This window comes from Zonotrichia leucophrys, chromosome 6 (genome assembly GCF_028769735.1).
Source record: "Zonotrichia leucophrys gambelii isolate GWCS_2022_RI chromosome 6, RI_Zleu_2.0, whole genome shotgun sequence".
In the NCBI taxonomy this organism is placed as follows: domain Eukaryota; kingdom Metazoa; phylum Chordata; class Aves; order Passeriformes; family Passerellidae; genus Zonotrichia; species Zonotrichia leucophrys.
Genome location: NC_088176.1, coordinates 5,440,471 through 5,496,711, shown reverse-complemented (window position 1 = coordinate 5,496,711; position 56,241 = coordinate 5,440,471). Strand labels below are relative to the sequence as shown.

The 56,241-nt window shown below is 42.2% G+C and overlaps 2 protein-coding genes across 5 annotated transcripts; both read right to left on the bottom strand.

The window, feature by feature from the left end:
* Positions 1-353: 353 nt before the first annotated feature.
* Positions 354-21,665, bottom strand: RGS10 (regulator of G protein signaling 10). Of its 2 annotated transcripts, XM_064716653.1 has the most exons (6): positions 21,542-21,665; positions 20,559-20,759; positions 16,091-16,209; positions 14,634-14,720; positions 7,567-7,710; positions 354-3,696 (listed from the first exon to the last, which is right to left on the bottom strand). In XM_064716653.1, the coding sequence occupies exons 2-6, from the start codon at positions 20,575-20,577 to the stop codon at positions 3,550-3,552; spliced, it is 516 nt and encodes a 171-aa protein (XP_064572723.1). In that variant the 5' UTR covers positions 20,578-20,759; positions 21,542-21,665; the 3' UTR covers positions 354-3,549. The 2 variants fall into 2 exon arrangements, with proteins under 2 accessions (XP_064572723.1, XP_064572722.1); XM_064716652.1 differs by lacking the exon at positions 20,559-20,759 and having other exon boundaries at positions 21,542-21,640.
* A 10,973-nt stretch (positions 21,666-32,638) lies between these two features.
* TIAL1 (TIA1 cytotoxic granule associated RNA binding protein like 1) lies at positions 32,639-50,187 on the bottom strand. 3 transcript variants are annotated; one of them, XM_064716087.1, is made up of 12 exons: positions 49,940-50,187; positions 43,512-43,608; positions 40,165-40,263; positions 39,813-39,867; positions 39,413-39,500; positions 37,436-37,511; positions 35,420-35,528; positions 35,048-35,143; positions 34,880-34,964; positions 34,465-34,588; positions 33,849-33,988; positions 32,639-33,017 (listed from the first exon to the last, which is right to left on the bottom strand). In XM_064716087.1, exons 1-12 carry the CDS (start codon positions 49,966-49,968, stop codon positions 32,900-32,902), a joined length of 1,116 nt encoding a protein of 371 aa, XP_064572157.1. In that variant the 5' UTR covers positions 49,969-50,187; the 3' UTR covers positions 32,639-32,899. The 3 variants fall into 3 exon arrangements, with proteins under 3 accessions (XP_064572157.1, XP_064572158.1, XP_064572159.1); XM_064716088.1 differs by having other exon boundaries at positions 32,758-33,017; positions 40,165-40,314; XM_064716089.1 differs by lacking the exons at positions 39,413-39,500; positions 39,813-39,867; positions 40,165-40,263; positions 43,512-43,608; positions 49,940-50,187 and adding an exon at positions 37,978-38,100 and having other exon boundaries at positions 32,758-33,017.
* Positions 50,188-56,241: the final 6,054 nt, after the last annotated feature.

Sequence of the window (56,241 nt, the reverse complement as noted above, 5' to 3'; positions counted from 1 at the left end):
TTCTCCACACCAGTGCAATGAAAGAAATGCAGCAGGAACAAAAGAAATGGAGATGGAGCACAAGAAGCATCTTCCCCTGTGCAAGCGACTTACTGCAATCTGTTCAGAGCCCAGGCAGATGGAGCAGGTACAAAAAGCATCTTCTCTTGTCCATCTTCCCCTGACTTACTGCAATTTGTTCAGAGCCCAGGCAGAAGTGAGCCCCACTGTGCCATTCCTTCTTCCAAGGAAAAAAAACCCACACACCAGGGCAGAGTGTAAACTGTGAGAGCTGAAAATGGGATCATCATGGGACACGGAGCCATCTCAACCCAAACTCTGTTCAGAACATAAAACACCTGTCAGCACACAGATTTGGTGTATTTGTAGAGTATTTTTTATTTTTCAGCTGAGAAACACAAAATAGGGTAGAGTTTAAGGCATGCAATCAGGCATGAAACTTCTCTTGCTTGTTTTGTGTGCTCATACCTTCAGTGTACTTTCTATGAGAGGGAGTAGATCCTATCTTTAATCTCTACATGAAGCAACTCTGAGCACCCACTTACAGCCTGAGGGTGGATGCAGTGTTTACAGTTGTTCCTGGAATAAGGATTTACTCCCAGGGAAACAGTTCTGTCTGTGTGAGTTGTTCTGTGCCACATGGAGCAAGTGTCACCTCTTTCCAGGAGCAAGTTTGTAATAATACCAATTTTCCCCACATATACACAAATTGCAATTACAGGCATCTGCTTGCATGGGTTTAATTTGATTGCCCTTTTACTGAAAAATGCAGATAATCTAATGAATAGGAAAAACATCTTTGCTTTCTGCACATTCCAAGTCTACTTGTGGGTGTTGTAGAGAAATCAAACAAACCCAGGCACCACAAAGAGAATGGTGCAATAACTTTTTACCTCTGAGGTAAAAGAGCAACTCAAAGATGAAGAATTTTGTGGGTTAAGGTACATTAGGTTAGGAACATAATAGGTACTGAAATAAACATGATAGGATTAGAGATGCTGCTGAAAAATCCATTTCCATTTCTTAATAAGTAACTTTCATCCTGTGGTAGTGTAAAGCACCTTTGTGTCTACTCATGTGGGGCATTTGCTCTGAGCAAGCAAAGACAGTACCTGAAAGGGAACATATTGCCAAGGAAATATTGTTCATAAGCAGCTACAAACTTATTGTCTCTCTTTAACACCCCACCTTTGTTCATAAGGCTCCTGGTTTTGTTTTCTATTATTACCCTTTTAAAACATGACAGTCAAAGACTCTCCTGCCTTGCTCATGCATTTTTAAAATCAATATGATTAAAAATGAATCTAGTGTGCATCCATGTGATGAATGTGGTAAGAGCTCGTTCTGCATCTTTCCCATGAATGGCCCCATGCTGAATTTTTCAGTATCACTAAGACTAATGCAGCAAACACTGGGAAAATACAAATCCCACATCCTAAACTGGTTGAGCTGCCCACTCCCAAGGGCTTCAATGCTATCAGAAGTTCTGTCCTCTGCTGTGGCAGGCATTAAGAGTTTTGTTTTTACAGAGGATTTTCAAAAGAGGTAATCCTGAGATTACAAATAGTTGGCAAGTCCAGAACTGGATGGTCCCATTTCCAAGGCCTCAGCAGAGGAAAAAAAGAAAAAAAAAAAAGATTCATGCACATGTTTAGTTCATTCTTATTCAGTAAAACATTGAAATACAGCTTAAGCATGAGGTCAAATACCACTGAAAGTGCCTGAAGTAATAGGACTTCACCATTAAATCTTTCAAGAGCATAAAAAAGAACATTAACTCAGTGCATAAGAATTACACCTTACAACATGCATATTGTGGAGGCACTGACCTCTTCTTTCTTTGTTTTCCTAAAAATGAACAGGGTATGGAGCTTTAGGGGAAGAATCAGAACTTCCATGCCCACTTTTAACTAGGGAAAAGCTCATGGAAAAAACTTCCTTTACATAATACCTGCAAGAGTGGCTCAGAGTTAAAAGAAATAATCAAGTCTACCAAGTGAGTCTGCATTCTCAAAAATGACAAACTAGACTTAGATTTTTAAACATTGATTGTGACAGCAATGTATGAAACATATCTGGCCTTTCTGACAAAAAAAAATAAGTACAAAATGTTCAAAAGCTAACTGTGCATTTAGATTAGCCAGCACATAAACAAAAGTTCAAGACAAGCAGTGCAAAAATTGGAAGAGTAAATAATGAGAGAGTGGGAAACAGCCAGACTACAGCTGTGAAGCTTGTAAATAGAGCAAGTAGCTAATACACTTTCCCAGCTTTAACTGCAATTTAGTAACAACTGCAGTGAATTAATCAAAAAAATACATGAACACATGAAAAACTCTATGGCAAAATGTGCTTTGCAGTGCTGACACATTCCCAGGACAACATGGAATGCTCACTGGGAATGGGAATTGGTCTTTTTCCACCAATCTTTGACTGCACAGGGCAGAAATAAACTCCCCTTGCACTTGAGCTTGATGTGAGAGTGGCTGAACCCCAAACCCAACTCCCTGTTCCACTGCAGCTCTCCAAAATCACAATTAGGAAACCCTGAAATATTTGAGTGGGGCAAAAAAAAATTCTGCAGGGTGATTTTAGCAGGAAAAAAAAAAAAAAAAAAGAGTAAAACAAAAGCAGATTTGGTGTGCTGGTCCTTTGCCAAAGCACAGTTGGTGCCCAGAGCAGGATTGGTCAGGAGACCTGGGAGAGACCAGATGCTTCCTGATAGCAGCATCTGATGTCACACTGGTATGAGGGACAAAGCCAAGCCTTGCTGAGACCAGTGTGCCCTGAGAGGGACATTTACTCATTTGCTGTCACATTTCCTAATGGCAGTTAGGAGTTCTTCAGAGATTCTGCCTCTTTTAGAGCCTTTGCTCCCAAGGGAATAGAGGCTCTCCCATCCTCTGAAGAAGGTGATTGTCTACTGCAAAAAAAGGGGAAATTTAGGAGATACAAAAATGAAAATCATGACTAGGGAAGTGTTTTGATTCAGCAATAAAGGCAAAGCAAAACAGACATCACCCTGATAGAACAAAGTAACACAGGAAGGGATTGGATTCTACTGAGCTTAACCCTGAAAGATGCTGTCCCTTTATGATTAAATTAGCTGTGAATGACTCACCCACAAACTAATGTGAAACGTTCTCCTCAGCTGCTTCTCCCAGCAGTTCAGGATGTAAAAGCTAGTCCCAAATAAAAATTACAAGGCAAAAATAAAAACCCAACCACGCTATCTCCCGTTTCTCATCACCAAGATGCCTCACAAAGGAAAATAAAAGAACTGAAAGCATTTTAACTTGTGAAGTATGAAAGGAAATTCATGCTAGGGAGGAATACCTCAGCATTTTAGCTGGGGAACAGTCCTTCCATGGGTGCTTGGTTAATAGCTATCATGCAAAAACAATTAGTCATTCAAGCAATTAAGAAGGTAAGTATCTCCTAAAAATGTTCTGAGCTTTCCAAGCCCTAAATGCAACTGCTATGAACCTAGACTGTTCCTGAGTGTAATTTCCTTATTGTAGGGCCTCTCCTGAGGAGATCCATTGTGTCTCATGTGTTGTAAATTCTTGATGCTCTTTTAGCTGCAGTCTGAGCCTCTGGGGAGTTCTCCTCTTGCTCCTCACTCTTCTTATGGTTTAGGAAGATGTCTGACTTCAGGAAGCGGCTGTAGCTGTCATACTTCATGAGGTTGAATATCTGGGAAGAGGAGGGAAAATACAAAGCAAATGAGCTCAGCAAAATGAGATTTTCAGTGAGAAGGATGCTTTAATTCCAATGTATTGTCTGTACAATGTTCTGTCTGTAGTAGAGCATTACATTTTAAAGAAATACACTTGCAGCTCTCCAAGGGGCAGCATGCCAAGAGTGGTCTCAGGCCAGATGAGAAATGTTGCAGGAACCTGCCACAAAGAGCTGACCTGGTACAGATGTGCTTTGCCAGTTAAAATGTGGGTTTAAATTGCTGGTGGGTTAAACTTGTGTAATTACACTTTTCACCAGGCCAAGAGCTTCTCACAGCCAGCATGGAAACACAAAGTCAGCCCCAAGCACAGCTTTTGTCTCCCAGGGCTTGAGCTCAGGCTCATCCCTCAGCATCACTTCTGCTCTTCTATTTATACCCACTGCAGACCAAAACAAAAAAACAAAACAACAAAACCCTTTTTCTTTTGGAGTTTTCTGAAAACAAAAGGGTTGGGAGAGAAGCCTGGAATCTGTTCAGGTGTCAAGGTCAGGACTATATTTTGCTTGGTGTTGAAACAGAGGGGAAGGGAAAAAAGTAAACTTCAAAACTATAATTGAGGCAAAACCAAAGCCAGCCTCACCCTCAGTCTGTTATTTCACTGGTGGAGCCTCTCTGAGTCATGGTTCAGGACAGATTATTTTTTTTGATACTCAGAATAACTGAATTTCCAAGACAAATTCCTGGGTTCTCACCTGCAGATGTGCCTACTCCATGTGTGGATAACCCAGCTTTGCCTTTACAGGCCTCACTTGTAAATGACAGCACAATCAGCTAACACAGCTCTCTGCTAGGAGGAAAAAACCAATCTCAAACTGCTTTTTCATTTCACATCCTTGAGGAACCTGGACAGATACAGCCAAACACCTAAAATTTGACTGTCCTTGTCTGTGCATTTGCTGAAATAGCTCCCTTGCAAGTAAATTACTAACCAGCAATTTACTGGATTTTACTAACCAGTGCTTGTTTACATGTTTAAATATTTAAGTTATTGCCTAAAACTGTGGAAATATTATTAAAGATACATATTGGAATATGAAAAAAAATCCCAAAACACCCATTCAGTGTAGTGCCTGATCTTCAGGGTCTGAACTCTTCCTGAATTAGCAAAGTCAGATTATCCCTCCTGGCACTGGCTAACTACAATATAATTAAATTTATTCAACAAGCTCAAGGGGAAAAAATATTGTGAGGAAGACATTTCCTGTTAAAACATCATGCCTGTGTTAAGAACTTAGACCCCTCTTGCTCCTGGTATCACTTAAAGCATCTCCCAGAGAGAAAGAGCATTGAAGATGAAGATCTTGTGCAGTCTGGGCAGCCAAATACACAGAGCAGAGTTCCCAATCGTGTGCCAAAGCAGAACCCTCTTTTCCCCCTCCCTCCTCCTCCTCCTCTCACTGCTTGGTGGAGCAGGAACATTTGCCCAAGAAGCATTCTGGAGTAAGTGGGGTTCTGTGATCCACTCTCATCCCATTCCATCCAGCACAAAGAAATGGCCTGGGGGCAGCTGGGGCCACTCCATGGGCAGCAGAGACACCTCACCAGTGTCCCCAGTGAAACCAGAGCTCTTTGGGGGCAGCAGCCAATCCCACCAGTGTCCCCAGTTAAACCAGGAGCTCTCTGGGGGCAGCAGCCACAGCCCACCAGTGTCCCCAGTTAAACCAGAGCTCTCTGGGGGCAGCTGGGGCAGCGCATGGGCAGCAGAGACACCCCACCAGTGTCCCCAGCCAACCCCAGCAGTGTCCCCAGTGAAACCAGGAGCTCTCTGGGGTCACCTCATGAGCAGCAGCCAAACCCCACCAGTGTCCCCAGTTAAATCAAGAGCTCTCTAGGGGCATCAGCCACAGCCCACCAGTGTCCCCAGTTAAACCAGGAGCTCTTTGGGGGCAGCTGGGATCACTCCATGGGCTGTGGATGACTTCTGCCAAATGACTTCTGAACCTGCTGTCCAATCTCAGCCATACCTGAGAGAGGGGCAAAGGACTGAGAAAAATATTACCCTCCTGCTGAGTCAATGGAAAACCAGCAGGAGAAAAGAAAGGGAGAGGAAAAGCAGCACAAGCACCAAGGGAAAAGAGCCACACCTCACCAGTGTCCCCAGTTAAACCAGGAACTCTCTGGCGGCAGCTGGGGCCACCCCATGGGCAGCAGAGACACCCCACCAGTGTCCCCAGCCAACCCCACCAGTGTCCCCAGTCAAACCAGGAGCTCTCTGGGGTCACCTCATGAGCAGCAGCCAACCCCACCAGTGTCCCCAGTTAAACCAGAGCTCTCTGGGGGCAGCTGGGATCACCCCATGGGCAGAGCCACACCTCACCAGTGTCCCCAGTTAAACCAGGGACTCTCTGGGGGCAGCTGGGGCAGCGCATGGGCAGCAGAGACACCCCACCAGTGTCCCCAGCCAACCCCACCAGTGTCCCCAGTCAAACCAGGAGCTCTCTGCAGAATGAAGCTCCTGTTACCAGCACTGCTGAACACCAGGCTGTGGCCTCCCAGCTCTGCCTTCTTCTCCTCCAAACCCACAGTGCCAGCAGTGCTCAGCTCTGCTCCTCAGAGAACAAATTACACCACTCCTCATAACTTTATAAGGATTGAAAGCTGGAGAAGACCATAACTCTTCTGAGCCATTATCTAACAGCAATAAACAGTAGCTTCAAGGACTGGAAACTTGCAATGACCCATAAATGCTCTGCATTTGTTTTTAAAAGCTCACAGATTTTCTTCCCACACTAGAGGGATTCCTCCACCACTAGCCCAGTGTGTTTCCAGTTCAGGTATTGCTGATCCTTGGCTCTCCATGTGCATGTCATTTATAAACAGCAAATATTTTAACTCCAGGGTTCTCTCCAGCTCCACTCATCCTGAACTGCAGAGCTAAGATCTACCAGAACAGCTCCTTCCCTTTCCCCAGGTCAGAACTTTTTCCATTAAAAACTCTGTTTCTTGACATGGAAATTGGATTTCAGGTATTTCCACTGGTAATGTCTTGGAATCTGCCTGAAAAACAGCAGAATCTTTGCTCCTCAGACCCCTCCAAGTGCCCCAGCCAGTGTATTCAATACCTGATTGAAATGGGCTGAAAACCCTGTTTAAATCACTGAGCTGTTTCTCCACAAAAGGAAAGAGCCAAGTGGAAAATACAGGTAGTCCTGAGGATGGTACAGGAATTAAAAATAGTACTGCAAGTGCTGGAAAGCTGCAGATAAGAATGACTCACTTCATAACTTATGCTTTGAAATCAGCTGAATATCAAGAAAATTTACCACCTAAAGACATGCCTGCAAAATTGCTAATTTCTACCAGACCTCCCAGGTTCTTTAGGGAAAGGCAAAGCAGAAACCAACTCCTCTAAGTCTTGCATGTTGCAGAAGAGGAGGGTTTTCAGCAAACTGTGCTACATTCATATCAAGATAAATACCAAAGCAAAGTAAAATGAAGAAATTTGAGCTCTCAAGGAAACCAGGGGCAACTACAGAAACAAACATCAGCAATGACTCAGAACAAGTGAATACACAGGAAAACAAAGGCTCTGAGTTAGTCTGGGTGATTCTCATGCTACCCACGCAGGGACCCTGGAGAAAACTCCAGCCAGTTGTCCAGGAAGGTCCTGAGCTGGAATTAGAATGATTGTATTGAATCTCTTAATTAATTGGTTGCAGTGAGATGGGGCCAAGAACCTGGAATATCTCAGAGCAGCTGCATTAATATCCCCAGCATGGACAACCCAGCTCTGTGCTTACCTGTTCAATGATGGCTGGAAAGCAGAACTCACCAAAACCAGACAAAAATGAATGAAACTGTGTTGTTGAAATAAATAACTTTACCTGGTCCTGGAGCTTCTGGAACATGAGAGGGTGAGGTGTCTCCAGGATGGTCTCACTCAGACGGGACTGCCCCTCAACATTGACCTGGGAGGAAGCTTTGCTGGACAGGAAAGTCATGTAAATCTCTTTAGCTTTTTCCTGCATCTGCAAAAGGACATTTATTTAAAGAGTTATTTGCTGTGGGAATGTTGTCTGCATCAGGTTTATCTCACTTGTGTTATGTTCATTTGTACTGGAAGAGGAACAGGCCAAAAGCTACACTGGGATCAGTGAAAGCTGCCAGAATTCAGCAGGTTGGGATGCTTGAATCTCAGCAGCCAGTGAAAAACTGCTCAGCATCATCAGCTGCACCTTGTCTTTGCTTTTGAGACAAATGGTTTTCCTAACAGGTCATCAGTATGGGCAAGAAACCCAGAGGAAGAAAAACTGGGAACTTGCTACAAGGGAAAATAGAGTGAAGAAAACAAATTAAGAAAACAGCAACAGCTTGGCTAATTTGCAATGATAAGACTCTCAATAGGCTCTGAGAGTTGATAAATAAGGGCCTGACCTGCCTAAAGCTGTTTGTTGGTATTTGCCCTATTTCAGAGCTCTTCCCTTGTCAAACAAATAACAGCAATAACATCTTGACCCCACCAGCATCTTCAAAGCAGTGAGTGGCCACAATCCGCTGAAGTTCAAGGAAAGGCCCCTTAACAGATGGTTGGATGAGAGGAAGCCAGAGAGGGAGAGGAGAACCAAGGCAGGCAAGAGCCCAGCCCCTGCTGCAATGTGAATTCTGCCTGCTGAGAGCCAGCAGCTGCCCTGGGCCATCTGAGCCCTGGGCACTCAGCAGGGTCCCCAGGGTGCCCCTAATGAGCAACCACAGCAGCCAAAGGGATGTGCCTTTGATGGGGATGGGGCTTGAAGAAGGAAGCATTTAAATCCTGCCCATGAAGGAGTCTCAGAATTACTTCCATGTTTTACAGCTGAGGTACATTTACACTCAGGGGTAATTGGAAGAAAAGCTGCATGTGCTTGAGCATTCAGGAGGCCTAAAGAGCTGGGGACTCTCACTGCTGGAGGGGACACCCATGCTCTAGAGCTCCTTTTTAAAACTCATTATTCATCTGGTGGGTAGAACATTACCTGTCAAGTGCATTAGGTCACAATGAACTGTTTTTAACCATTTCCAACTTGTTTCACAGCTCAGGGAGGACTGGGTCAGCCACTTCTGTTCTAAATGACCAATTAATCCAAGGGATCAAAGGTGTGACTGCTACAAGTGGCAAAGTTAATGTCCTAATGAGGGCACAGCAAAGGGGCCTTCAGCTATTATTGCATGAGTAATTGTATTGCCAGTGCCACCCAAATGACTTCTGAACCTGCTGTCCAATCTCAGCCATACCTGAGAGAGGGGCAAAGGACTGAGAAAAATATTACCCTCCTGCTGAGTCAATGGAAAACCAGCAGGAGAAAAGAAAGGGAGAGGAAAAGCAGCACAAGCACCAAGGGAAAAGCTGCTGTCAGAAGTTCTCTGCTGTGCTTGAACTGCCAGGATGTTCTCTGCTGCTGGCTAATCAAGGCAGATGTAGCTGCTTGCCCAAGGACACAGGAGCAAGCTGGGCACTACAGAGAAGGAGCAGAGGGAGGCTGGAGAGGGAACACAAAACTAGAAGTAACTGTGGGGAAGTTTAAAGAGCATGGAGAGGAACAACAGGACTGTGTGGGAGGCTGCTGAAACAGGGAGGCTCTTTGGATTTTGTGAGGAAGAATAACAAAGAAAGGAAGTGAAAGAGCTGTGGTAGGGAGAGGAGGCCATTGCAGAGACACAGAGGACCTGGCTTTACAGCAGTGGGGAAATTTGGAAATTTTGCTCAGCTGAAGGTTACAGGTTCTGCTGCAAATAGAACTGCTCTGTGCTTCAGCAGCACAGCAGCTGATTAACTACAGCTTATAATTTGCTTTAAAAAGAAAGAACAGTCAAAGCTGCCAGTGTGCTCATACACCCCCCAAATGTCACTCAGGCAGAGCCAGGTTCAGGTGGAGGAGGCAGAGATTGTCCCTGTTCGCTCGGTGACATTCTCTGCTCTGCAGCAGCCTCAGCTCAGGGGACTCTGGGACTGGAACAGCTCTTAAACTGGGCTCCTGTTCACAGGTGGTTATTGAAGGAGTGCTGGCAGTCCCCAGCTCCATCTGTGTGCTCTCCCCAGTGTCCCTGCCAGATTCCCATTTGGAGTAGGAAGTTCTGTCCACAGCAAACCCCCCTCGCTATTTCCAGTGCATCCAATATTCCTCCCCACTTCCTTTCCTGGGGTCAAGCTCAGCTCCCAAGCATGTGTGGCTCCCAAACGAGGTGAAGGGAGCCCCAGATGCTCACCAGACCAGGCTCCAGCTGTGCAGCATCACCCAGCCCTGCTCAACCCTTGCTGCATTCCACATGGGAAGCAACAGAAGAAACCCCTGAATATACAGGGCTTTGTTCTGGAATCATTCACTACAGAACTTCAACATGGACATTTTGGTGGGTTTTAGCAATAGCTGAAAATATTCACTGTTGTTGGAAGCATTTATTACAATCTGCAATTTATTTTCATTTATTACAATCTGTAATTTATTTTTGAAGCTTGGCTGCAAGAGGAGAAACATTTAAACCCTGGGAAGCAGCACGACTGACATGTTGTTTATTTCATTAACAGTCACAAATGCAACAACATGTGTCTAACTCCAACAAAATATTTAAGTTAAATTTCATTCCCTTATCCCCACCACTCCCATTTCAGTAATTAAATTCATGCCCTAACACAAGGGTGGCAGCAGAACTCACTGCTACGAGTTGACTTGACCCCATTGCTTTCTCAAACTTCACCAAACATTAAATCTGTATTTTAACTTCAATTTTAAAGGATTTTTTTTTTTTTTGAGTTACAGAGATGTGTCTCAAGCTGAGGGGGAGCTTTGTACCTTTCTGCTAGAAGAAGGGGGGCTGAACCCACCATAAACCTGCCTAGAGCAGCAATGCACTCTGCCTGCTGCCTCGCTCTGCAGCTGCCAAAGATCTGCCCTGCTCCCTGACTCATCCACTGATGGAGCAGCAGCCTCTACAAACCCAAACACTGCCCCAGGCTGGCAGAGAAAGGACAACAAGAAATATCCCTGGCACCAGGGATGCTTAACCCACTGCTCTATGCTGACCTTTGGAAAGGTTTAAATTGACCAAGAAGAAGCCCAGAGCAGAGCTCTCACCTCCAGTAATGAAAAGTTTAAAAATAGGAGGGGAAAATCCCATTCATAGCATCATGGAATGGTTAGGGTTTGAAATAACTTTAATTTTGAGATAAAGTAAGTTTGAAGTTACTTTTTGAAATTACTCAGCTACTTCCAACCCCTGCAGGGACAGGGGACATCCCCAACTAGATCAGATTGCTCAGAGCCCATCCAGCCTGGCACTGAACATTTCCAAGGATGGGGCACTGATCACCTCTCTGGGAAACCAGTTCCAGTGTGTCACCATCCTCACATTAAAGAATTTCCTTCTCTTTATTCCATAAAGAATTTTCCTCTTTATCTAAACTTGCCCCATGTCAGTTTGAGGCCATTTCCTTGTTTTGTCCCTCCATTCCTGTGCCCAAAGTCCCTCCCCAGCTCTCTTCAAGCCCCTTTAGGCCCTGGAAAGTGTCCCTGGAGCCTCCTCTTGCCCACCCCCAGCTCTCCCAGCCTGGCTCCAGAGCAGAGCAGCAGAGCTTCTTCAGCCCTTGGAGCATCTCCGTGGCCTCCCTGGAACTCCTCCAATCTGGGTTAAATTGATATCAGCTTCATCTGACCAAGAGCCTCAGTGCCTGTGAGCTAATCTGTGTGGGAAACCAGTTTTAAGGAGAAGTGAGCTACAAAACAAGTAAAAAAGCTGTTTTTAGAATGCTGTGTGCACAATGGAGAGATGAAAAGGCACTTCTGCAAGAGTCACTTCCAGAAGAAAAATCCACGCTCCATGCTACCATAAACACTGGAAAGATTTCTATTTTTAGTGCTTTTCCTAGCTTTGTAAATTATCTAAACAAAGCCACCCATAAGCAGTAGCTACAAAAATTTACTGTAAGTCTGTGTCATCCTAAAGCACATTTATTCAGGCTTTAGTTATAATAATTTGGGCAACCCCAGACTCCAGGCTGACCACACTATGGAATGACTGGTACTGGATAATTAACCTAAATAGAACCTAGTTAAATCTCTGTCCATTCATTTGGCAATTCATTGAAGGATTCACCAAGCTCCTATCCCTGTACATCACTTGAACATTTTCTCTACTGGCATCCTAAATTAGCAATCCTAAATCAGCTAGAAATATGGAAATTATTTAGCAAGGGAAAATATGATTATTATCCCACTGAAAGCGTGGGACTTTACAGAAAAGTTGACTGACTGGTTGTTCTTTCCTCAAGACTTTCTGTATTCCTGGACCTTAATGAGGGAGGGAAGCAGCTGAATACACAAAACTGGAATTACTAAATGTTACAAAGTTCACAGACAAATTGAACATTTCCCTCTTCTTGCCAAAAAAAAACCAGTTTTGTTGTATTTTTATGGATTTATCAATACTCAAAAAAACCTCACAGCTAAACCCAGCAAAATTGTTTTGAGGGGATTTTTTTTCAGTGCAAAACACAGGATATTTACAGAAAGCAGACTCCCCTACCCAAAATGCATTGTTTGGAAAGACAGGGAAATTTTTTTGCTGTTGAAAATCTGCTGGGAAAGTGTTTAAGCTGACAACATTTGACTGACTTTAAGAGAGGAATCTGCAGTCTGGACACAGCCCTCTTATGCCTGCACTTCTTAACACCTTTCCTAGCCCATCTCTCCTATCTGATTGCTGTTCCTGGGCATTCCTGGTGTTCCTCCAAGCACATCCAATCCCACAGCACTCCTGGGAAAGCTGCAGCCCAGGGCTGGCACAGGAGCCCTCAGTGCTGGGCTCAGACCTGCCTGGATGGGCCAGAGAGGGGTGGGGATGGTGCTGCACCCAGCTGGGGCCTGGCACCAGGGGTGTCCCTCAGGGCTCTGTGCTGGGGCCAGCTCTGTTCAATATCTTTATTGGTGACATGGATGAGGGGATTGAGTCTTTCATCAGTAAATTTCATTAATAAAATAAATAAAGTAAATAAATTTCATTAGAAAATTTACGGACAACACTGAGCTGGGAGCTGTGTCCATCTGTTGGGAGGCAGGAGGGCTCTGCAGGGAGACCTGGAAGGGTTGGATGGATGGGCAGAGTCTAACAGGATGAAGTTTAATAAGTCCAAGTGCCCATTCCTGCATTTTGGCCACAATAACCCCTGCAGTGCTCTGGGCTGGGGATGGTGTGGGTGAACAATGCCCAGGCACAAGGGGACCTGGGGGCACTGATGGACAGACAGATGGACAGGAGCCAGCAGTGCCCTGGGGCCAAGGAGGCCAAAGGCTGCTGGCCTGGAGCAGGAATGGAGTGGCCAGAGGAGCAGGGAGGTCACTCTGCCCTGCCCTGGGCACTGTGAGGGCACACCCTGAGTGCTGTGCCCAGCTCTGGGCCCTCAGCTTGGGCAGGACCTTGGGACACTGAGCACACCCAGAGGGGCTGGAACACAAACCCTGAGAGGAACCCTGGGGGAGCTGGGGGGGCTCAGCCTGGAGAAAAGGAGACTCAGGGCTGCCCCCATCACTCTCACAGCTCCTGAAAGGTGCCTGTGCTCACAGAATCACAGAATTTCTAGGTTGGAAGAGACCTTTAAGTCCATCGAGGCCTACCCATGTTCTAACACCTCAGAGCTCAGTTGGGGCTGGGCTCTTTCTCCATGAACTGACACAACCAGAGCACACAGCCTCAAGGGAAATACAGGCTGGATAGCAGGGAAAAGATTTTCACAGAAAGGGTGATAAAGCTCTGGAATGGCTGCCCTGGGAGGTGGTGCAGTCCCCATCCCTGGGTGTGTTTAACAAAGCCTGGATGTGGCACTGGGGGCCAGGGTTTAGCTGAGGGGTTGGGGCTGGGTTGGACTCGATGATCTCGAAGGTCTCTCCCAACCCAGAAATTCTGTGATTCACTTGGAAGAGGTTTAAGGGCATTTTCCCACTCTCACCTCCTCATGGTGCCAATTGTACCCTTTGGCAACAAGAGCTACCTCAGATAAAAAGCATAAAAGTGGGATTTCAAAACAAAATACCTTTAGGAGTCTGACACTCAAGGACAAAGATACTCACTTGGAGTTTTGATTCTACTTAATTCCATATTCACAGAATGAGCTCTTAAAGATCAGATAAATTTGAAATTTCTCAAGAAAACAATAAAACAAACAAAAAAAAAGCACAAAAAACATTTTGAGAAACAAGCAAACAAAACATGGTACATATCTTAGGCCTGACTCTGTGGGCTTCAAAGTCTAAATGTGAAAGTGGATCCTCTGCTCCTGGTGGATCTAAATGTAAGCCAAGATCAAAGCAGTAGAAGAAAACTTACTGAAGGAGCCTGGTTGAAAAATTTTCCAATAGAATATTTCCTACTAGAAAGGTAGAGCTGTCATCAAAATGAAAAGACTCTGCAGATATACATTGATTTGGATAAATATTTAAGTAAAAATGTTTAAACAGACCCCTTATGTTTTGTAACTTGTAATTTGATAAGGCAAAATGTTTCATTTTGGTGCTGTAAAATATTTTTGTTAGGGCCATTTGTTATTTTTATGTTCCACTAAGACAGCACAGTGGTGTAAATTTCCAGCTAATAGCTGCTATGCTCTAAAAAAGTTCTGAATGAAATATCTTCATATTTACAAACAAGATGATGCAGCATCACTGAATTAATAAAACTCTTGCTATTCCCTAGAAACTACAAAAAGTTCAGTTTTCAAAACATGGGAAACTTGACAATTTCAGCACTTTGTTTTGATTTGAAATAGAAATGGATTTGTTTCCAAACAATTCCACCAGGATGATTTTAGTGCCATTTCTTCAAATATATTTATTTGCATTCATGCAAAGCACATTATGCAACAGAGATGTTTTAGCTCCAGCTAAGGAAACTTTGTTGACAAGCAGAATTTATTTAGGAAACATACCTGCTTTTTTCCCTGTGTCTTCTTAAATTCTTCACATGCTAACCAGAACAAAACGTTTTCTTCACTAAATTCTTTCTTTAAAAATTCCTAGGAAAGAGAAAAAACAAAGCCACAAAGGTTAGGATCCAATTTCTCAGCTGTTTTTCCCTGTTAGCACCAGAAGCTGCCTACAATTAACTTCACCATGGGTTTGCCCAGCCCAGTGTCACAGAAGCATTTGTGCATCTGCAGGGCTGACATGGAACACTGTGATATTCTGCTCTTTGAAAGCACATTCCAGGAGGAGGATGGGCTCCATCTAATCTCAGACCATATCAGTAACTAACAGGAACAGCTTCTTCAGCCTCCCTTAAATAACTCGAGCACTTTTACAGCCACTGCTCAAAGGGAAATCCAGAAAAAGATTAATTCGTTCCCAGGTGAGTAAAAGGAACCATTTTAATGAGAGTCACAAATCACTTGGGATTCTCATGCAGCACATTTCTGACATTTTTAATGAGTAAAATCTCTACAAATAACAGTATTTCTAAATGGGATCATCAGTGGCAATAAATTCACTTAAACAAACTGAAGCAGAGGATGTAGCTGTGCTCTCTATGCTGTTTAAACACAGCACATTCCTCCAAAAGTGAGGGAGGGGAGAAAATGTACATTAAATTTATTTATGAAACATAATGACTGAAACTTTTATAGCTCTGAGATCATCAGTTTTCTCTTTCAAGTGTTAAAAAAATAGAGACTAAGTAATGCCGGGAATTAAACAGCACCAAGATTAGTTGGAGGTGGTTTTTTGGTGTTATTTTTTTTTAAGAATTTAAAATCAGCATTTTGTTATTCTTGTTTACCTCACTTTTTCAAACCAGTCTGGCAGGAAACCATTTTATCCCAGTGCATTTTATCAGTACAGCATGGCAAAAGCACTTTGAAGTAGGCAGTTCCTATTCTTACATCTAACATGGCAAGAAGGCCTTGAAACACCAACTCACCACCCTCACCTAATTAAACTTCAAGCCATTTTGAGCTGCACCAGCCCACACTTTGTAGTAAACTGAAAGGGAATATTTTCAGTAGAGCTGCTAAACACAGAGCAAGAGCCACGGAGTCATCAGATTGCTCCTGGGAACTCATGGCTTAAGGACAACGTGTGAGAAGTGAGAGCCCAGGATCCCAGTGACAAATAATGCCTGCCAGGAGGGATCAGTGGCTCAGGGACTGCAGCTTATCCAACTTGTTAATCCTTGCAAGAGAGGATGGATCCCATTAGGAAGGTGCAGCCAAAAGCCTTGCCAGTGCCTTTTGAGCACAGGCTGCAGTGGCAGGGGGCAAAAGGAGCCACCTCAGCAGCTCTAGAGGGATGTGTGCTCTGCTCACAGTGCTGGCACAGCTGCACCCTTCATGCTGAGGCTCATTCTCCCTTAAACCCTGAATTTTGCTTAGTCCATATTTAATATATCGACCCTAAAGCGTTTGACTCCCTCTGGGTCTTCCAGGAGGTTCTCCAGTGACGTGGCCCATTTCGAGGTTCCCTTCAGGGCTTGGTGGCTGCTGCTTGGGTGGCCCTCACCATCATTTATCTCTGGAAAAAAAAATAAAATGGACAAAACAGCATTTTCTTTAGAAAAAGGCAAGTATCAGCCACGTGGATGTCTCCCCCATTTCCCCCTGCACTCCTGATTTCTGCTGCTCTCTTTAAAGGAAACCCCATAAAACAGAAAATGAACACACACACATACATGCATAAGGAATTTTTGCCTGTAAGGAGGCAAAAACTCCTTACAGCCACATAATTCATGAGCATGCAAGGAGGCAGTGTCACTGCTTTAGAGGGGTCCAAGCACCTCCTGCCTGGGGAGCACAATGACCACACCAATGTCCATATTCTGCTCTGGCACTGTCAACAATGTTGGCTTCTCTAAAGGAACTTCTGGCCAGTCACACATGTGAAGTTTATTTTTAAGAAGAAAATCATCACTGGAAGCTGGATGCTCAGTAAAAGCAGAGAAAGAAAGAAAAATAATGGTTTGTTTAGCAGGAGAACCAGTCCAAGATATTAATCCAGCCCAATGGGAGGAAATACACCCAGCAGAGGAGCATCACTCCAGCTGAGTCAGCCTGGTTTTGGGCAAGAGGGTGATTTTACTGTTTCCAAGCCCTGAAATTCTCCTTTCATAAGGTGTACTGGACTGTGCCACATCTGATCTGCCAGCCAGCCTTCTCACAGACAGGAAAGATGGAATACAATTCCTATTTTCTCTATCCCAGGAACAAGTACATTTCATTCAAGGCTGGTAATGGCAAAAAACCCTTCAGAAACCCCATTACTTGGAAAAGCTCCAGGAATGCTATTGCTCATCTGAAAAACTCTAACACAGGCATAAAGTGCTCAGCCTCCTCTCCTCTCACACACAAAGTGCCCTGGGAACACAGGAGGGATGTCAGAAGGATAAGAGCTGCACTTCAGGTCACTGTGCACTGGAGAGATGCACAAAACCCTTACTGCAACCAGTAGAGCTTCTATTTATAACTCCTTCATTTCTCCCTACCAACTTACTGGAAATCTGCATCTGCTTAAGCTCTGCTTTTAAAAACACTTCTTTCACCATGAAACTAATCCTCACTAAGTATCTCAAAAAACTCTCTATGCAGAAATACACATATGTTAATATTTGTATTTAAATACACACTAGCAGATGCCCCTTCCAGCTGGTGACTGGAAATAAAACCGAGGTTAAAGCCTTACAGAATATTGGCATGACAGCAGAGGCTCCTGAGCTTTGGATGGTGGGGACCTGTGGAGTCTGCTTGTTTCACCAACTGCTCTAAATGAATGAACATCTCTTCTGCCTTGACAGGGAGGGGATTTTGTTTTAAAAACTCTGCTAGTTTAAAGGTCAGGAGCCAGAGCCTAAGGATTGTCTCCAAACCACAGCTGCAGCCTCCCCATGTGACAGCAGCACAGCGAGCTAACCCTGCCTCAGTTTGCCCCCCTTCGTGCAAAAGGATGTGGTTCTTGATTAGCACTTGAAAAATTTGTTTTAGAAACCTGACTCAAAGTATTTGGGCATGCAATCTCAGTAAAATCTGTGAGGTTGGAGTGGGAATGGCCGAGTGTGTTGCAGCAGAGCACAAAGCCCTCTGAGGAGCTGGGTGTGCTGCCGTGTTCATGCTCACCTGGGAGAGGGATGGCAGCTCTTTCTGCAGCTGCAGAGCCAGGCCATTCCCCCTCTGAGCTAAACCACACAACACAAAGGGGCAACATTTGATTTCCAGTGTGTCTTTTCCAGTCAAATCTGAAGTGGACACTAATGATTACTTAGTGGTAAAGCAGGCATTTCAATGAGCCAATGCAGACCTAGCCCCTTGAAAACCTTAAAAAAAAACCTGGTGGGCAAAGGCCAGGATAAATCCTTCCAGAAACCCAGGATACATCAATCTGCTTCTCTTCTGCTGCTTTGACTGATCTTCCATTATACTGCTGGCCATTCTCTAGCCTCCCTGATCATCATTTTCCCCATTTTCCTCTCACTTCCAGCCCACCCAGCACAGCCCAACTCTACCCCTCCATTCATGTTCTCTCCTCCTTGTCAGCCTCCAAACCCTACTCCCTCTGCTCCCTTTTTCCCTGCCTTCTTCTCCTACAGCCTTAACTTCAAAACCAGAATTTGGTTTTGGTTCAGAAGGGAGGACCTACATGAGTGTCCTGCTGTCCATTCTGCTGAGCCCTGCACAGAACACTGTCACTCAGTTTATTTCCTCACTTAACCAGCTCCCCACAACCCAAAAAACACCTTGGCACAGAGACAAGGGTTGTCTGTCCATTACAACCCTTCCATTTACCCCTTACCTCATTTATTCCATTTATCCCTGGCCTCCTTTCTGTCCCCAGAGCAGAGGCTGAGGGGTGTCTCAGGTGCTGGGCAATCCCAGAGGTGCAATCCCAGCTCAGCCCAGCCTACAGCTCCCAGCACTGCCCACCCAAGTAATCCCCATGTCCAGCGCTCCTCTGCAGCCACCACAAAACATCAACATCCCCTTCAGCACAAACATAAATAGGCTGCACATGACACTAGGAAACACCCTGAAATTTTATGAGGCTATTAAAACTGCTGGGTATTTTTATTATACCCCATTAAATATGCCATCACCAGCATTTATTCTAATACAAAAATGACCTGGCATCCCCTCAGTCAGGATCATAACTTCCCGCTCCACATGCTGGTTTCATGCAGCAGATTTAATATGTGATTTTCTGATTTTTTTTTTAAAGGACAGGAAAGAGGTTTTTCCCACAAATGACTCCAGAAGCTGATCCCCAAATCTATTGCTATTACTAAATTACCTTAAAAATTATACTTTCCTTGAAGTTCATGTTAATGAGTCTGAAAAAATTCATTTGAGGAGGAAATACAGCAGTGTAGTTACATGAATGATCCTTCTGACACCTATTTATCTCTGATATTTATAAAAAGACAACTCGATCCTGTTAAAATCATCTGCTGACAAAGTTAAGTAATATAGCCTTGGAAACAACAAGCTTGATCCCACTGAATAACAAGATCCCAAATGTACATACATCTGTATGATCATTTAAATGAGGAAGGCAGACATTTGCTGTTACTAAAAACTGGGAGATAATTTTGTGCATCACAAAGGGCATCACAAAATGGCAGTTCTCCCACCAATATTTCTGTCAAAGCAACGCACAGAATACGCATCAGATGATAAATAAGCCAACTGCATTTCTTACATCACAGTTCATTTATTACATTATCACAGGCTAATTAAATTTCAGAGCAGAGCCTGCTGCCTTTTGCATGGGCTAGGAAGCAAGAGGCAGAGAAAGGCAGCAAGGCACGCAGAGCAGAGCTCAGTTGTAAGAGTTTCTGCTGAAGCAAACTTTCCACTGAGTTGGAAATGTGCTTCAGAGCCGCCACGGCTCGCACGGCGTGCGGGGAGCAGCCAGCTGCTCCTACCAACGCAGCAAATGATTGAGTGCTTCTTTTAACAGCACCATTCTTCAGAGCACTCCATGCTCAGCCAGTTGCATTATCTGGAGCGTTATTTTAGAGGGAAAGCTCGCAGGAGCTGCCTTGCCATCACACAATGGCACTGCAGCAGCAGGCTGCAGATAAAGGCTCTTTGTGCGCGGCACAACGGTAAGAGCAGCGCTGAGAACGCCGTAATTATCAGCTGAAGGGTGCTATCAAAAAATGCCAAATATTTGCATCCTCCAAACAGGAACTTGGGCTGAAATCCCAGGAGGTATCAACACAATATGTACAACTTTGCAGGTCAGAACTCACAGTCCTGGCCCTTGTTTCTGACAAGCATGAAGAGCAAAAACCTGCGGGAACCCATCAAGCGGAGTGATTCGGACACGGCTAATTGAGTTAGCCACGCTGATCACCCTGCCTCCCAAAGCACTGCCCACCGCAGCCCTTCCCCAAGCTGCTGCCACTCTCCAGCTGTTGATACCGTGGCCTTTGTGGCCCCATATCGAGCAGCACAGGCTCACACACCCTCAGAGTCCTGCTGAGCACATCCCTTCCAGCTGCCTGTCCTGCCCATCTCCTGCCTGCACACCCCTAACAAACAGCAGCCACACAAACACTCACAAGGACAAAAGCACCATGCAAGCAGCACATTCCTCACTCCACATTTAAGCATGGATGTACAACAGGAAAAGCCACTTCCATCTCTTTTTGAAGAACTTCTGACCACTCCTCCCCTCATCCACCTGGATCATAAATCTGCAAGCCACGAGCCTTTATTATTACTTTAAAAGCACTCTGAGTACCTTGTCTTGTCCTACAGTCACCAGAATGCCTACCCAGCAACAATCACCAGTCTGGAATTAATAAATCCAAGGTACGAAGCAGTGGGAAACTTCATTAGCAAGCAGCTGAAAAGGGAAAATTCCCTTACTTTCCATGTATCCAAGCATCAGCGGATGACTCCTCGCACAACAGTTTTTTCCTAGCAGCAGCTGATTTTTAGACCTTTTTGCTACAGCAGAGCTGTCCTCTCACGCGTGGGGTGTTCAGAGCACGAGCTTCAACATCCTCTTTTGACTGTCTCTAGCAACAGATGGCTACTGGATTCCACTTTTAACTATAAGGAAGGAAACTAAAGGGACGTTCCTCTTTTGTAGCATCTCTGGAAGTGTTCACCAGACATATAGCCTTTAAAATACCCCCTTCCCCGCCTGCCCTCCTCCCCCTCCTCCCAAAAAAAACAACCCAAAAAAACCCCAGAAAATCCAAACAACTCTAGACAAAGATCTCATTCGGCTTTTCTTACAAAGATTGCAACTTCTTCCTGCACACCATGAAACACAGCATTATTTTCTAGGATTTGGAGATTGCAACTGTTGCCCCAAATGTCCCAGCAGTGACAGATGTCAGACATCACCCCTCGGAACCGACAGACTGGCAGCACCGGGGATACAAAACACCCAACGGCGTCACAGCGCCTGGCTGCAGAGGGATCCGCGCTGTCCTACATTGTTACTGCCTGGAAATCCCCGTTCCGGCTTGAACCCTCCACAGGCGAACTCCTCAAAGTCAATTTGGAGAAGGAACAAGCACGCTGTGATGTCCCGGGCTGCCGCCCCGGCCCGGTAACAGCGGAGTTCCGAGTGAAGCTCGGCTGCGGCGGCACCAGCCCGAGCAGAGGAGCCGAGCCCAGTTCCCCCTTCCGCGCTGCTCCCCAAGCGCCCCGGCCGCGCATCCCCCGCGGCCCCGCTGAGGGCAGAGCGGCCGCCGAGCAGCCCCGGCCGCGGCCCCGAGCTCCGGCGGGGCCCAGGGACCGCCGTGAGCCCCGCGCTTCACCCCCACAGCCCGGCCCGGCGCTGCCCCGGCGGGAGCGGCCGCGGGCTCGCCCGGGGGTCGCTGCCCCGTCCCCGTTACCTGAGGGCGGCCGCTTCCTGCTGAGCCGGCTCACGGCCCGGTTGAACATCCCGGGCGCCGCTCGGCCCCGCTGCCGAGCCCGAGGGCGGCCGCGCTGCCCCGCCCCGGCCCGCCCCGCCCCGCCCGGGGAGCGGCGCCAGCCCCGCACCTGCCCGGCCCCGCCGAGCGCCGAGCCCGGGGCGCGGGGACCTCCGGTGCAACGTGGCACCGGCGGGGATTGCCCCCTCCTCAGCCCCCCTGCCCTGCCCAGCCACGCCGGCCCCGCTCCCACTGCCCTGTTGTTATCGCCGTGCACTCCGCTCATCCATCCCGCCTCTAGCTCTGCCCGGCTCAGGGCTCCTGCTCCTCAACCAGAACTGCTCCTGTCACCGTGCTCGGGGACAGGCAATAGCAGCGTCCCTGTCCCCGCCCGGCTTTAACCACCAGCCACCCTCCTGTCCTTGCTTTAGCCACCTTGGAGCAGGTGCAAGAAGCAAAAACACTTCCCAAGATGGGCACCTTCATGAAATTGTGTCCTGTCTTACCAGAATAGACACACCAAGCTTTTTGTGTTGGAGTGACTCCTTTGCTTGTCGAACATTTCAAAGGACAATTATTTCTGAACAGAAAAGCGCAATTACAATTTTAACCAATGTACTTTCACTTTCAGAAATAATGTTTTTACCAACGTATTTGTTCAAAAATCCAGCATGTGAGAAGTTTGTGTAATTCTGACAAAGCTGCGAGCCATCAAACAGACAATTACCTCAGCAAAACAGTAGTGGGAGGCAATGGGAGCGCTTAAATCCCACTGGAAATATCGCCAACACACAAAAAATCACAGAAACCACTGCTAGCAGACAAGTCAACAGTTGTTTTATTTCCACCTCAGCCAAATCCCATCCTGAACACACAGTAACACATTGCTAAGAAGCTCCGTTCGCAGAGGGAACTTGGATGGGCTCCCCATCTCACTGAAAATTATGGATATTTTCCACTTATATGCACAAGGCCAAGATCTCATTCCTGGGAACTGGTGACACCAGAAGACTGAACACAAGAATCAATTGCATCTGTGCTTCCAAAATAAACAACAGCACAATACCTTCCAGCTGAAGGGATTTGGCCTGCACCCCCTGGACCTCTGCCTTCGGCACCGGGGCCAAAGGCTGTGTTAGCTGGTAAAGATTTCTTGGCTTTTGGGGTGGATTAAAAAAATATGAAAGTTTGCTGTTCTGCTGAGGGAACTGCTCAGCAGCTGCATGTGGTGTTTCCAGGCAGATGTGTGAGACAGGCACATTTGGGCCACAAGTGGAAATTCCATGCAAGCATCAGAGGAGCAGGGTGTAACACCCCGGCAGCAGCAGGGCCGGGTGACACAGCTGGGAGAGGGAAAACACGCGGGGAGGCACATGGGAAAGGAGCAGGGGGCAAGGTGGGAGAAGACAGCTCGGACATGCACTTCCCAAAGCTTTTTATAGTCATATCCACTAGTGCCAGGTATTCCAGGCAGAACATTCACACTGAAGCAGTACAGACATCACCAGGTTTTATTTTTCTTTCAGAATTCAGGTCACAAAGCCCAAAGTTTCTATTTTAAGTCTTAGGAACTCATACTCCTAGGACAACTACATCATCTTAGAGCCAGTGTACTGACAAGAAGTTACCAGATTAGCTTCAAGACTTAACATCAAGGATTTGGGGCTGAGGGAGTACATAAGAACTGTGAGAATGTTTGGAGGTCAGATTGTGCTCAACCGACCCAAGAGAGCCCAGCTCCTTGTCCATTCATATAACAGGACACCTGACGTACAGATCTGCCACAAATTGACCTGCAGAATCCAAGGTTCCTTTTCCCACCTTGATACAAATGTTTCCAAGATTTGTTTCTGCCCCTTTTCCTTGAAAATACTGCTGTAGAGGCAGAATCCCAGGTGGGCACAGCAGTGCCTGCCCCCTCAGAGCCGTGTTCCTGATGCTGCTCTGTGTGTTCTGCTCTCATGTTCAAGAGCCAGGGCTTCATCAGACAAAATGACTTCAGGAAATTTTCCTTCCAGGTGAATTTAGCGGAGGTTTTCAGGCACGGTTCATTTGGTGGTGTTTTTTGCATCTTTTTCCACTAATAAGCTGCAATACCCATATATAGCAAATTATGATTTAATTCAAACTGTGCCAGTGTCCATATGCCACATCTCTACATTTTTACACTCCTTTTTAGACCTTTTTTTTACCAGCTTTTCCTTAATTTCACAAGGCAAAATTCCCCTTACAAATGAACCTGCACACGTGTTTCATAACCTCTGGCTGCAGGCCAGGCAACATAGAGAGGATGGTGTGCTCTGAGTACTTACCTCACCTAATGAACAGGGTGCCATTAAAACTGAAATCTCTTCAAATAGTCAAGTGCCCTTACAAGTGATCCTGAAAGCTTTGGTGAGCCTCCTCCTGCTCCATTCTGCACATGCATGATTTGTTAGCACACAGTGTGAGAGCAAACCTTGGGCTGCTCATCAGCACAAACCAGGGCAGCTTTTTGAATTTGGATAAAATTCAGCAAATTTCCCACTGACACCGTCAGGAATGGGTGTGAGTGTGTGTAGGGGGAAAGAGAATGTGCAAGACACCCAAAAAGGCAGACACACGCTTGATAATGTGATTTCAGACAAAGATGCTATTTTAAAATTTGACTTGTATTCTGAAGAGTAATTTTACTTAAATTTAAATAGCTGGATTTGAAAAGAAATGAAAGGAGTTGTGCTTAGCTGTTGCCATTGCAAAAATCTATTCTGGAACATGCTGAGCTATGAATAACACCACAGAAAATTCATAAAATGCACAGCTCATTTCAACACCAAATTGCAGTTGAAAGACTCAAAATTAATCAATAGACTGTGAGAACCCCAACTCATGATTTAAAGCTGATTTCATTTACATCAACATAATGCAACTGATTTCAGTAGAGGTGGAACTTACTTATGTGATTATAAGAACTTAAAATTAGAAATGTTAACAAGGAGAAGAGGAGGCCTTCAAAGTAGGAATCTCTCTTTTCTCTGCAAAAAAATCCCAGCCCTTTAAAATCAATTTTAGACTTTAAAAGGTTAAGAGTAGAAAATAAGACTAGATACTGCACTGCAAAGTAAACACTGGCCAGAAAATGAGGTTTTTCATCAAGAATTAGTGCACAAAAACCATACACTGTTCAGAGAATCACAGGTTCAATAAAAGCACATTTCAAACTTCTTCAATGTTCATCTCAACAGCTTGATGTTCGTGATGGGCTGGCAAACTTGAAACAGCCAATGCTGAAATGCACTGAGTATCATGAACCTGCAGGAACTCATTTGTGAGGTTTTACCTAAATGCTTCAGCACAGACATTTTCAGTTTCACCACAAAGCACAGAGTGACTGCCTGCAAGAACACAGCACTGTGGTTAACCCTGGTCTGAAAAAAGGAAGCAGTGGGACTGGATGCTAAGATCTGGGGTTTTTTTTCACAGTTCAAAGCCAAGAATCACTTTTGAGTTTTATTAACCTTAAATCAACAAATAATTTTTAGTTTCAAGCCAAGGTTTGTAAGCCTTAGCTAAATGCAGTTACTGCCTGAAGATTCAGATACCAGAGTGAAAGAGCAGATAATAAAAGGTTTTAATCTTTCAGTAAGATACACACAGAGTAAATCTAAACATAACCTTCCTGCAAGGTACACAGCATAAAACAGCCTTGAAGAGAATTCTTGTAGAAAATTATATTCTATTTCAGGCTTGCCTAAATAAATCAGGGGAATTCATCCAGCACTCCTCACTTTGAACTCACAGAAAGCTCTGACTCACCCCTTTGCAATACTTTCTAGTAGAAGGAGGTTCACAGGGTCAACTTTTATCCCTAATCTTGTGGAACATTCCTCAGTGCCTTCAATCCAGCAGCTTTATGTGTGCCAAAATAGAGAGTGCAAAATTCTGGCAGCAAATTCAAACATGCAGAAACTGAATTACAGGCTGAGTAACTCCAGTAGTGCTCCCACCTTACATTACTTACACCTAGATCTCTTCATAAATTGCACTCAGAAAAAAACAAGACCATGTGTTTCAAACCTTGAAATTTAGGTGTGACTGATTTTTTGCAGTTTTATGCTCTTTGCATCTGTCAGGGAAGAAAATGTTTCATTAGATTAGTAGCAAATGTGTATTTAAATTTGATAACAGCCTTACTACTAAACCACTCTTACTTGCTTTCTTCAACTTTGTTCTATAAAGAAGAAAGAATTGTATTTTCCTTTTATACTGCCTTTAAACATCAAAGGCAAATGCCATTTTTTTTTACCTACAGGATTTAAACCCAGCTTTCAGAAAATAAAGCAGCACTATGAATTAAGTCTTGAGATGAAGAAATATGGGTTTCAATAAACAATTTTACAGCAAGAAAAATCTTGACTTGGCCAAATATTCATATATTCAACTAGAAATGAAATAAATCATCATCAAAATCTTAAAAGCATTTTAAGGCCTTCTAGACTACACATAGGTAGGACTGACTGGAGGGGTGCAGTAAAGAAAACCCAACTTTGAAAAATGTTCAGTCTGGCATGAACCTGAAGATAAACCAAAACAAAACAAGATACTTAGCACATGCTTTCAACACCCATCTATAAATACTGAAACAGGTATAGACAACAGAAATCAAAGATTTTTGCATTACAGGGGAATATTAAAAGTGATACCTGAAGTCAGTGTTTCAGCTAAGAACCAGATGCAAATACAACAGACTTGTCTCCTGGTGCATGAAAAGCAAGAACAGCTCTGTTAACTAGAAACATAATTAAAGTGAGAAACACAGCAAAAGGGGCGTGGAAAATGAGTGAAGCATGGCCCTGACAATAACTGAATCAGAATTCACAATTCAAGCATCCATAGGCATTTCCTACAGTGAAAATAACTACAAAGGAATGTCTGTTTCTACAGCCTCAGGAAACTCAGACCTACCTGGATCCCTCTAACAAGTGCCTTGCATCTTGTCTTCCTTTTACTCAGGAGTCACTGACAGGAGACACCCCAGAAATACCTTTCAGAAAGGTTTTGCTGTAGAAGCATTTCAAGGAAACATCAAGTTCTAAGTCATGCAGTCTGTCAGACACTTGGCACTGTGACCTTGGAATATGAATTCAAAGTAAAATGTCACGTACCTTGGCAAATTTCTATGCATACATCTTGTAGAAGAGTTCCTGTGTTCTTCCACAAAAAGCCACAGAACAAAAAGGTGCTGGAAGGAACTCTTTTAGAAGGCAATGTGAACACAGCATCACCCTGTGTATTGGCCTGAAGTCTTCAAAATGCAGCATGCATTCAGCAATAGCCGCTGGTCCTCTGACCTCAGGTATTGAGCATTTCAAAATGTGTCAGCAATACATGTCAAGATCTTGTTATATGCATACCTCAAGTTTATATAGATAGTTGATAGATTTATTCCCTTATGAAAATATCCATTATGAGTGATTTGACACGTTTCTGGACCTTCATACCCTTGTTCCATAGAATACATAAATCCAAGTAGGAGGCAAGATTCACTTTGGAATAGTATCCTATAAACATTCACATTTTATTTTTCTTAAGTCTGAAAAGAGCCACGTTTCTAGCTAATGTCACAAACACAAATTGCTCCTACAAAAACACAGCATGTACCTGTAAATGAAAGAAGCCCCAATTCACACCAAAATAGCAAGAGTTCAGAAAACACTGCACCTCAACTTTCTCTGAGTATTTGCAAATATTCAGAAGAGATTTATTCTGTACAGAACACAAGCTTTGCAATTTACCAAAGAAAGGAGCAAGGCATAAATGTTTCCAGCCTTTGACTGTGCAACGAGATCTGGTGCAGCAGCTGCAGGATGGAACAGCAGCTCGAAGCAGTTGAGTCCAAGGTCTATTTGTGTAGACTCCTTGTGCTTTCTGGTGCAAGTAAAACTCAAGTAGAAATGGTTCTACAAAGGTATATTGCAAAATTAAATAGTCCTGTTGAATTAAATAGTCCTGTTAATAACTAAGAGGGTAACTTTCCCCTCAGTCAGTACCTGAGTTGGAAGATTTAGAATAAACAATAAATATTAACAATTAGTCTTTCCCATCACGCTTGACAACCCAGCATGAAAGGAAACAAATCATTTGTGGAGTGAAAAAATCTGCCCCATTGAAAGGAACAAAAACCCATGAAGAGCATTTTTCATGGAACAGCAGCCCAGTAATAATTCCTCATTTATTAAGGTCAAAGAACTAGCTACTCAAATGGAGGACAGCAGCTTTTCATCATCCCCTGTGATATTTCCACTTTTACAGAGTTGGCTCTAGTAAGTCAATTCCCATCCAGGAAATGTGAGCATTATCCAGTGTTTCATGTGGTAGACCTACAATTCTTATTCAGTTCTTATCCCTGTTCCAGAAGTTGTCAAGCATGGGAAGATGTTCAACAAGCAGCTGTGCATATCTGAAACTACTTCAGTTATAAAAACAAAAAGGTCAATACAGACACGCAACAGAATGCCAAGCTAAGAGGTCTGCATTAAGCAAAAGTTACAAATTCTGATGCTTAACACAATTTCCTTTGTTTAGTCACCTTCAGTGTTCTAGGTTGGCTGTTTAACATGCACCTATTTTGTGAGGAACCAAAGAAGCTATGTGGTTTCTGCTTTTGTAACTTCAAAGCCACATTATTTGAAGCAAGCAGATAAAGCAAGTTTGTGTCTGAATGGTCACAACCCTGGGGTACTGCTGCAGTGTCCGTGCAAACCTGTTGAGATGTTAAATGTGTCTGACAGCCTGCCCTGGCACCAGGCACACTGACTGGGCTGTACCACCCATTGTCACCATCCTCCTCCTCCTCCCTTCCACACCAGCAGCTGGAAAGAGCTGCTGAGAATGTGGGATCTGTGAGAGCCAGGTTCATGCAAGGAATGGTAACTGAGCCACTGTTTCAGAAGGGAAACATTCAAACACCATCACCCATCAGTACAGAAAAGTCAGTTTACACTCAATTCCCTGACACATCCATTAAGTGTTTTTCTTCTAAACAAAAAACAGTCTGTGCAACTCTGATGTCTTACTGACAGCTTCAACACTAAGATAGAAGGCAAAGCCATGTTTCTTTCCACAGCATATCAAGAATACTTTAATAACCAGTAAGATTCTGATCAGCTTTAATCAAAGCACAGGGAGCTGTGTATTTAAGCAAGAATAACTTGTATTCAAATAATCATTACTGATGTCAAATTAACGTTCTGAGTCATTACCCTTGAAATGTCAGTGAGCAGAGCCTGTCATTCACACATCCATGATCCACATCAGCACACAGCCTCAGAAGGACAACACAATCAGTGTTCACTTGTCAACATGAAGTCCTGTTTCTTTTTCAAGTAAAACATTCAGTAAACACTTCAGCATTTTCTTTGATTTGAAATTATGGTACAGCAGGATGGGATTTTATCCATGTGATATTGAAAAACACAACAACTTTTAAGGGTTTTTTTTAAACAATCAACTGGATTCATAGAAGTCAGCTGAAATGAAACACGCCAAAGACCTTCCCAGAAGCTACTGCCTTGCAGTTGCCTTTTTATGAACAGAAACTTCATTACATTGTAAAACCCTTAAATTTATCAATGTGGGATAGGCACCACATGTGATCAGAACAAATGAATTCTCACTCAACTTTCAAGAAAACTTTCTTTTGCTCTTACAGCCGCAATCCAGATCCCAGATTATATCTATATATGAAACTTCAAGCTGGAACAAGGCAGTTCTTCACAAACCCCATCCATTTTCTGGAAGTATACTGAACAAAAGATTGCCTGTATCTTGCAATGTAAGAACAGTGCAACAAAATCTTTTATTGCTGACCAGGAAACAGTTTCACGTGATTAAAACAAACACTTGTGCCCTTGTTCAAAAACAGTCAGATAATTAAGAAGTATCAGACACTAATCATGTCCATACAGTTTAAGTCTGCTTCCTTGTGTACAAACACAAGAAAAACAAATCACTATTTTTCTGCAAAACTAAGCCTTATTCACTGTGAGACTTTTTTGAGTGAAATGAAGGCAATGGTTCTGGTACAGTGAATCACTTCTCATGAAGTTATCTTAGTAAGAAGAAGGTTCTGCAGGTATATCTAAAAACTGTTAGCAAATATACACAAGGAGGCAGGATTGATGAGAAGCTACACACGTAACCTTAGATTTACAGCCTTACTACTGCAACTCCACAAAATACAAAATGATTTTGTAGGAAAAATTTTTAAATAAAACATCTTTTACATGGTTGCAAGTGCATAGTTTACAAGTTCAGCCTTGTCTGCCTGTTGTCAGCTTTACAGCAAAGAGGGACAATGCTTTGACAGATGACAAATACAGGATAAGCCCTTTATCATGTTCCATTTTTATTGAACATTTTCTGCAAACGCAGATTACAACCTTGGTTCAGGTTGCACGCATCAACTTAAGCCATAATAAATCAGTGTTTCTGAAATCCAAATTCTAGTGGTAAGGGTTAGGTAGTGGTCACTTTCTGTAGTTAGAGAAATTACAACAGTGTAAGTGTCACTCATAAAAGCAGTATGGTGCAAGAGGCTCTTTGGTGCCAAAAAATTGTCAGTGATGCATTTATGAATGCTACTGAGTAAAAAGCAATCTAATTTACAACTCCTCCTCGCAGTGCTAGAGAAACATTAAAGGACACTGGAGACCCCCACACCTTGAGCAGTCTGCGAAGAAATATCACCATTACAGAAAAGCTGTATAAAAATCAATGACAAAAGACTTAAATCAGAAGGTATATCCTATCTTTCATCCTGAAATACAGCTCAGGTACGGCCCAGCTCTACAGCAGGCATATTAAATAATCAGATTTAAAGTGATCTACACATTGAGACCTGAAAGATCACTGCCTTAATCTCACACCCATTTATATGGGCATTTATGTGGCAATGTACTCGCATCATCTACATCTTCAGTAGCGCCTAAAGAACAAACTGCCTCCACACCAGCATGCACCCAGAACAGCCATATGGCAAACACCTAGGAGGATGCAGAAACCCCAGATTTCAAGTGAAGCCTAAGAAATCCTAAAGGAACTCACAATTCATATCTCTACAGACTTTTTAAACCAGCTGAGTGTAACAAAAGCACAGACTTACTTGTGAGGTTTTCCCAAACTACAATGTATAGGCCGATCCTCGCGTAGATATACACATATGTACAAAATGTATAGAAAAACAAGAGTCCTGGAGGCAAAGATTCCTACCTTGAGTGGAAAGACACTACAGATACCATAAAGGAGAAAAGGAGATAAAGGGCCAACTCTGCCAGCACGAGCACTCGTGGTTCCACACTAACCTCAGTCATTATTGCATGCATTGGATGCCCAGAGTCACAGGTACCTCTGGTGCAGCTGAGCCAACTGACTAAACTGCTCTTCCAGCACATCTCACTCTCAACCTGATCTAAAAGTCAAGGTACTACTTCACACATCAATAAAAGAGGAGGAAAGAAAACCCTCATGTGATTTGCTACAGCAACAAGTGTAGTTATTTGCACAACCTGGCTGGGTTTAACACAACTGCAAATCTCCATTTCAAAACAGACTACTCTACCTCGCAACACCTGCATGGCCAGAAACAGAGAAAATACACAGCTGCTCAGACACTCACAACTACCAGCTCTAAAAACCAAAAGTTCTGTTTCTTTTAAAATGCAAGTTTGCTGCACTGAGCTACCACTGCAAATCCTACTCTTTCCCTTCCAACCGTGCCTGCCTCAGCATTCCAGATGACAGCTGAGGCATTTGCACCCTCTAGCTGTCACAGGGAGGACACATTACTTATTTCTAACTTACATTCATTTTCAACTTCAAATTTATTGAGGCAGTTTATATCAATGTATCCATAAAATAATTCAGAAATAACCCAAGTATACCATTTAAACATCTTCATGATTTATCCATTTACACACTCAGTACACAAACAACCCAGCCTCTGTACAAGTTCATCACATGCAAACCATCCATAAAGACAAAAACTTTAATTAAAAATAAGTCACAACTCAGTGTACTGTTTCAACTGCATCTCCATTTACCAAATGGCACATTGAATATTCTCTAAAATAAGATGTTTTTAACAATCTTGTTAAAAAATTCTTGGGCAAAATATTTCTAGACTTAAAAAACATCAAGATTTTTCAAAACACTCAAGATACTATACAACTTATAATAACCTTGAAATAGGTTTACAAGGTTGTTAACCAAGGTATTTACATACCAAATAATGTAAAGCAAAAAATTTGTATTTCTAATGACAAAAAGGTGATGCATTAAAGATTTATGAAATTAAAATTAAGGCTCTTTGTTATAGTTCTTTATGTAACTTTACATAATAGCCAACTTTGGAAATGTCAGTCTTGCACATTCTTGTCAATCTACTGCATTTAAAGCAGTAGGGTATATTAAGTATTACTTTGAATAATTACATTGCTACTTCTATGTTTGAGCATGCTTTTGAAACACTGTAATTATGAAATATTTACAATGTGTAGCCTTCAAACTTTATGTAAAAGCCCAAGTATGACTGTCTGATTTGAATACAAACAACATACTTGTAAAAACACTTTTACTTCTTAAAATTAAATGTAAACTACTAGAGTTTTAACAAGCAAACCAGCTCTGAAAAGTTTCAACGTGTGCCTGAATGTGGACAGTAAAAGTTATGTGAAATTTCTCAGACAGTACTGTTTTTCATTTCAGACTGAACTGTTCATTGTATCAGCTGTTTTCTGTAAGCATGTAGAAAAATTAAATATTTTTTTAAAAAATTCTTCCAAGACCTACATATACTTTGAGCTATGTCCATAGGTTTCTGGAAAACTCAATACTGTCTTGCAGGTTGTAGTGATTGGTCCACAGTTTATTTCAGGATGTGTGTTCAGCTAAAAGCAACTCCCTGTTTTTCAATGTCATTTCTCTTAAAAGCACAATGATATAAAACACTGAAGACAAAACAAAAAAAAAAAAAGGGAATGGTAACCTCAAAATCAAATTCATTAGCCATTTCTCCTACTATATCAAAATTTGTAGTCAGAATTGTCTTTATTGACTTTATTTTGAAGTTTTGTACACAAAGAAAAACATGTTCATATCCATCATGAACAAAAACTTAAAAAGGCAGAACTAGAAGACATTTGTGTCCTTCACCAAAGCAAAGCTGTGCTAAAGGTTCCAAACATTTCCATTTTTAAAATAAATATTTTCTTTTGTTTTTTCATTGTCTACATTCCAGTCTTCAGAATGTCACTGGAAACTGCAGCCTATCATGAAATACACACTTTTAAACAGAGTCCCAGCTCACTGTGTTTGGTAGCTTGCCATACCATATCCAGCTTGGTTAGGTATTACAGGAGCACCTTGGCCCTGGGCAGGTTGAGCACCAAATCCACCCATCCAGGCAGCAGATGGAGATTGGCTTAAAAAGAAACAGGATGGTTAAAAACAGTGGGGAAAAGCAACTTGAAAAAAAATATATAAAAACATACTTCCTACACAACTACTTGTATCAAAATAGAACAATTTCTTCTTTTTAATGAGTAATTCAGGTTAAGCTCTACAACATGTGATTCCTGAAAATATCATGAGCTTTTGAAGAACAAAGGAGAAAAAAACCCCACAAACCTTGGGTACCAGTTGGATATGGCATCTGCCTCCCAAGGCATGAACACACACAGGTGGCTGGAACTCAACATCAGTGATGCAGAAATGCAAGAAATACCCAATACCTCATGGGCATGGACACCAGTGAGAGGTCTATCAGGGCTTAATATGTTTAACTGGCACCAGATAATGAAGAACTAGGCAAACAAGTTATTTCAAAATTATGTTAAAACAAAAGAGTTTTATTGAAAAACTCCATTATTAAAAGCCCACCCAAATTCTGAAACTGCACAAGTTCAAGGGTCTGTGTTCCTTCTCTCCCTGTAGGCAAATGCCCAGGCTCCTGGCTCAGACTCACCACCTCAAGTCAGAACCCAGAACAGATTTAGATACCAGACAAAAGCACCACCCAAAACTTTTCCAAACACTGGGTGGTCTTTGTGCCCCCATCACACACAAAATGTGCCACCAGGTACAAGTCAGAGCACTCCCCCCAGTATCTGCTCATGGCAAGCACTCAACATAAACTTTAAGCACACAGGAATCCCCCTAAAGTTTGAAACCTTGTGCAATCCTTGACCCAAATGAGTCTGAAACCTAAACTACAGCATCCTTGGAATATTCTAAAAAAATTAAATATACTCACTCTACTCCAAAACCCTGTTGATTCCATGCTTGGCCATACATTCCATATGATGGTACTTGCCACCCATTAGCCATATATTGCCCATACTGTTGTGGGTTTCCATATACTTGGCTCCATTGTCCCCACTGACTGTAATCCACCTGCAGAAAGAATAATCCATTGTACTTCAGCTTCTAGAGATGGTTTATTTTGCATTTGTGCTGCTGAAGGCAAAGTTTTGGCTATATCACTCAGAGAGTTAAAACAAGCAATAATGAGATCTGAAAAATAAGATGTCACTATGACTTAATTAGGTCCTTGTACTGAAAAATTTATTTGTGTGTGCTTGAAACCCCAAAGACTATTTGGCTGGACAGCCACCTAATCTGCAGTTAGCAAAACAGCAAGAATTAAAATTACCTCAAAGTTTCTCCCTATCTTGGATCATATCCAGAAGACAGTAACAGATATTCCATCAAAATCACTAGCCCAATTTGATGAACTGGAACATAACTGAGACAGAACATGGAATTTCATAAGAACTCCACCACAAAATTTAGCCATTATAACTGGGAAGTCATTACAGGTATAAACACAATTGCTTTTGGAATACAAAGAAAAGGTTAGGTCCAGTTACCTGCTGGAAGTTTTTAGTCATATCAGGGGATTCTTTACCCCAATAACATTTAACAACATGTCCTTCAATTGTGGTTCCATTAACTGAAACAATAGCATGTGCTGCACTTTCATGGGTTGAAAACCTAAAAAATGTAAAAACAAACCAATGTTATGTTTTACAGAACTTCCACCAGATTACTTAAAAAACAGTGATTCCATACATACAGGAAATCCAGAGAAAAACATCTGCTTTCACAAACATTCATCTTCTCAGGTAAAAATGTTGGTGGCCCTTTTTACAAGTTCCAAATTATTTTATGAATATATGGTGACAGATTTTGTTGTATCAGGACAAGTTCAATCAAGTGAAATTACAGAGAAATGAAGTGTTACTACAAGCACAGACCCAGAGATTTTGTTTTCTCTGTCCATACCTGACAAATGAGTAACCTTTTTCTGGAAACACCCTTATTTCCATAATCTGTCCAAAGGGTGAAAAAGTCTGTCTCATAAGCTGATCTACAACATAAGAATTGTTGAATTAGTAACCATCCTGGTGTCCAAAAAGTTTCAATAATAAAAAATAAGAGAACACTTCATACCTGTTAGCCCCGAGGCAATTCCTCCACAGTACACAGTACAATTTTTTGGACTTGACTGATTTACTACATCTTCAAATCTCAACTGTTTTGTATTATCTATAAAGAGAGAAGGCTGGTATTCAGCAGTGGGCTGACAGTAACCTAGACACTTACCTCATACACAAGCATGAATTTCACATTTAACAAGCACATTATTAACAAACATTAAATATTTTATGACTATGTTGATACAACATACCAAAAAAATCTAATCAAGATCTGGAAGGCAAGCTAATGTGTCATTTAAGTGACATGATTTTGGCTTGTATTTTATTTCCCCACTGAACAGTGAAAAGACAGCAAACACAACACAGCATGACATGAAGCTCTTACTTTCTTGTGTACTTTTAGGGGCTGGTGGTTTCCTTGTTGCCCAGTTAGTTCTGATCTGGCGGCCTCCCAACCACTGGCCTCCCATGTGTACAATAGCATTTTCTGCATCCTGCAAAGATTAAAACAGAGATTGTAGCACTTCCAAACAAAAACCATGTACAAATCTACTCCCAAGACCTGGTTATCAGTTAATTCCACTGACAAAACCAGTAACAGTACTAAGATGATGAAATTGTGAACAATTATAGTAAGCAGACAAACATTAATTAACATGAAGGCAACTGGTTACAGAGAAGGCCCTCAGTAGTCATTTGGTAAAAACTTCCTCCCAGCCATTTTCTACACAAGATAAAAGCCAACTGCAATCATATATATACTACCTGTATATATATATATACACTACCTGTATACATACATGTACACACACACATTTATACCATATACACACATACTACACAAGCATCTGCATTAGAGTGTTCAAAAGCTGCCCAAAAAAGTGGGAAGGTCACACAGATGCAGAACCAATCACTGAAATTATAAAATAACTATCACTAAATGTTTCTTTTGCTTCCTGGAGGTGTGCAACAGATGTTTTGTAAGTTCTCTACATGTTAAAGTCATTGTATGAACACACACGAGAATCCATGGCCCACTTTTTATCCTGAACATGAAACTGAAGACAATCTTTAGCTCCCAGTGTAAGCAGAAACATCTGGTAAGCAAGGGTAAGTTTGCTAACAGCTGCAAGAAGCAATTTGTCTCCCAATTACTTTGGAAGAAGACAGGTAGAGCAAACAGTGAGTGCACATTTGAAATGCTTTTCCAAGGGCACAAAGCTTAAGGACAAAACTGCCAAGCACAAGGGACAAAGAAAATGTGGACAAGTTAAAGGTGAGCTGCTCTCAATTAGAATTCTCTTCTCAAACTCAGGACCTTGATCTTTCTAGGTTTTAATTATATTGAGTACTCATTTTGAAAACACAGAAATACAAAAATGAAATTACAAAAGATGACCAATAAGAAAAGAAAAAACTCAATCTAAATGATAAAACCAAATCCCCAGACAATGAAACACCCCAATTGATTCAAGCACCCTTGGCTCCTAAAACATGGTGAACACACAAAGAACTGGTCAGGAAAGGAAACACTCTGATGAATCTTGCTGCTATCCTGCTTGAGGATCAAAATGGAACAGAGCCCAGGCCATAACTGATCCAGTCCAATGCAGGAGTTCCATTTTCTCTTAACTGTTCTAAGCATTAAGAGCTCAGGCTGGGAGTCTGGGAGCACATCCCACCTTCCCCAAACCCAGCAGAATGATACATTCTGAAAAATGAGCCTCAAAGTACCAGCTCAGGACTGTCACACCATAACCTTACAGGTGCAGCTGCTGTGGCAACGAACAGCAAACAGGACATAAAAATTTAGAGTACTTTTCAGTACTGTGTTTAGAATTAATCCATTCATTTTGTAGGATGAATACTAATTTCAAACTGGAGTTTTTATGGCTCAGTCTAAAAAGAATCCAGTAACTTTTAATTCCATGACTGTTACAGTTCCCCCCTGGTCACAGGAACCAAACAACTGTATGATAAGGGAAGAGGGGTACATGGAAATAATTTCTTGCTTTTTCAGCCATAAAACAGAACAAAGAAACTGCAACTGGAAAAACACACTAAATCAAGGCATTCAATTGCAGCATCTTATGGCATTGGCAAATCTGAAGAAATTAAAATTTTTTCTCTGATTAGGACAGCTCCAGAGATCTGACATTTAGGACTTCTGACCACACAGGCTTTATATGCCTAAAATCCTGAAACTGTGAGCTTTTCCCTATGCAAAATATTTAAGGAAAATGATTCACAGTTTCCCCACATTGCCCTAAACATACATCCAGCTCCTGTACATGTAAATTTGTTTCCCTGGGTGAATTCTAATAAACAGCGAATACATAAACAGGCAAAAACTAAAAATGGAAAACAGGAACTATTTTAAACCTGCATTGTGATTACTCACCAGTTTGTTATAAAAAGATACAAAACCATAGCCTTTTGACTTTCCAGTTGCCATATCTTTAACTACCCGTGCATCCCTGTGAAAAGAAGCACAGCTATATGAGGGTAGTATTGATAACCTGCAAAATAAAAACTAAAAGGAACCACACACACTGTATTGTGAGCATAATTTTTTCTTATAAATTCAGTTAGCCCTAAAACTACAGTCATTCCTGAACTCTCCCTATTGCTTCTTTACCTGTTAGAAAAAAGCAGTAGGACAAAAAAAATAACATGTAATAAACATGCAACCTATGCACATAACCTATACTGGCTATAACTAGAATGTTCAAATTTGAAGTATAAGAGAAACAAAGTTTCCTTTTCTAATATTCTATTGGCTAGGGTCCTCTAAGGTTTACTGTTCTATAAATTACTGTAACAATTCTATCTAATTTACCATGCATTTTCTAAATAGTTAAATGTCTTCTGCCTAGTGATACAAAATATATGAAATATTAAAAAAATCGAAAAAGAGGAAAAAATAGGAATTAAAAGGCATACATGGCCTGTTAACAGATTTCTTTATTTTTCTTGGTCAATTCTCTACCATCATTTTGGAGTTTGGGTAGCTGTAAATTTTGAAAAATTGACATTTTCAGAAATTTAAGAAAGGAGAATAAAACTAACAACAATGCTAAGCACACCAGTACGAAAACAACAAATTTACACAGAAATTTTAGTGAGTAAGTTAAAATGATTGGAAATATAGAACTGCACTGAATAATAGAATGTTAAAATGTAAATACTAAAATATGTATATATAAATAATGTATAATAAGAATAAATAGAAATGAGAAAAAATCTACAACTGAGTTCCAGTGTGCACAGTTCCTTGCAGTTAGCCTTCAAGATCCTGTCCATTCTTATGAGCAATTCTGCAAAATAACCAGAATGCTATTACTTTTAATTGTGACTTGGACTTTAGAAAAACTGCAGGTCTCAGGTATAAATATAGATTGAGAAACAGAAACCTGAATTATTCTTTTTAAATTGATTTTTAAAACAGTACTACTTACCACATTAAGAGACAAAAAGCAAAGTAAACAAAACAGCAGAGGTAAGAAATAAGATTTATGATTCATTTAAAAATATGCGTACAGAACAAGAGAAAAATAAGAATTTTGTTCTTAGAAATATATTCCTGTAAAGTAGTACAAAAACCTTCATGTGCAACTTTGATTTTTATAAAGATAAACTGATAAAAGATTAACAGACTTTTTTTGTAGCAGTACGCTTTAGGACATTTATACTTTAGCACTCTCAAGGATTTTGCAATGTTAAATATGTTCAATTAGAACACCAGGTGATTTAGGATCACCTGAATTGTCCCAGAGAAGTTTAAAGAAACATTCTCTTAACTGGCAGAAATGTGCACATATTGTAAAGCCACCATTCTTTCATTTAAGGTATTATAATTGTAATTCATCCCATTATCATCCAAAAAACCAGATTTCATTCTCATAAATATTAGCTTTTTCAAAACATTCCCAAGTTATTAACTAGCTGCTTTATAGAATTAGATTGCAATTGCCCAGTTTTCCACACTGCCTATGAAATGCAGCAAAAATGCACATAAAACACACCCAGGATACAATATATATAGTATGTCAAGTCACTACTCTATACACATTCTCAACAGCAAAAAATCACACTTAGAGCAGTAATTAAATTTTAAATAAAAGGTTGAAGGACATTAGCATATAAATTAGGTTAAAAGCACATTGCTTTCAGCAAACCAGAGCACAATTACATTACTGCATTTACATTGTGAAACACACTGAGATACAACCCCTCTTTACTGCCCACCCACCCACCACAAGGAAATGAACAGCAGAAAAATTCTCTCAAAAGATAAGAAATAACATTTCAACTTAGAAACACATTTTCACTATCACATTTTCTGACTGATAATGGAAATGTTTATGATGATACTTACGATATTTTACCAAAAGGAGCAAATGCTGACTTGATGTCTTCTGTTGTTATTTCTGGACTTAAATCCCCAACGAACACATGGAAGTGATCTGCAAATAAATAATTTACTAATCAAATATTTAACTGCTATCTAAAGTTTCAACTCCTGAGAAAGTGATGCTCTGCACACACTCTGGGAACCAGGAACGCTCAGGATTCCATGTGAAGAGCAGCAGCAGCAATTTAATCTGTCCACTCCGCTTTCCACAGTTGTAAAGCAGAAACAGAAGAATTAGTTTGCAAAATTCTATCAAACACTAGATGGGAAGGAGAGAAGTTATGTTTAAATGCATTTATGATAAATTATTACCACTCTGTGAAGTATTTGTGCACAAGGGATACTGTGGCATTACATTACTTACTGGATGTATCTTTTTTCTGGCTACTTGGTGTTGTTGCCCAGTTTACTTTGACCTCCTGAAAACAAGTATAAGATTTAGTATAAATTCACACAATTCTTACATTTTCTAAGTTCATTCAAGGGTGGGTTACAACTGTCAACATTTACAAATCATCATTTAATATAAAACACCATCATAAATAGAAGATCACAAATAATACATTTCCTAAACAAAACTTACTTTTTTATATCAATACTTTTAAAATATTATTCTATCAATATTTAATCTTGGTAAAATATCTTCAACAATTTTATTAATATTTTCACACAAATCTATATTCCTTAAATCTAAGATTACCATGTGAGCAACTTACCTTTCCCAAAATTTTTCTCCCATTCATAGCAGCTAATGCAGCAGCTGCATCTCTGTGTTCATAAAATTCCACAAAGCAATAAGGGTCATTGCTTGTATGCTGCAAAACAGAAAATCCAACAGAAGAGTTGACCCTTCTGCTATCGGGTTGCTGAGAAGAAAATCCAGGAAAATATATTACTTACAGCTAGAAACTTTCAGAATGATTTGCATCAGATTTATGAAATAGCCTTTGACATTACACTTAAATGCAAGAATTCTTAAGATGGATTTTTTTTTATTAAAAGTCTAGCAGTTTGTGAAAGAGAGCTTGCTTTGAATGAGGACTGAAGTTTACTGAACTAAAAATAACTGATCAGAAAAGTGATCTGCAAACTGGATGGAAAGGGAGGGGGGGGAAAGAAAGAATGGAGAGAAGAAAAATCTGCTTCATGCATATACTCAAAAGTTAGAAAGGTTTAGTACCCAGACACATTTTCATCAATTTTCTCTTGCCCTACTTAAGAAGTCTTTCCTTTTATTTGACTGAAAACCACCAGCAGGCAGCAACCTGGAACCTGCACAGTGTCAGTCTCAAGTGAAACATGCCATAGCAAATGTCTGGGAAAGAAGCTTTTAAAAGAATTCAAATAGTTTGACTGAGGGAAAAGGATACTAATCAATTGACTGTTAACTCTGTTAAACCTTGAGTACAACCTGGTTTTGTAGGATGGCCTAAAAAATCACCTTTAAAAATACTCACTGGCAGAGGCCACTGAAGTAATAAATGTAGCAGAGTATAAAGTGCAAAGAACAGAAGAGTTTTCTGAAAAGCTGATCAAGTGGAAAGGATGTTGAGAATGCCAACTTGAACACTGGATTTGATCTACCTCCAGGATGTAATGAGTACAAAAACTCTAACCAAAACATTTCCATTAACTATGCAGCACGTGCACGGACCAAAATGATAAAATATAATTCTAGAAACACCAATATTACCCTAAACAAGTTATTTCTCACATGGAAAGGGAAGGATCTAGCAGAGAGGAACTGCTCTGGCATCAGTATTCCCACTATCAACCTCCCATACAGGTAGAACACAGCTGTAACACAAGCTAAGAGAAGCCTTTTCCAGCATTCCTATTTAACTTCTGACAACCCATACACACACTGCTGAACAATTCTAATCCTTCCTCCTAAAACTGGATTGTAGAGCTTAAACACAGTCCTGTCTACTTGTGAAGCTGTGAAGATGCAACAATGGATCACAAGGCCTTCATACACCTAGAATGGTCTGGGAGCCTGAAGTCATCCTCCTGCACACTGTCACTACCTGGGGCTGCAACTGATGCACAGTGAACAGATGAGAGAAATGCACCTGAGATCATACAAAAGTTTCACTCACAAAGTTCTCTACAAGCACACTCACCTCAGATGCCCCAAAAAGAAAGCCTTAACTCACCCCTCCTCCCACACTACTTTGGGAAACCCATTTAAGGCTTCTTTAGGAAATTTGGTGCAGTTTATGCTTCAGCTGAAGTGCAGCCTTACTTTTAGATTGTAGGGAGGTCTTCTTTAGCACTGAGAACTTGTCTGAATCTCTTTTGCAGACACTCAGATCTTTAGGTGTTCAAACTGTCTACAAATACTGTGCCAGCAGCCTGAGTATTACATACCCCCCCAAAAAAAAACACCTGAAATTTTCAACACTTGATGTGTTCATGTCACATACTCTACAAAAGAAGAATGACTTAATGCATCTTGCTAAAATGGAAAAATCACAGGTTTTAGAAGGTGATGGTGGCACTAACAATGGTAAGAACCATCCAACCATGACACAGTCCCCAGGACAGGTTTACCACACACAGCAGAAGGGTCCTGTGACAGTCCAGAATCCAGCCTGCACTTCTGTGATTGCTCACTGGCAGCTGCTGAGGTCAGCCCAGGGCAGTCACCTGTGTGGCACTGAAACAGCTGCCAGCACTTGCTGTTTATCTACTTGTTCATGAAGATGTCTCACTTATGGAAAGATTTAAAACCACTAAGGCTCAACCAAGGTAAAAATGTTGGAATTTCTCACCTGATCCTCAAGAAACCAAAGTGCTGCTAACAGCTCTCACCCAGCCAAAGGTGGGAGCAGCAGCACCTTATGTCTGCAGAGCACATGACAATCAAAAGTGTTTCTTCAGAGAAGAGCTAACAACTGTCATCTGTCAGCCTTCTGCTATTTTTCCCCAATAAACTTAAAGCAAATCCAGCAGAGCAAAGTGTCACATGGGAAATTAGTAGTCCAGACAAAGATGAGAGTGATTAAACAAGCAGCAAGTGGATGATAAGCTAAAGACAAAGAAACAAACAAGCTGTGTGACACATTGAAAGGAGAAGAAGCCCACAGGGGACTTTCTGGTAGCATTCCTAAAGAAGTCTGGTCACAAGACTTGCCTTTTAATACTTTCATTAACAACCCTGACAACAAACTAATGTAACTGTCCTCAAGAAATCTGTGATTACAAGTTAGTAAGAAGCACAAGCTGTAGTAAAAAGTATGAAGAGTATACAGAAACCAGAGATGAAGGGCCAAAGCTTAAACCTGGCTGAACTCAGATCAGTCCCTGCCTGCTCAAAGCTTACCAGTTACAAATGTAGAAGGAAGGAAAAATACCAGGGAGAGAGAAGTTTTGTAGGATGTGTCAGAAAGCTCACAGAAATGGCTGCCAACCATACAGGTACCAGAGTATTTACAATGGAGATAAGAAAACATTAATACTTACCAACACTCTGTGCAAAAGACTTTATCTGGAATACTATGGAAATTTTGTCACTTTGTTTCATGGAAAAATTAATTTAAGAACAGACAGGTGCAGACAAGAACTATTTGTACTACTGCAGAAAAGAGGTATTTGAACTAGTGCAGAAAAAGCTGAGGAAGAGCCAAACTTATTTTGAAGGACTTCTTACTTTTCATCCATAGCAAAGAACCATTTATTCAAGAGGTACAAGAACTACTGAGGCTCATGTTCAAATAAAGTGAAAAATGTACAAAACAGCCATGAATTACACTTGAAATAACAAGGTTTCTGATCATCAGAACAATGTGATTCTGCAAAGAAGGGGTAACAATCGTTTAAATAAAGTGGAATCTCATCCCCAGCTGATAAAAGGAAAAGATTCCCATGTCAGGGCTACAGGCAAAAGCACAGGATTGCACAGAGCAGCTCTCTCCTGCAGAGTTATCCCAGAGCCCACCACAATCAACCCAAGAAAGCCACTGCCAGTAATGCCAAAAGAAGCCCTCAACTCCATTTGTTTTGGACAGCTTAGGACAAAGTTACATTACATTTGCTACCCCCCAGATGTGGAAGGCCTTACCTCTGTTATCATTTTACAGCTTTTGCATGGTCCAATCTGGCTGAATAACTGAAGTATGAGAACCTCAGTCACATCTCTGGACAGGTTTCCTACATAGCTACACAAGGAAACAAAAAACCAAGATTTTAAACCAGAAATTGTCATCTTTTAAAATGTAATTATGTTTTTAAAAACTTAAACAACTATAAAGAATCTTCCCTTAAAACATCAAGTATTTTAAAGACAATATTTATTAATTATTTCATAGTTTTAATGCAGTACTCATGTGCTTTCTGAATTATAACATTGGCTAACTGAGAAGTGAAGCTCAATGCAGCCAACACTGGACACCCAGACCTGGTGCCAATCATTCCCTTGGCACTGAGATGTCAAAAGCACAAACAACATTGCTCAAGAATGCTGTGCAGAACAAGCAACCAAGTGGGCAATGATATTTTAAGTTTCACTTCCCACTGAGTATCTCATCAAGAATCCTTCTGAATTTGGGTACAAACACACATCTCACTGCCATCAGCTCAGGAGCAGCTCCTGGACAAATTGGGCTGCCTTGCAAACAACCACCTCAACTTTTCTGTTTCCCTGAGCATTTGGAAAGGCAGCCCACTCACCAACAGACAAGGCAATTTATGCAGCATTCTGCCATAGGAATGCACTGTACAGCTCCCACCTTTGTAATACCCCCCAAAATTCTGGCAGTGTTATTTTAATATTTCCCAGACTTCTTGATTTTTGTTAGTTTGTAAATCTTGAGAAATAATTCCAAGTTTTGAAATACTTATCAAGTTTAGATAAAAGTGCTAGATCTACCAAGTCACAGTAATGGCTGAGAAATTCTTGAATGCAAAACTAAATTCTTTTTAACAATGTGACTAATTTGTAATCAAACTGTAAACAAAGTGATCATTTGAGAGAAAGGCTTGTCACAGTAACAGATGTCACAAGCCATCAGCACAGGGACATTCATCACCTTCACAAACAAGGCTGACAAGGCATAAGGAATTCATAAGGAAGATGAGCAGAACCTTCTGTGATTTAGAGGCTGAAAGAATTTACATTTTACTCATTTCACTCTGGTCAGTTACAGAACGTCATAAAACTGCAAACTCAAGTCAGCCTGACCTTAATGCAGCGAACATAAATGTGAGCAAGCCTTTCTTAGTGCTCACAGCCAAACTGATTGAGTTAACTAAAGGTGTGCTCTGAAATTGCTCTGAGAGGCAACCCTTGAATTTTTGCAAAGGCAAATTGTGTTTGACAGCTGGACTTTCATCCGGATCAGCAACATCCAAACGGACACTGTTTGTTTCCATCAGAACACACAACGTTATCAACACATGTTTGTTTGTGTTCTTCTTTCAGCAGCTATGGGGCAACTCTGCACTTTCTCAGCAGGACTTCGAAGCTACAAGACCCAGAGTGACTTTCTGAAGCACCACCTGAATAGAGAACATCCACTAAAATCCTTCAGGTACTCATTATTTTCTTATTAAATATGTATGAATTAACACAAGTCATTGACAGAAGCCTGGATTGTTATGAAGCTTTTCAGTAGAGAAGTTTAAAACTGCAGAACTCTAAGAGCCCTTACAGGACAAATTGTCCATCTCACTGACTTTTCAGTTCTATCCTGAAAATTTAGTAGTTAAACATTTATCCATACTTTCTTTCTGAAATATTAACTAAATTTTTGTTAATCATTCACCAAGATAAATTGTAAATCACTAATAGCTTTTAGTGGAAATATTAACCTTTGAAGATACTACTAAAATCAGATGGGAAAAGTACATCCCAGTAGGAATTCCAACATAAAGGGTCAGTTTACTGGTTCTGGTTTCCTCTGCATGCTGCAGTGTTCATTAATACAGAGCCTCACAGCACACTGATACAGTAACACTGATAGAAATTAACACACTATTGCTACTGCAAATCAGATACAGTAAGGAATACAATTAACACTAACAAGAAAAAAACCAAGTATCATCCTCTTCTGCATAATACTAACATGTATTCGGAAAACACAAGTCTGAAAATCAAGCAGGAGAATTCCTCTTGGTCTGACAAAAATTTAAAAAAGAAAAAAACACCAGGGAAAGCCATTCCTGAGCCATCTATTCAACTAAGGTAAGAAAAGTTACACAAACTGCTAGAATATTTAAATATACTAAGTGTTTTTTTGATACCACCATGTCTTCAGCAAGATAGTTGTGAGAATGCTGCACCATAAACCTCAGCTATGAAACAAGCTGCCTTTTCACAAAAATCAGGACCTCCCTGACTGCCAGATTCGGATGGGATGTGAAATCCTGCTGGTCCATGAATTCCCTAAATGTATCTGACAAACGCTGCCTTGGTGCACAGTATCACCTTTAGTCAGAGGCATTCCCACCCTTCCCAAGGCGCTGAAACTCCAAGTTCAGGAATGCACCCACTGAGAAAACTGCACAGTGAAGGTTCGTGCAGCAAGGACAACACCAGAGAGACCCAAATCTCTCAAATGAAATGGAAAACATGGAAATACAAATCTCTACACATTTGAAACAATATGCTAAAAAGTAAGACTTGATGGTTACTTTGTGTCTTTAAGCAGACTGCAGTACCATCACCTCCTGCAGTACAGTTAGAAATGACTTTAATGAAAACACACAAGCAAACACCTTCAGTGGCAATGCCCGAGTGCTACAGAACTACAGAAATCAATATATTCACCACATCAGGAGCAGACACCTCACCTTTCTGGAAACACAAAACCTGGCTGAGCTGATGTTTATCACCCAGCACACATGGCCAGCTGTGCTCAGCTTTCCCCTTCCCAGCTCCATTTCCATGGGAGGTAACACAACAGCAGCTTCTATTGTACTGCATGGAATCAGAATTATCACAACCACACCTCAAGAGAGGAGAAGACTCCTAACATGTATTGTACTGTATTCCAGCCTTTCTGGACTGATACATTCTAGAGGATGTATTATGCAAACTTTTTAAAAGTTCTGAAACCCAGCAAGGCAGAAGCACTAAACTCTATAGGTGGTATTGGATGATGTGACAGAGCACCAAAAGTTGTGCTTTTTGCACACAGGCCACGGTGTTTGCTCCCTTCTGCAAGCCTGAAGCACCTAAACACCAATTTACAAAAAAAACCCAACAACCCACAGACAGACAGATGTCCTGACACACATTTTTATCTATTACACTTCTGAATGCTGCTGACAACACAAATAACAAACTACTTGAAATTCAGAGGTGTTGGAGAACTATCTAAGGAACACAGAGGCATGTGTCAGTCCATAATGAGTTTTGGAACTCAACTCTTTGGCTTGAGCAGCAAAACTCTCTTTTTGAAGGCAAACAGGTTTGTATTGCATGCTAGACAGGGAGGTAAGAAAGGGAGACTTACAGCCACTACTTTGAGGTACACACAACTCCTTTACACCCTTTTCTTGAGGAAAGATAGTAACTCTGATTTCTCACTCACACAGGCAACAGGCAAGAAATGGCAGTTAGCATATTTAAAAGAGGAAATTATGATAAGCAATAAGGTAATTGATGTGCTCAAGAGCCCGTGGAAATTCTAGCAACTCTGCCTAGTGCTTGTGAGCTACTGGAAATAAAATGATGCCAAGAATAATCCCCTATGCAGCCTCCTCCAGGAGACAACACTGCTGTGCAGAGCTGAACTGAAGGGAAGTTCAGGAGAAGGGAATCTGGGTGAAGGGAACTCCTGCACCTTATCCACATTCCAGACCTGGAATACAGCAGGGCAAGGCTGCTGAGAGAGCAGCTGTGGGCACGCAGTGACTTCAGAGCAGCCCTGAACACCTACAAATCACACAAAACATTTCTAAAAACTTCAACAAGAATGTACAACTTGGCAACTTCACTGGCTGCCTGTGAGAACTGATAACATTAGCGGCACATCAGGTTCCTGATAGTTTAGTTTTCACTTTAAAGTAAAAGCAGGACTTTGATACAGCCTGTGAAATCTAGCAGTACTCAGAGAAAACAGAGCTTTGAAGTGTTCTATTAAAACAAAAAACAACAAAAAAAATCAGAAGCTCACAGCTCATTTTAGGACCAGTTAAAAAATGACATGTGACAAATCATCCCTGGAAAGTTTTATGGCAGAAAGTATCTAAGGTTATTCTTCACATTTCTATAAAGTTAAGAAATAAAAATGCAAACAGTGTCAGCATTCTATATTAAGCCTCAGAAAATATTCTGAATTCTTAGAGGTTTATGACTGACCTATCATGACTGGAATAAACATTACAGCCCTGTAAGTACTGCAAACTGGAACAATCCTTATTCTGAGCTGGTTAAGATGGGCATAAATGTTGAGTGAACAGTGGTAAGGTATGTTTTGCTTTTTATAAGTAAAAAATAAGGCCTACAACTGTTAAATAAGAAAATTCCTTCCTAATTTACAGATTTTGGATCTCATTTATTCCTTCAGGAGTGAAAAACTAAGACATTCATAAAGTTCTGCTTACACTATCAAGCAAGTGCTTTTGCACATGGTGAAATAGCTACTGAAACAATTTGTTCTTCACTTTCTCCCCCTCCCCAAATACACCAAACAATGAAAACTTCGAAGTTCAACTAACAATATTTTTATTTGTTCTTCTTGGGGGACAGTGAGTTTTATTTATGAGATCACAAGTGTTCTATATGAAAAGCAGTGCTCAGGACAATAATCTTTAAAACACACCTTGCTATTCTAAATTTAAAGATATTTCAGATAAAAAGTAGGGACAAGAAGTAAAAAATGCTACAGCAAAATTTTTGTCTTCCAAGCAAAAAGCCTACAGATAATTACAGGAAAGTAACCCTTTGTGATTGTGGTTACTACAGAACTAGTAGGAAATTAATGTGCATGTTGTTTATTAGTTTAACAAATGAAACAGTCCCACGTGTGCAATAAACCATTTGGGGCAGCTGTAGATTCTAGTTCAGACATCTTGCACAAATTTATTTTTTTCTTGTTTAACTAAGAGGGTTAAGTCAGGTCCTCGATGGGTGTGATCCTGGGAAGGACCCATGGCCCATGTGGTACCCAAACTTGTTAGCACTAAAAGAACATCTTAAAACTTAGTGGGACCACAGCAGTTCTTAAAAAGAAAGAAAAAGAGCCAATCATGAAGAAAGGAGCCTTGAAAATAAAACTGAATAAAACACTGTGTGACTCTGCTCTTTTCCCTCCTCCTATTCCAAAACAACACTCCAACCTAGGTCTGCTCTGAGGGCCAGGCAAACTCACATCATTTGGGTAATCAACACAAAAATCATTTCAGATCTGCTTACTCAAACTATGCACCTCAGGGAGCAAGGACTAAGTACTTATACTACACTATAAACGAGTTTAAAGAACTTTTGCAGACCTAGAAAGGAGAAAAAAACAAATTGCCTTGCTAAGCCTTAAATGCCAAGTCATCATTTTGGTAGTGAGAACAGAATTTTGATACATTTTACTCTGTTTCAGTAGTTTCTTTAGAGTGGCTTTCAGTCCAGACTATCTCGGGGAGTTTCTCTGAAGGCTACTGTCCTGAAAGCTAAATAGACAAAGATTTCATTTGCACAGTCCTGAGCTGTGTTTTGTCATCTGGGCAGCCCGAGCATGAGCCTGCCTTTCTTCCAGGGGCAGCCCGAACGCTGCACGGCTCCCAGAGCCCCGAACACCCTCTGGCAGCTGCTCTGCAAATCTGGGAACTGCTTAAAATCAGCAGCAGCACAAAATCCCCGCTCTCCAGTGCCCAACCACAAGTGCGAGCCTCCCTCCTTTAAGCCAACAGGACAAAGAAAATTCACCAAAACCACATCTGCAAAGGCGAAAAGAACGCAAGCAACCCCAAAACGCTCAAATTTGTATTTTCAAACAGAAAACGGATGACATCCACCGAGTGACTAAAGAGCGGGGAGAGCCACGGCGAGCACACAGTTATTTCTCTCTGCTGGGCCCGATACCCGGTTATTGAAGCACAGCGTGACACGCTGGAGGGAAGCGCGATCCCTCCCGCTTTCCCGGCGCTCCCCATCCCACCCACCGCCGGCACAGCACAAAGAACTTTCCCAGCGCCGGCACCGCCGGGCAGGGGGGCCCGAGGGTGCCTGTGCCCCCCGGGGAAGGCTTGGGACCCCCGCCTGCAGCTCCAGCCCCGCGGGGACGGACCCCGTTACACGCCGCCTCCAGCCGCGCCTCGCCCGCGTTTTCCTTGGATCGCGGCGGCGCCGGCTCCGTGCGGGCCGCGCTCCGCTCCCGCTCCCCCTGCCCGGACCCCGCTGCCGGCCCTGCCGCACACGCTCCGTCCCGCTCGGCCCCTCCGCTCCCCCGGCACCCCCCGAGGCCCCGGCCCCGCTCCCCGGGAGCGCACCCCTGCCCCCGCCCCGCTCCGCCCCGGGCCCGCTGCCCACCCCGCCGCCCCCTCCCCACTCACAGGGTCCTGGGCTGCCCGTCGTCTTCCATGATGGTGGGCGAGCGCCGCTCTCCGCAGCCGCGCCCGGGGGCAGCGCCGGAGGGGCTCGGCGGCGCACGGAGGCGAAGGGAAGGTGAGGAGGGTGCGGGCGGCCCCGGCTCCCCCCGCTCCGCGTCGCCCCCGCGCCAGGTCCCGCGGCCGCAGATCCCGAGCGGGAGAGGGAAGCGGCACCACAAAATGGCGGCCGCCACCAGACGCTCAGGAAGCCGCGCTCTACGCAGGCGCCGCCCCGCGCGCTCCCGGACCCGCTTCTCCTTCCAGGCCCCGCGGGGCGCGATGGGGATCGTAGGCACGGCCGGGCACGGCGTGGCGGAGCCCCGAAGGCTATTGGGAGTTGTAGTTCGCCTGGCCGCGCATAGAGCGGCGCGACGCAAAGAGAGAACTACAGCTCCCGGTATGCCCGGCGGCAGAGGCGCCGCGGGGGCGCGCTCGGACCGCCGCGATTGGGCGCCGGCAGCCCGGGAAGATTCGCTTCGTCCCGATCCCGGTCCGGGTCCTGGTCCCGGTCCCGGCCCTCATCCCAGCTCCAGCCTCGGGCCCACCGAGCGGGACGGGGGTGCCAAGGCTGTGCCGGAGCGCGGTGTCACCGCGGGCGGGGGACAAACGCCGCGGCCCGCTGTGCCCCGAGGCTCATCCCGGCCATTCCGCGTGGCTGCGCCGGGCGGGCCCACACCGGGACGGGTCAGTGCCAGCCCCGGGAGGGGATGGCCCGGCTGTGAGGGCTTGGAGCGAGCTGCCCGCTGTGTGGCTGGGGGTTTCTAAAGTCCCTTCCAGGCCAAAGCGCTCTGATCCCGTGATTCCTGTGAAAAACGCCAATCACTTGTTTTTAATTTTTTTAAATTTTAATAGTAATAAAATGGTTATAAAAATAGTAATACAATTAGAGTAATAATAATTTGGACAATTTGAATCAGGACAATATGAGGCAATAGGAACAAATAGTTACGGACGTCCGGGTACCTTTTTCTGGGCAGCATAAGCCTGAAAAGGACACATTAACAGAGGATTAACCCTTAAAAACAACAGCCTGTTGCATATTCATACACTTCATACATGATGCATAAATTCCATTCAAACACAGGATTCTGTCTGGTCATCGTCAGCTTCTTCCTCTGAATCCTAACAGAGCTTTCGAGGTGGGAAGAAGTTCGTTTCTTCTGATGAGAGGGCAATAAATTCTCTTTCTTTGAAAGATTTAGGTGTTCTGTGGCTGCTGTCTCACTGCAAGTCCTTTCTTTTTTTAAAAAAATATCCTACATAGCATAGTTTGTATTTTAACATTTTGTTATAACCTAAAACTATATTTACCACACCAATTAAGAGAATTAATACAGCATAACTTTCTAACACAACACATATAATATTCCTTTTAATATTTACAAAAAGCCAATCATAAAATACACATTTTTTACAATTTTCAGTAATTCTGGTTTCATGTGCCACACACTTGTGTGTGTACATGAGCAGCAATCAGCTCACTGGGAAGATTAAGGGATGTGTGGTGTTTAGGGGTCCCCACCGAGAGAGCCAAGGTAGGAATTGTCAGTGGGAATGGATCAGGATAACTCTGCACAGGCAGAGGATGAGCATCCTCTCACTCTGGAATAAATCACAGCAGAATAATCACAGCACTCTCACTCTGGAAAAAAATCCCTTTGTACACATACTGAATATTCAGGTACTCTTAAATACTCCCCCCCTCCTTCTAAAACAGTAATATCACAGAGAAAACTGCTCATATCGTTATCAAACTCAATATTTTCGTGCCTGCTGCTCTCACAGTAATGTTTTCCTCTCTTTAATTTAAACATGCAAGACTGTTGCCAGGCACATATTTCTGTCAGAAGTTTTTGTAGCACATGGATGCAGAGAGAGGTGGCTTAAATAACTCTTAAAAATGTAATAAACTCTTAAAAATTTATTAAAACCAAAGCAGTTTGGATATGTAGGGAATTAGGGGAGTACTCTAAGCATGGATTTTGAGTAGCCAGAGATCTGCAGGTAAGGAATCTCCATGTCCAGCAGGCATTAAAGATTTTTTTGTTGGTCTAGAGGCAGTAAATGCCAGGAATTCTTGGAGTGTTGTGGCATTTCCCAGATGCAGCAGGACTGGTGTGAGACAATGGAGTCGTGGCACCCAGTTCTGACCACATCAGGATGTGCAGCACTGCCTCAACTGCCAAGTCCTTGGCAATGTGTTTTTGTATAATGCAGCAATTGAAAAAACAAACAAACAAACAAAAAACCACTAATGTTTGTTTCCATTTCCGAGATCCTCAAGGTCCCTGCAAAAGTGGGTATAAATATATTTAATTTGCTTTATAAAGGTAAAGCAATTATACACTGACTGAGTCTTCCCCAAGTGCGTACTGAGGGTGAAGTTTTTCTACTGGGTTTAGGATTTGCAGTATTCAGAGAGTTGGATAGCATTGATTTCAGGAGAAATTCTCTGGGGGAAAAAAAACCCCAAAACTCCACTGTGAAACTGTGTTTTCCCATTAAAAAGTACTTCTTTTGAGATTTGTTTGGAAGGATCAGACCCAGACAACAAGAGATGAGGAAAAGGCAAAACCTCCTCCTCCTTCTATGAGAGGGAGACCCATGTGGTGGATGAGGAAAGGCTGTGAGTGTGTCTGTCTGGGCTTTAGAAAAGAATTTAACAACATTTCCCACAGCATCTTCCCAAAGAAACTGGCTGTCCATGGCTTGGACACTCTGTTTCACCCACACTCTGTTTGGTGGGTAAAAATCTGGCTTGGATAACACAGAGATCTGCCCAGGTGCTACAACATCATCACAGTTTTCACTGAGTATTGACTCCAGCAAAGGAATTGTTTGGGACTTGCCTCTTGATTTATCTCTGCCAGAGCAGCCAATCTGCTGGGAATTGTTAGCCTGCATACCTTATTCTTAATTCCAAGTGTGGCAGCTCTTCTGTGGCAGTGAAATCTTGCAGAGATGGTTTCCTGACTGGGCTTCACCTCAGCCCTAAAATCAAAGCACTTTTAATTTTTTTTTCCCCTACAGAACACACATTTTACAGATTTGTGAAGAAAATCAAGACACAGGAAAGGTTTGAGTTCTCAATCATTCCCTCAGGATGCTGTAGGTCCTCCTGGGAGGTAGCACAATGTGGAATTAGGAATAGGGATGCCCTGGGAGGCAGAAACCAGCACTGCTCTGGCACTGCTGCTTCCCCAGAAGGGAGGAAGAGGAAATAAGGCTCTCTGGGATCTGAGAGCATCTTTGAGGAGCTGTTCTCACCCAGCACAGACACTGCAGGATGTGGGACAGTGAGCTCAGAGCCCTGATGGGAAGCAGGCAGAAGGAAACTAGACTGAAATACATTTTATTGCTCTTCATCATCTCTACTTCAATGGCAAGAGTGTTACTCTTGATATCCAGCCTCTTTTAAATCTAATTACTTTGATTTTTTCTTTCTTTACAGATCTAATCCTTCTGAAAAACAGGAGGTGTAGTGAGACTTGAAATAACTCTTCAAATATGGACAATTTCCAATGTGAAACAGAAATACCTGGGGCAAAATTTGGAGATCTCCTCACAAATGCTACCCAGCCCTTGGTCAGACTGGTCAGATTCCTGTGAGCTAACTGGTGAGTATCACAGAATTATGGAATACAACCAGGAAAGGAGCCTGAACTTAAACCATGTCCTGAAAACAAGTTTTCCACTCCTGATCTTGATTTCTTTTATTTATTTTATATATTTATTCTCCCTCCAATGCCTAATGCTTCATGTATTTAGTTTTACCTGACTTAGCTGGAAGGTTGACATATACAAGGAGACAGGGTTAATAGTCTGAGCTGTTTAAATTTTGCAATACAGACACAACCAAAGCTCTTCCCTTACAGAAAACAGGTAGGAAACCACACCTAGGTCAGGATGGCAGCTGAGAAAAGTAAACTAATTAAATAATAACTCATAATTAATCAGAAAAGAATTGCCAAATGACTAAAACTTGTAAAAATGAGAAAACATTAATAAGGAGCAGTTTCCTACATCAAAATGCTCTTTTATTTTGAGATCAGTTACCTTTTACTAAGAGGAAGAAATTTACCTGTAGGTCAAAACCAAAAGAGTAATTTCTCTTTTTTCATAGTTTATCAAGCTCATCAACTCTTCCAAAAATCTGGTTGTAAAAATTAATAGCAACTAAAAAAAAAATACAAAAAACACCAAGAAAAAGCAAATTTCATTACAGATTTATGCTTCATGGAAGCACCCTTTTTCTTAAAATTTTAACTAATTCCTCTGAGGTGAAAGTTTCTCATGTGGAAGTATAACTTAATCAGGAAGCATCTCGAGCCTTTACACATGGAAAGGTCATTCCACCAAAAATAAACATAAAGGCGCTGCCAGTCTACTGGAAGTTTAGTTCAAATGCCATCCAGAATTTGTCATCTGTCAGCTTCCTTGTTTGCAGCAAAAAAAGATACATGTATTCTAAAATACAAGAAAACTTTCTGTTATGTCACACTGCTCCTATTTGATCATAGTCTAAACTCTGGAAAAGCTTTGGATGGGATCCCAGAGAGCCAACAGCAGAAAACGTGCCTGGCAAAATCAGGGAGTGAAATACACAGACAAACTGATGCAGTGTTGCTTTCCTGAGGTTCACAAGAAGAAACTTTGAAGGCTGTACCTCTGTCTTAACTGGAGCTGCTTCAAAAAGCCAGAAGCTTCACAGCATCTTTATGTGAAACTGAAGAGAAATAATCCAAGAGAACATGACTCCCTGGACATCTGCTTATCACAGTTACCCCAAACTTTGATTCTTGCAGCTCAAGAGTTTGTTATACCAAAACCATGAAGCAGAGCTGTATAAGACATGTCTTTATTTGACTTAAAAGAGATGTTATTCCAAACCCATTTGTTTTTAAAATGTATTTCTGTGCATTATGCATACTTCATAATCACTCAGCATCTTTGTTTAATTATGCTAAATAATGGTGAACAAGAACATTCTCATTGATTGTACATTAAAACATCATTCACTGACACATAAATGCACGATATTACAAATGCACAACCTTGCACAACCTCTTACAAAGATTTTGTTTCTGAGACTTTAGCCCTGGAACAAGCAAAAAGGGGAACCACGCACACAGATAAATGTGTATTGTAAAAACATGGTGGGGATTCTGTGCAAAAGTCACCTGGAATTCTTTGACTAGTGAAGCTGTAAACCTGAAATTCTCTTAATGTATTTTCTTTTGGGAAACTTCTGGCTGTATTCATGTTAGAGAGGAAAAAAAAATAATGTAGGATATTGCTGTCTAGACACTATCAGATCACAGCATCCCACACTGTGTGCTCAGTACAAGGGCTCAGTCATGCAAGATTCTTTCTTTTAATCTGTTTATTGCTCTGCTGGGTCTTGCTGCCTGTTTGGTATTGCTGCAGACTGCTCAGCTCCCTCTCCTGCAGGTTCCTCCTGGATGTTCAGGCCTGGCATCGCTCCCAGGGAAGATGTGGAGCTAAAAACCCGTGGTGAAACACAGAGAACTTCAGTCCCACAACTGGGTTCTGCTCCTGTTGATTAAAGCAGCAGAGGGTAAAGGCTTAAAACAGAATTCTCAAAGCAAAAATTTGCACCTAATGCAGGATGGGCTTCAGGAAACACAGACACGGAGCCAGTAAAATTCTCAGACAAAGGACAAAAGAACCCACATGCAGTGATCTTGTGGTATAGACTGAACTGGGCTGCAAGAAATAAAGATAAAGGCTCTGATCTGGGTAAGAGCCACAAGACTTGAACCACAATCCCAATGCCTGCCCTAAGCATGGGATTATTCTGGGATGATATTTAAATTTTTCTACACAATGGCAAAAAAGTAAAGATTTTTTCCTTCTCAGTGAAGATCACTGACAATTAAGAAATCTCAAAAGATTTTTGTGGGATGAAAGAAGAAACCAGGGCAGCACTCTGCTGCTTCTCAGACTGCTCTGGCTCTCTCACCTTGCCAAGGCAGAGTATTTTGGCAACCCAGGATGTGCTGAAGAGTGGAAGTGATCTGCTCCATTTAACTGCCAGGCCACATTCCCAGCACCAGGGAACACAAGGAGGGCTGTGCTGTCCCAAAGCTTAGCAAGGATCTTTCCATGCCAGGATAAACCTCTAGAAATCAGATCCACTGTTTTTGTGTTTTGCACCATCTGTATTTTTTTTTTTCTAATAGAGATGATATTTAAACCACAGCATAGATGATGTTAGCCAAAAAAAAAAAAAGAAACCAAATATG

Coding starts and splice junctions, on each gene's coding strand:
- RGS10 (XM_064716652.1), bottom strand. CDS start 21,590: ATGTTCAACCGGGCCGTGAGCCGGCTCAGCAGGAAGCGGCCGCCCTCA. Junction 7,711..14,633: donor AGACACAGGGAAAAAAGCAG/GTATGTTTCCTA, acceptor GTCCTTTTGCAG/ATGCAGGAAAAAGCTAAAGA. Junction 3,697..7,566: donor TCCAGAAGCTCCAGGACCAG/GTAAAGTTATTT, acceptor TCCTCTTCCCAG/ATATTCAACCTCATGAAGTA.
- TIAL1 (XM_064716088.1), bottom strand. CDS start 49,968: ATGGAAGACGACGGGCAGCCCAGGACCCT. Junction 35,529..37,435: donor TATCTTTTTATAACAAACTG/GTGAGTAATCAC, acceptor TAATCTTTGCAG/GATGCAGAAAATGCTATTGT. Junction 33,989..34,464: donor TGACTAAAAACTTCCAGCAG/GTAACTGGACCT, acceptor TTCTTTCTGCAG/GTGGATTACAGTCAGTGGGG.